Here is a 72,089-nt window from a genome sequence, read left to right as displayed (position 1 = left end):
GGTTAACATAAGAGATTTGATAACAGGATGTCCTGGCAAAAACAATCAGAACTTTGAAAATGAGATCTAGATTGCAAGAAGATTTAATCAGACAGGTTTACCGGAAAAAGAAAATCCAATTAAACTCTGCAAGCAAGAGATGTTGTTATTTACATAAGTTTGTGAATGTGATTTTAATCTAATAATTGTAGTACACATTAATAGTCTCCCTAAAAGAGCATATAAGCGTTTGTATCCCACAATAAAATCAGATTCTGATCACAGAGTCAGTCTCCCCATCTCCCTCCATCGCCAACAATGCATGATTTAACCATTACCCAATTCCCAGGACTGACATTATGAATTTTAAAATCTAGGGTAGCAGTCTGAGTCATTCTTCTCTTTTTCCATAGTTCCTCTAGAGTTTGTGCTATAGATAGGACATATTTCTTGGCACTGCCCTCCCCTTCTTCATAAGTGGCCATACTATTTGGCAAAATCAGAAAAGGTAAACCAAACATCATTTCATAAGGTGAAACCCCTAAGTCTGATCTGGGCTGTGTTCTGATTCTCAGCAAGGCTAGGTGTAGGCACTTGACCCATGACACTTGGGTTTCAATCATCAGTTTAGTTAGGGTTCTCTTGAGAGTTTGATTCACCCTTTCAACCCACCCTGAACTCTGTGGATGCCATGGAGTGTGTAATTCCCACTTTAAACCTAAAGCTTGGACTACTTGCTATAGTATTTCTGAGGTGAAATGGGATCCTCAGTCTAAGTCGATATTATTTACTATCCCACACCAGGGAATGATTAGTTCTAAGAGAGTTTTGCATACTACATGGGCAGTAGCTTTAACTACTGGTACTGCCTCTACCCAATGGGTTAAATGATCTACTATTACTAACAAAAATTTCCACCATTGCACTTGTGGGAGTTCAGTGAAATCTACTTGGATACTCTGAAAGGGTCATAAGGCTAATTCTTGCCCTCCTCAGTGGGCTCCCCGCATGACTTTTCTGTTCACTTTTTGGCATATGGCACACTTTTCAGTTATTTGCTTAGCAATTCCAAAAATTCTTACACAACCCCAATTTCTCAGGAACTGATCACTCAGCACTTGGATACCTCAGTGAGTATACTATGCATGCTTTCTAATATTTTCCTGGCCAATGGTTTATTTAATAACTGTCTCCCATCAGATAACACCCACTTCCCTTCATTGTCTCTTTTTGCTCCTATTTCAAGGAGTATTGGAATGAATCATATGAGACTCCATTCTCTTCATGCAGGAAAAGCCCATTCTTTATTCACATAACTCATTTTTATACAGTTTTACAGACCTCATGTGTGACTCCAATTGGTTAGTAGCTTTCCTGCCAATTACTTTATTGGTTAGTAAAAGATATTTTACTTGTCCATCAAATCTCTCTATTCTTAAATTGTTTACGTATTTTCTTTACTGATTCTCATGGGATAGAGCTAATGTTTATGTAGGTGTTAGTTGTTTTTCACCCAGGAATAGATTGTTATGTTAATGAACTATTCATACCAGGATTGTTTTCACATGGGAACTTGCAAAGTTCTAGCTTTGCTTAGAAGAAATGACAGGCCAGCTATATATCTAACAGAGTTGGCCTAATTTTATGAGGCCTTTTTTTTATAATTTTTCTACCTGACTGCAACACAAGGAGTTTATTTTCCTCTGTTTTACTGAATAGTGGTAGGTCCTGAATTTTCCTGTAGGGGTCAGGATCATCATCGCTTTCTCTTCACCAGACTCAGCTGCATTTTTAGCCTTTAAGACTGCTAAGTTGTTCCCTCTTATTTCTAAGGTGGTCCCTTTCTGATGCTCCCAAATATGCATAACAGCAATTTCCTCTGGCAACTGTAAGGCTTCTAAAATTTCTGAGATAAGCCTTTCATTAATTAATCCTTTCCCTTTTGAATTTAGCATTCTTCTTTCCTCCCAGATTTTCCCAAATGTATGCACCACCCCAAAGGCATACTTAGAGTCGGTATACACAGTCCCCCTCTCTTGTTAATATTTTGAGGGCTCGTTTCAAAGCGTACAATACACATGCTTGAGCTGACCAACTGGGGAGTAACCTTCTCTTTTTTATGGTTACTAACTTTTCATCTACTATAGCATATCCTGACAATCACTTCCCCTGAATCACCCTTGAGGAATTAACGATGTATAATTGTTTTACCCCCTGCAGGGGTTGGTCCGTCAGATCCTCTCTCACTTTGGTCTGGTAGTTTATGATTTCTAAGCAATCATGCACTAGTTCTTCTACTGGTTCTCCATACAAATACTGGGCAGGATTGAGGTGCTGATCTGTAATTGATTCTAGATTATATTTGTCTATTAAAATTGCTTCATATTTTAGCACTCGAAAATCAGTGAGACACTTCTCAGCTTTCTGGTTCTGAATATTTCTAACTGCATGTGGGGTGTGCACTTTTAATTTCCCCCCAAAAGTTAATTTTCTGCTTTCTTCTATAAATAGAGCGGTGGAGGCTACCGCCTGGATACAGGTTGGCCACCCCCTACTAACAGGGTCTAACAATTTTGACAGAAAAGACACTGGTTTCTTGGATTCCCCCTATTCCTGGGCTAGGACTCCATGGGCTACCCTATATTCCACATCTACAAATAGGTAAAAAGGTTTATCTAAAGCAGGAAGACTTAAAGCCCTAATCAATTTTTATTTTAAACATTCAAATCTCTGCTCATCTTCTTTTTCCCCATGTAATTTCTTCTTTAACAAATTTTTCATACAGGGGTTAACAGCTTGGGTGTACCCTCCTATCTATGTTCTACAATATCCCAACAAACCCAAAATTTTCTAATTTCCATTTTAGTTTTTGGCTGGGGGGGGGGAAGTTATTCCTGTGATCCTTTCAGGATTTTATTGCCAGCTCCCGTGGCTTATTATATGCCCTAAGTATTGTACATCATTCTGTTATAAATACATATTATATTGTTGGCTTTTTGCAAATATCAATATGAATCTTATATGTATAATGTTAAAAAAACTTTGCTTTTATTTCTGCTATTAACAAAAACCTTAGACATAGTAGTAGTGGTAGCTGATATAGTTATAAGTGAACTGTCTGTCTGGTCAGGATAACAGCCAGTGAACATGTAATGAGGACCCCGCTATTGATATGCCAAAGATCAGTATCTGCCATCTGAAGAAAATATGGACCAAGGCCCAAACTGGAAGTGATAACGAGAAGGAGCCAAAACCACAGCCAAGAAGCATGCATGCTCTAAAAAGGCAGACCCAAGGAGGGGCCATGTAAAATAGTTCCTGGAATATGTCAACTAGTTTATGGAAAAATATGGATATGCATAAGAGTATATGGATATGCAACAGGCTGATGTAATGGAAAAAGTATTTAAGGGGTATCCCTGAAGGTAACAGTGTGGTCTTGGCTGAGTGCCAAGATGCACCCAGCCATAATCTTTGCTTTACTGTCTTTGACTTGTATTGTCCTTTATTAAACTGTTTTAATTTTCACAGGAGAGTGAACGTGTTTTTCACAATTCTCTACAAATTGGAGCTTTTTTTTTGGTACCTGAAGCCCCTGGTTTCCCAAAAATTTAGTAATGATATGGTGGATTCTCTGACTTTTCCTCATCCTCCCCTGAGACAAGTAAGTCATCAACGTATTGAATAAGTTTTACCTCTGGTATTATGGGGAAATGTTGCAGTACCTCTTCTAAGGCTTGTCCAAATAAGTTAGGGGATTCGGTAAATCTTTGGGGTAATTTGGTCCATTTGAATTGTTGCTTTCTTCCTGTATCAAGATCTTCCCATTCGAAAGCAAACATATCTCTGCTTTCCACTGCTAGGGGACACGCCCATGTTTTGTGGAGATAAACAAAACTCCACACCTTTGTGAAAGTTGTAAAGCCGGTATGTTTATTACAGCGCTGGATGCATGTGGAGATTACTCTCCTTACAAGACATGCGTACCTCTGAGAACTCCAGATCCCTTTTTATCCCCCTCTCAAATACATATGTATGCAATTTCACAATACGTTCATACATATTCATTTTTACAAATTTTGCTGGACATTTGCTGCTAGTTCTTCATTATCAGAAAGAATTTCTAGGTCAGGTTGACCTGCTCCATAGCAGTTTCTCTGTCTCTCTGTCTCCCCCCCTTATCTCTGTCCTTCACTGAAGCAGTTTCTCTGAGCCTAGGCTTTTTACAAGAACAGGCAGTCAGACTAAACAGCTATGTTTTCAAACTACAGACTTAACTCAAAGATGTACATTTCACCTAAATCAAAATGGATTTCTACTCTAGAAAATTTCTACTCTGTCTCACCCAAAAAGCATTTTTAAAATCTATCTCACTGAACCACCAGTGTGATGGAGGAATTTTACTTAATAGTGTATAGGAATTTGGTACCACTGGATATCAATCTATAGTTCTTTTGTTTACCTCTCTCAGGTCTTGGACAAGCCTGTATGTCCCATTTGATTTTTTAACTGGTATTATAGGCGTATTGTCCGGTTGGCTGCCTGTCTCTGCCCAGACACGCGTAGGATGGTTCTGGGGCAGCCCGCGCTTCAAAGGACGAGTCTGGACTCTTCAGTTTTTCAGTCTTCAGATTGTTTATTATTTCTTATCTACAGAACTTTCTTTCTGCCCAGCAGAGGTCTGACCTGCAAGGCAGCCAAGGGCACTCTGATTACCCACGAGGTGGTCGTGTCTTTTTATACTAAAAACTATGTACATCATATTTACCTTTATTTCCCAATACCTTTCACCCATATTAGCAAGTGCACCTCCACCATGGACCAATCCCCAAGTGCCAACATCACCACAGAAAATGGATGACAAGAAGAAGAAAGAAGGACAAGACACACCCCGATCCCTCCATCTTGTCTCCATAACCCCCCTGTACCAAAACCCTAAAATCTATATTTCACCCTGTAAATACATCATTCCTGCACCATTCATTCCCAAGTGACTCTCATGTCCTCAAACAGGTGGCACATCCCTAGAAAGATCAAAGTCAAGCCACCAGGCACTCCTGGCAACATTCCAGGATTTCCGAGCCCCCCAAGGGTTCTCTCGGTAACTCTGGACATCCGGAGTGATGTGCTGAGTTCCCACATCTCCCCTTTCTGTTTGCACCAAGAATACCTCTTTGGCAACTTGACTCATGACACGCTGTACACATAAAAAGATGCACGGAACAATGAGCATGAGGACTAAGAGCACTATTAAAATATAAAACCCTATCCTTAAAAACCCTTTCCTCAAAGGAGAAAGATCAAAAAATCCTGCCACATCATCAACCCAAGACCCAGTGATTTCACTGAGTTTCTTTATCCTATCTTTTATCTTTTGAAGACTTTTGTGAATTGACCTTGAATGGTCAGAGAGATTCATGCAGCACATTCCCTCGAACTCTTCACACCCATGTCCATGAGCAAGCAACAGATAATCGACCACCGCTCTATTTTGAAGAGGTGCCTGTCTTACACTGTTTATGTCTTTTAACATGTCGCTCAATGCAAGAGAGACCGATTGAGCATGTTTGCTCAACCAACAACCCATGTGGTCCAGTTGAGTCAAGGCCACCCCCGACGCTGTCTGAGGTGAGAAAATTGCTGTCGCAATTCTCCTTGCCTTGTCCCAAGTGTACACTTCATCGTCACAATCTGCACTATAATGTTGCAAGGATCTTTTCTCTTTATGTTTTTGCTCTCTCGGCAATTTCAAATCTGGTGACAACACTGAAATCTTCCCAATGATGCATGGACCTCCCTTGTCATTTGCAGGAATGCCGTGCCAAATTCTGTCCCCACAAATCAAAAACAATCCATGTGGCAATTGCACTGGAACCTGGATTGATCCTCTGGCTGTCGTCTTGTTATGTTTGCACCAAGCTGATGCATTTCTATAAAATTCATGATTCGGAGTGACATCAATGGTCTTATTTGTTTTTGTCACATCCGGGATTTCAAATTTCATGCATAGTTCCATTGTCGTGGACCCGAAAATTTCCACTTCCTGAGGTTCAGTAAAAGCCACAGGAAGGAGATGCATCCAAGCACACCATTCATTCACAGGATCTTTAACGACCGGCGAAATCTCAACTGAAGAGTGTCCTGGAATTGGCCATTCGTCTACTGGCAATGCAACCATGCATGCTGAGAATGGTCTCCCTGGTCTTGAATGTGTCAGGCAGATACTTTCTAGATTCGCTGCTTGGGCTAAAGTCTCCCAAACATTTTGTTTTGGCTGGTCAATAGGTAGATTTGTCCCGTTGCTTAAAGCAACAGATGAAAGAATGAGGCACATGAGCATTATGAAGCTCATGACTTCACCCTTGTGAAAAAGCACTGCCATGTTTTCACTCAAAACTCCAAAGGAAAACCCCCAAAGTCTTTGTTCTTTTTATTTCTCTTCTGAGTTGTTGTCTGCAGCTTGAGCCTCTTCTTCTGTCTGTGTGCTCGTTTCTCTGTTTCTGGGATCAGTGCTCTCTTGCTCTCGCATCCGAAATGGCTTCACGTGTCACGCTGACACCCACTTCAGACCTCGCCCTGTGGAAACACAAGCGAAACCCTTGCCCCAAGTAATTAGTTTGAAGGGACCCTCTATTTGTCCTGTTTCTGGGTTTCTGATCAAAACCAAAGGATTCTCCCTTAGTTTTGCCTGAGAGCTGTTTGAAAAATGTCTCACGATTGGTGGATTGGGTTCCGAAGATGAGCTATTAAGAAAATTCAACACATACAATGCTATGTGCCTGCCTTTTTTGTATAGCATCTGTAACTTTCTCCAATTCTTTCTTCGCTTCCCATGTGAGTGTCCTGGGAGATCGAATGTCTGTGTCTCCTCTCAAGAGATCGAGCAACGCTGGAATGTTGCTGTTCGTGATTCCCAAAATCGATCTCATCCAGTTGATCTCTCCTAGAAGTTGCTGTAAATCATGCAGATTGTTGACTTTTGTGCTGATCTCCATCTTCTGAGGTCTTATCAGTTTCTCTGAGATCTTCCACCATAGATATTTCCAAGGTGTGACCTCCTGAATCTTTGAAACACTGATTTCCAGACCTGCCTTTTGCACTTCTGCAATCACACAGTCACGAGCCTTTTGCAGCTCTTGTTGTGTTGATGCCGCAATGAGCAAATCATCCATATAATGAATGATTTTCACCTTCGGGAATTTCTTCTGCACTGGTGACAAAGCTCGTGCCACATACCACTGGCAGATTGTCGGCAAGTTCTTGAGACCCTGAGGAAGAACCACCCAATGGTACGGCTGCAGAGGCGTTTCCTTGTTAATACTTGGAACTGAAAAGGCAAGTCTTGGAGCATCATCTGGATGAAGCGGAATACTGAAAAAAACAATCCTTGAGGTCAATGACCACAAGCGGCCAATCTCTGGGAATCATCGAAACAGATGGAAGTCCCAGCTGAAGCGGACCCATGTCTTCAAGAACTTCATTGGTCTTCCTGAGATCGTGCAACAGCCTCCATTTGCCTGATAGCTTCTTTTTGATGACGAACACTGGAGAGTTCCAAGGGCTGTCTGTTGGCTTGATGTGTCCCTTCTGCAACTGTTCTTGGACCAGGCTTTTCAGCGCACTCAACTTTTGTTCACTCAAGGGGCCACTGATCCACCCAGACTGGATCATCCGTTCTCCAAGTCAACTTCAATGTGGCGAGTGCCGCAGTGACCCCGACTAAAAATCCACCTCGATCTTCGTGCCCCATTGTGCCAAAAGATCTCATCCCCAAACTGTGATTGGCTTTTGCACAACAAAAGGACGAATGATCGCCGTCTTGTTTCCTGGTCCCGTGACAACGATGTAATTCTCACTCTGCAGACACAGAGAATCTACCCCTATGCTTGAGAGAGATCCCAAGGGCGCAATCAAGCTCCAATTGCAGGGCCAAAAGATGTAGGATATTACTGTGACATCTGCCCCTGTGTCGAGCATGCCTCTGACCGCTATTTTTCTGTCTCCACAAGTCAACTGACACGTGAGTGTGGGTCAGTCTCGACCTATGTGCTTTATCCATGTAGTGTGTATTTCAACATGCTCCTTCAAAGGAAGCCCTTCCTCATTGAAAATTGACATGACTTCTTCAATGGCGTGTGGTGGCAAGGCGAAAGCTCTTGCGATCTGAGTGTTTTCTGCCACGGTCAATGGTGGACGAAGGGCTTTTGCCAAAACTGTCAGCTCTGTATTCTTGTCTGCAGAAACAACTGAAGGATAAACAATGAGTCCAAGGATGCTACTTCTATCTTGTCCTACTATTAAGAAATCTTGTCTCTTATATGAATCTCCACGGATCCCTGTTGGAATCTCTGCATGACTTTCATCCAGAAAGCATACTAATTTAGAAGCTGCCAATGTGCACTGTGCTCCTGGTGGAAGGAGGTCTGGGTCGCTGGGGAATTGGCTGAGGGCTTTGCTGAGGGCGTCTGCTTGACGTTCTCCGATGACTGTTCTGTTTGCTGTTGTGTCACCGCCATCACTTGTGTCAACGCTCTGACGGTTTGTGGGCGCACTCCTTCTCCCATTTTCCAGATATGGTAAAGGATTTCCTTCCACATCCATCTGAGAATAACATCCTCTCACAGAGTGCCTTCCTCTTCCGCACTGTGCACAAAATGGCTTTTCTGGTTTTGGTGTCTGCACTTGTGCATGTGCCTGTGGACAATTCTTCTTCATGTGTCCAAATGCTCCACACTTGTAGCATTGTCCTCCCGATGGATTGTTCATTTTCTGGATGGTTGCAAGAACTTTACTCATGTTTTCATTCTATTGTTGAAGTATTTTTTCCAGCATTTTTTCCAACACCTTGTCTTCCGACTGTTTTTCTGAGTGTCCTTTTATCTGTTCTTCCCATTCTCCTCTCAGCTCGTCCCTCACGATCGACACGACATGCTGAGGTGTTCCCACCTTGCTGCATGCCTCCACCAGCTCCACCAAGGATGGCTGTCCTGGCATTGCGCTGATGAGCTGTTGACAATCCGGGTTGGCATTGCTGAAAGCCAGACTCTCCAAAAGAGGTTGCTTCGCCTCCTCAATTGTCACTTGTTGATCCACAGCTTGCAAGAGTTGATCTATGAATGATGAATATGGTCCCGTAGGACCTTGCCTGATGCATGAGAATGGAACGTCCGGAACTCCCGCTGGAGCAATCTGCAGGATCGCTCTGCGCGCTGCTTCCTTGATGTCATTCAACACTCATTGTGGAAGTCGTGCTGCTTGCTCTGCTGGATTGTCATCTGGAGGATCCCCTGCCAACTGTGCCTCTGTGAGATTTGCGTTTGGCCCACCTTGATAACTGTTTCTCAACTCTGTGAGATATCTTCGCTGTCTTCTTTCCCAGATGAGATTCTGTGCGTCTGTGAGAATCATTGACACAAAGCTTCGGATATCATATGGTGTGAGGTCGTACATATTGAATGTCCCCCTCAGGAGTTGTTTGAAGAATTGTGAATTCAGCCCATTATTCTGAATGACCTTTGCTAAGTCTTTGATTACTTCATGACCCAGCCTTTCCCACCTTGGATTCTGACCCTGTGCACCGTATGTTACTGGCATTGTCAGGTCTCCTGATGCTTGCAACAAATCCTTTTCTTTTGCCAACGCTTTTCTGATTCTTTTCCAATCCATTGTTTTCACTGGCTGTTCTTCTTCCTCCTCTGGAAACTCCATTGGTATTTGCATGAACAGTGGAGTCGTGGAGATCATTGGTGATTCTTTGGTCCACATTCTTTGTCTTGAGGTTTTTGGCCTCGCTCCCAAATCCAAAAAAGGAACTTGAGGTTCTCGCGGTCGTGTTCTTCTGGGTATATCAAAAGAATGCAGAAAGCTCTTTGCTGCTTCTGCTGCTGAAAACACCCATGCCAGAATTCCTTCTGATGCTGTGATTCGTATCATGTCTTCTCCTTGTGGTTGCGCTTCATCTGAGCTGTCTTCAACTTCACAAAATCCTGAAGTTGAGGGATAGTCCATTGTGTTGTGTTGTTGTTGTTGTTGTTTTCTTCGATGTAGTTTTCTTTTAATATGTTGTTGGAAAAAATCGCTGCATTGTTGCAGTCTTGCCAGCAGGTGGCGATGTGGCTCTGTTGAACAGGCCTGGCATGTCCTGCATTGCGGTCATCCCCCATAAGGTGGCGCTGTCATCTGCCTGGACGACCGTGATGATGACACGAACTCGATCGGTTCCTGCTCAGCAGACTGCAACGTTTGCGATCGTGTTTGAGACCTAGTCTGCATGGCTTTTGACTGAGCTAACAATGAAGGTTGAATACGTGAACGTCTCCCATGGATGGAAGAGGTTTGGACCACAGGGATTGAAACTGAAGGCACCGGGATCGGAGAGGGGGTGGAGCCCCAGGATGTTGAACCCCGCGCACGGCCCCTCATCCTCGCCTGAGATGTCACAGGGGATTAGACCTGCCTCCGACCGAGCTCTGCCCCTACTTTTCGCGCACGCGCGCCTTCGGGAACGCCTCCTGCCTCCCCTGAACTGACGTCACTGTCTCCGTCCCGCTCCGCCTCCGAAGTCTCCTCCCTAGGATCCGTTCCTGACCCTCTCTCCTCCTCCTCTGACGCTGTATCCACGCCCCCTGCCGGTGCGTGCAGCCCTTCCCCCACCGGTACCCCCGTTTGCGCCGCGATCCGGGCCGATCTCCGCGTCCCGACTTCTGGGTTCGACGTCATCACCGCGCGTCTGCTGCGTCTCCTTACAGTAGCTGGCTGGAGCCCTGCAACTGCCCCACGCTCACTGCCCATGTCTGACGCTGCCGTGTCGGTTTGAGAGCCCTCCCCGGATGTCCCGCGAGCCTTGCCCTTCGCGCGCACTTTTGGCACCGCGCCAGCTGAGATTGCCACCACCCTTGGCGCTGCGCCCGCAAGAGCCGCACCAGAACCCGTGTCCCCCATTGCCTCCGTGCCCCTCCCGCCGGCTAGCGCCGCCGCCGTCGCCGTCGCGCAGCCGCGCCTGCCGCAAGAAAGCGCATCCCCCCCTTCCCTCTGGTCCCCCTTCCACCCCCCTTTCCGACTCCGCCGCTTGTCTCTATCCTGTCTCCCTCTGGCTCCTGCGAATCGGGAGGGCGTGCTCCTAAGAAGCAACCCATTTCCTCGATCTCACTGGGAGAAAACCTTAACTCATCTGGTGTTGGAATGGTGTCATCTGTGCTTGAGTCAGAGCCTGAAGCCCCTGCACTCTCTGGGGTTTCAGGATGTTTTGGAGGTCCCTTGGGTTTTCGGGGTGGTGGGACTGGGGGCAGTGACATTCCTCCCTGCTCCCCTTCCTCGGGAGCTGTTTCCCCCGGGCCAACTGGGACCAGAGCCAATCTCCGTTTCGAGCCTTGCTCTCCTCCCTCCGCCCCTGTGGGATTTATAACAAGTTGTTGCCTGGCCAACCTCCTAGACTGTGCTGAGGTCGCTTCTAACATAACTCGTGCAGGAGACAGCAGTTTCAAGGCCGTCTTATCATTTTTAATAGCTAAGAGATAGAGGTGCCTATTAATTTCCTGCCAAAAACCCACTTCAAACAACAGACGCGTCTCTGAGTACGGGTAATTACACTGCACCCATATCAACAGATCTTTAAGCTTTTTCTTTGGGATCCCTATAGTATGTGTTTCTGCCATGCCTTGTAAGGCGGACAAAATCCCTAATTGTTCCTGGGAGAGTACACCCCCCATGTTCTTAATTTTTGACCTTCTCACTGAATTTGTGTCTTCAGAGCAGTCCGAAGGCTCCCGATCGCCGTCCAGCAGGTCACAGGAGATGGATTCAGAGGCGCCTTTCTGATTCCGGTCCGGGCTGTTCTGCTACGAACCTTCTTCGGCAGAAGTGAAGTGCGATGTTCTCAGTGGCTGCTGCTTCTTCAGACTCTTCTGGCTGCTTTCCCAAGGAGTTATCAATGCTCTTCTGGGAACAAGTCCAGCTCGGGATCTGCCCACTCGGCGCTTCGGGGTTGCCCCCCTGTGGGAGGTGCTCACCCAGGGACGCCAGGTGTCCAGTCGGCTGTCTGTCTCTGCCCAGACACGCGTAGGATGGTTCTGGGGCAGCCCGCGCTTCAAAGGATGAGTCTGGACTCTTCAGTTTTTCAGTCTTCAGATTGTTTATTATTTCTTATCTACAGATAAGATACTTTCTGTCTGCCCAGCAGAGGTCTGACCTGCAAGGCAGCCAAGGGCACTCTGACCACCCACGGGGCGGTCATGTCTTTTTATACTAAAAACTATGTACATCATATTTACCTTTATTTCCCAATACCTTTCACCCATATTAGCAAGTGCACCTCCACCATGGACCAATCCCCAAGTGCCAACATCACCACAGAAAATGGATGACAAGAAGAAGAAAGAAGGACAAGACACACCCTGATCCCTCCGTCTTGTCTCCATAACCCCCCTGTACCAAAACTCTAAAATCTATATTTCACCCTGTAAATATATCATTCCTGCACCATTTATTACCAAGTGACTCTCATGTCCTCAAACAGGTGGCACATCCCTAGAGGGATCAAAGTCAAGCCACCAGGCACTCCTGGCAACATTCCAGTATTTCCGAGCCCCCCAAGGGTTCTCTCGGTAACTCTGGACATCCGGAGTGATGTGCTGAGTTCCCACAGGGTATTGTGTGGAGACTTGTATGGCTCTAAGGTTTCATCTTTAATTAGTTCTTGAATTACAGTTTTCAACCCTTTTATCCCTTCGAGAGAGAGTGGATATTGCCGTACCCGAATTGGGCAGTCTTTGTTGGTTATTTTGATAACTATAGGGGTTATGTTTTGTGGCAGCAGGTCTCTGGCCACAGAGAGCAACACATAACTTTCCCAGGCATTGTCCTGGGGAAGGCTTTGAGGAGATCAGAGAAAAGAATGATAAACAATTCTTCTCTTCACTTGCTACATCTGTTGTTGTGAACATGTGGAATGTGTTATGGAGATTTGTTTACCAAAGGGTCATTTCTTAATTGGCCAATTGTGATGGTGTTTAGATTGAAGGACCAATTGGGTCCACCTGTATCATGACTGTCTGTAAGGGCGATGGGTTTTTTAATAAGTATAGTATAATAAAGTGATTGATCAGCCTTCTGAGAATCATGGAGTCAATGCTAATTATTAGCCAGCTGGGGGCCTGTGACGACAATGTTTAACTTGCCCCTATTTCCAGGTTTGGCCCAGACTACTTCTTCAATTTGCTTTTCATCCTCCTCTTTTAACCAGAGGAGTTTAACGACCATTTTATCCCCTTCTGGAAGGACCCCGATGCCTAACTGCACTTGTAAATCCCTCCCCAGCAAATTACATCCTGCCCCTGGTACAAATAAAACGTCCCCATTCCTATCTAAAAAGATAGGAACCAACAGGTTCCTTCAAATACCGCGTTTTATGACTGGCCCTCTAAATCCTTCCCCTTTTGCCCCTACTACTTGAATTGTATTTTGGCTTTTCTCGCATCCTGTTGGAATTTAACAAACACATGTCGACTCCGCCCCTGTGTCTACTAAAAATATAAATTCCTCCCTCTGGGGACCTACTTTTAAAGTTATCAAGGGCTCCTGCTGATATTTTGCCCCCAGGAGATAGAACCCCAGGCCCCTGTTTTCATCTATTTCTTGAACTTCCTTGAAAACTTTCAGGTCTTTTTCTCTCTGGGCAGCTTTGCCTTAAGTGTCCAATTTTCTTGCAATAATGGCAGATTGGGACCCAGTTATTAAATTCCCCTTTTTCCTTTTTAGAGCTCCCCAGGGAGCTCCGTTCCCCTTAACATCCTCCTAGTCCCCCTTGTTGTGGCCTGACTGGAGCCTCACCTCCTTAAAGGAGTGAGTCTTTGCCTGATGGTTTCCTTCGACAATAGCAGCTGCCATTACTTTAGCTTTTGCCTTTTCTTTCTCCTCCTCCCTCCATACATATACTTTTTGGGCTTCTTTTAGCAGATGTTGGGAGTTGGGTTTCTTTTTTTTCTCTTTTGCTTACAGAATTTTTTCCCCATAAGTTGCTAGGAAACTATTGGGTACTTATGGATACTTAAGAAAGACAAAAGACTGTGTGTGAAGTGGGGAGAGTAATGGAGCATCTGGCTACACTTTTTTTTTTTTCCTCGGGGAGTTTGTCTCCAAGGGACAGAGATACCTCGAGAATGGGGGACAGGTAGAAAGACGAAGTTGGGGACAGCTGCTTTCTCGCTCTTTGGCATTGGAGGAAGACGGCCAGGCTGTCACTTACTGTGGGGAGAATTCACCAGCACCTCTGGAGCTCAGCCCTGAGAGACCTATCACCACTTGCTCGTGTGCCCCAGGAAATCCTGAACTTCGCCTCTCCCTGCCCTGCTGAGAGCAGGGCCACTGCTGCCTCGCCCCCGCTGTTTCTTTGGTACTGTTCTGGGTTTTCTCCACGCTGTAGCCGGCACTGTCCTGGAGTTCCAGCTACCACCACAGAACTTCTCATACATCTTGTCCACCACCCCAGGATTTTTGCTCATTCTGACCAGCTGTGACAGTAACTGGACCAAAGGAGAAAGTGCCTTGTGAAAAACACATTCACTCTCCTGTGAAAATTTAAACAGTACAATAAAGGACAATATGAGACAAAGACAGTAAAGTGAAGATTACAGCCAGGTGCGTCTTGGTACTCAGCCAAGAGCACACTTTTTTGGATATTCTCAGTTCAGTCGAAGAAAGAACAGAGATAATTTCTCCCAGTCCGAGCCTGGGAAACTTAGAGAAAAGAATTAAAACAATTATTATCTCTCTTTCTGCAAATGTTGTTTATAGATATGATTTTCCAGAGTGTGCTAGTCATAGTTCACTAATAGTGCGAGAGGTTTTTACTTTAAGACCAATCAAGTCTCAGCCTAGCGAGTCAGGTTATAAAAAATGTGCTACTTTCTATTAAACGCCTTCTGTTCACCTTCTGAAGACTGGAGTCTTTGTTCCTGTCCCTGACTCAACATGTCACACCTTTGGGGATACTCCTAAATACCTTTTCCATTACATCAGCCTGTTGCATATTCATATACTCTTATGCATATTCATAAACTAATTTACATATTCCCAGAGCTATTTTACCTGGCCCCTCCTTGGGTCTGCCTTTTTAGGGCATGCATGTTTCTTGGCTGTGGTTTTGGCTCCTTATCCTTACCACTTCCAGTTTGGGCCTTGGTCCATACTTTCTTCAGACTGCAGATGCTGATAGTTGCCATATCAATAGCAGGGTCCTCATTACATATTCGCTGGATGTTATCCCAACCAAAGAGACAGTTCACTCATAACTATATCAGCTACCACTACTACCATGTCTAAGTTTTTTTTGTTAATAGCAGAAATAAAAGCAAAGTTTTTTTAACATTATACATATAAGATTCATATTGATATTTTCGAAAAGCCAACAACATAATATTTATTTATAACAATCCCTCCTCTTCCCTTTTTACAAATCATTTGGCTTGGGCAGTATTTCTTGTTTTCCATCCTCCATTATTTGCTTATTTTTTTTCATAAATGATTTTTGCTTCCTCCAAGGGAACTTCCATATTATTTTGTTTCTTTAACACCATAATCTTTTGTGCAGTCCCAGATGTAGTCAATTTTGGGTCTATAGGCATTGTTACCACTTGCATGCCCTGGACTATGATGGTGATTAGCTGAATATAGCAGCAGATCAAGCAAGGAAGAAATATCGAACCAGCTGTAGCACATAAAAGGAAGAAGTCTATTTTCTTCCACCATTCTATTCCCAATACATTATCCCACCAGCTAGTTTTTAGCATTGATTCCCACTTTTTGACTGGTACATGGGCTACTTTTCTGATGTCATTGACTATATCTTGGACGGCGTCTCCATTGTCATCGATTTTCAAACAACAATCTGATGTATTAAATTTTCCACAAACACCCCCTTCTTCAGCTAATAAATAGTCTAAGGCCAACCTATATTGATACACTGCCGCTTGTTTGGGTTTGTTGCTTTGATATTAATTCTATTGCCCGACCAGTTCTGTTTGTTATTATCTCTACCACTGCTTGGAGTCTTATAATACAATTCAGCATATAAATTGGGGTTTGATATCTCCAACTCCCATCTTGTGCCCAGGTGGCTGGCCCATATGTTTCCAATATGTGTTCTGGGGGCCACTCCTCATCTCCCCATTTTTGGGATCCCCCAGTCAAGTCCCTTTTATTTCTTTTTAGGTCCTCATAAACTGGTATTCCTAATTCATCTCCATTTGGTCCTTGCAGAAAAAAACAATCCTGGTTGTATAATTCCCAAAGTGCAACTCCCTCTCCAACTAGAGGGGTCTTGGGTATGCTCTCTTTCCACATATCCAAAATAAGCCATCTGGTGCTTTCCAATAATTATTTTTCTGTTGATTTATATTTTTCCAAAATTTGGATATTTCTGGGTTGCCAGGATAAGGATTTTTGCCTGTATTAGTATATTGAAAAAGTCCAATTTCATTATTATATTTACAGTTTCTCTTTTTCATTTCTCCTCGAGTCCAACGAGTTGGTTCCTCTGGGATCCACCATGTGAAAGTTCCACTGCTAACTTTATATCTCTTACAGGGAGTATTTCCTACTTCATTATGAAATTTTTTCCCAGTGTGCCAGAGACATTCTTCTCCTATCACTGTTGAGCTTAAAATCCACCCTTCTGGTTGGTTTTTCCCCCCCTTGTATTTGCCTCATTCCACTTAAGGAGTTCAACTGGGCCTAAGCTACTGCCTTTCCATGGCCATTCCTCTGACATCAAAGCTCCCCCACAGACCCAACAATTGATTAAGTTCCTTACTTATTCTTTCCTCTAATTTCACAAACTGATTTTTACCCAGCCTCGAGATAGCTATTTCCTTTTCTAATTGCTGTTCAAGTTTTGTATATAAATCTTGAAGTGAAATTGGCACAGATTTTTATTGCTGTACTGGCTTCGTCTTTCTGCTTACCAGTTGTTCTTTAACCAAATATTGGACTTTATTCCCAGTAGCAAAAGTGAAACAAACCCATCTCTCTCCTTTAGGACATTTACTTCCCAACCGGTTGACACTTGTTCCTAAATTTTCCGCAATCCAGTACTTTTTTCCCATTTTGTATACAACTGCCTAATTTGGATGGGTTATAACAGTGACTGTTGATATGGGTGTGTGCAATAAAAAAGGAATCTCGGTGTCTTTCCATATACAGCTTTCGGTAACACCTCTGACATGACTTTGCTGGTATCCCAAAAGGGAAAAGACAAAAGATGAGTGACAGAAAAAGGAATAACAGAGGTTTGGTATGGCTTATACCCCCACCTCCCATGCCTATGGGGTTGCTACCCATAGCAGGTGCATATGATCTTCTTGGTGGCGAGTACAGCAGGCAATCCAGTCTTGCCCCCTTTTCCCTTGTCACTTCTTTTTTGCTAATTTCCAGGGAAATAACTTTTGACACTCCTTAACTGTAGTTTCCCACCATTCCTCAGGTATTTCCCATTCAACAGGTGCTAATAATTCCCATCCACAAAACAAAGTTACTATTTCAGTTGTTTTGAGTTCTATCTGGATAGATGATAGATTTGGTACTCGACACTTCCTGCAACGAGAGCGCTGATTTTGTAAACTACAATACCAATTTTTCCCACAATTTTAACATTAACATTTAACCCAGCTAGCATGTCCAGTATTTGGATGAATCAAACAGGGTACACAATATGGCACTGATGGAAATTGTAATTCCTTTGTATAAGTCACAGGCTAAGGTCGGAATATAAGAACTCTCTGATCGAAACAGTTCTGATCCTCCTGTTTGAAGTGGAAGTATTCCTTCCCAAGGGGGGTATTAGAGGTGTCTCAGGACTTGTCCAGGCAGTACTTGAAACCACTGATATAAGCTCGGCCTTATTTCCCAGTTAGGTGTAGTTCTTTGTACATTCCTTGGATCATTTGGGTCCTCCCAGTTCATTACCACCTGGTCCCTGCTTAAGAGTCAATTTGGTATCACCTGGTTTAGATGTTATAGTCCATTCCTTAGGTTCTTCCACAGGTCCTTTGATTCTGCTGGTGTGGATCTACCCTCTTTCCCTGGTCCAGATTGCTGCCTCAGTTGTCAGTAGTACCTGAAAAGGACCTTCCCATTGTGGAGTCAAAGATTGTTCTTTCCACATTTTCACTAGTATCCATTCCCCTGGATGGATATTATTAATTTTAAATTCTAAAGGTGTGGTTTGAGGAATTATCCCTTTCAACCACAAATTTTCAAGAGTTTTTGCAATTGTGGTGACATATTTTCTAACACTCATTTCCCCTACTTCATAAGTAGCAGTTTCATGTTGGGTGGTCAGAAAGGGTAATCTGAACATCATCTCATAAGGTGACACTCCCAGGTCTGACCTGGGTTGTGTTTGGACCCTCAATAGAGCCAAAGGTAGGCATTTTACCCATGACATTTGGGTTTCAGTCATTAATTTTGTTCAAGTTCTCTTTAAAGTCTGGTTCATCCTCTCTACCTGGCCTGAACTCTGTGGATGCCATGGGGTATGTAATTCTCATTTTATTCCCAAGACTTGAGTTACTTGCCGTCAGACTTTTGACATAAAATGTGCTCCTCTATCTGAGTCTATCCTATTAACCATTCCATATCTGGGAATAATTTGTTCCAAAAGGGTTTTACATAATACATTGGCTGTGGCTCTGACAGTGGGAATAGCTTCCACCCAATGAGTTGGATGGGCTATTATTACTAATAAAAATTTTCATCCCTGTACTTCTGAAAGTTCAGTAAAGTCCACTTGAATACTTTGAAATGGTTGAAGAGCTAACTCATGGCTTCCAAATGTTGTTTTCCTCATTACCTTTTTATTTACCTTTTGACAAATTTTACACCTTTCAGTTACTTGTTTTGCCAATCCAAAAATCCCAATACACCCATAATTCCTTAGAAAGTCATCACACAGAGCTTGAGTATCCCAATGAGTTTTTTGATGCATGTCTTCTAATATTTTCCTAGTAAGTGGCTTATTAAGTAATTGTCTCCCATCAGGAAGTTTCCATTTCCTTAACTGATCTTTTTCTCCCTCTATTCTACTTAGTTCCCTCTCTTCCCCCTCACTAAACTTTGTAACTTCCAATTCTTCCTTATCTGGGGTCAAAATTAACATAACCCATTTGGTCCCATTTTCTGCTGCATCTCTAGCCTCTTGATCCACCAAATTATTTCCTCTTTATTTCTAAAGTCATTCCCATTTGATGTCCTTTAACATGTACTACAGCTATTTCTTCAGGCAATTTTAATGCCTCTAAAACTTCCAAAATGAGTCCCTCATGTATCAGGCGCTTTCCTTTTGAGTTTAGTAACCCCCTTTCTTCCCAAATTTGTCCAAAGGTATGTACTACCCCAAAAGCATACTTTGAGTCAGTATGTATAGTTCCTTTCTTGTGTGCCAAATATTCCAGTGCTCTTTTTAGAGCATATAATTCACAAGATTGAGCAGAGCAATTTGAAGGTAATTTTCCTTTTATGATGGTCTGCATCTTTTGCCCATCAACCAAGGCATATCCTGGCATTCTTTTTCCTTGTATGCAACTGGATGAACCATCAACATATATTCTTTCCCCTTCTGGGTGGGCTTGCTCTGCTAGATCTTCCCAAACTTTTGTTTTGTATTGTATAATTTCTAAACAATTAAGTGTTAAATTACTTTTTGGTTCCCCGTATAAAAATTGTGCTGGATTCAAACTTTTGTTTACTTCTAGTGTAAAGTCATCACTGTCTATCAAAATAGCATCATATTTTAATATCCTAGAATCTGTTAACCATTTTTCAGCTTTTTGATTTAACACATTTTGGACTGCATGAGGTGTATACACAATTAGTTTACTTCCAAAAGTAAGCTTACAGCTTTCTTCCACCAAAATAGCAGTAGCTGCTATAGCCTGAATACAAACTGGCCAGCCATGGCTCATTGTATCCAACAATTTTGATAAATAAGCTATCGGTCTTTTTATTCCCCTCCATTCTTGGACTAAAACTCCATGATCTACTCCACCTTCCACATTCACATACAGAAGAAAGGGCTTTTCTAATGAAGGTAAACACAAAGCTGGTACCGAAGCCAGCTTCAACTTCAGTTTTTCTAATTTATTGTCCTCTTCCCTAGTCCAATTTATATCATCTCCCTCTGTCAATTTTTCATATAAAAATTTTACTGCCTGTGTATACCCTTCTATCCATAATCTACAATATCCCAATAATCCGAGCAGCCGTCTAACTTCCTTCTTTGTAGAGGGAGGGGGAAGAGATAGAATCCCTGCAATCCTCTCAGGATTTAGTTTTCGGCTACCCTTGCTTATTAAGTGGCTGAGATATTTTACTTCTGGCTCCACAAATTGTAGCTTCCCTTTTGATACTCTTAATCCTTTTTCCCCAAGAAAATTCAAAAGCTTTATAGTAGCCTCCCTTACTTCAACTTCAACTTCTCCCGATAGTAAAGATTATCCACATATTGGGTAACTTGTATTCCAGGAGGAGTGGGGAAATTTGTAACATTTCTTCTAAAGCTTGTCCAAATGTGTTAGGAGATTCCGGGAATCCCTATGGTAACTTTGTCCATCTTAGTTGCTGTTTTCTCGTATTCGGATCCTCCCATTCAAAGGCAAAAATATTTCGACTTTCCCCTGCTAATGGGCAAGTCCAAAAAGCATCTTTAAGATCTACCACACCACACACAGGAACCGGGGCAGCCTGGGTGGCTGGGGTAGGCGAAGCTGTTGCAAGCAGAGCAGCAGGAGCCGGTGCAGGTGGGAATCCTGGTGTGACTGGGGCTGGGGTGGGTGGAGAAGCCAGAGCTGGTGGGGGAACAAGCGGGAGTGGAGGAGGCAACAATTCCAGGGGGTCCCAGCCCTTTTCTTTCTTTTTTTTTTTCTTTCTCTGTTTCTGGGGTTTCTGATATTTTAAAAACTTTTATCCCCAGGTATAGTAGAGGAAATGTATTGTATTTGAATATCTGTATAGAGGCTTTGCCCTGGGAGGTCCCGGTTGTCCTTAATTGGGCTGCAGCTGTGACCAATGAAGATAACTGGGATAAAAGGGAGTGGGTTAGCCAGTCAGGGAGAGCCTTGGAGGAGCCCTGGACTGAGAGAGAGTAATGTGCCGAAGAAGGAGTTTGTGCTGTGAAGATCTGCAGCTATAAGAACACACCAAAGAGGTATGGGCTTTAGAAATCTGATAACAACAGTATGGGACTCTAGAGAAATAGAAGAATGACACCCAGGGGTTCTGTGTCTCCTGTCCAGCATGCAGCATATTCTCCTTCTTCCGGATTAAACAGTTCTTTGGATTTTACAAATATGTCTAAGGCCTGACAAATCCAAACTAAATAAAAAAGAACCATATCTAGGCCAATAGGTTGGGTCTTGTTTCCTTTTTTGTCCATTCTGTCATACAATACTGAATCATTTTTACTTGATCCTTTTTTCTTGTACAAGGATCAATATCCCAGCTAGCTAACATCACTCCCAGGGGACTATCTTGGGGTATATCTGCTGGCACCCTTTTACTTCCTTCTTCCCCTGAGCCCGACTTACTGGTTTTTGTCCCATTTCTCAGGATTTTATCTATTAGTCCCTGGTCTCTGTTTCCCACTTCCCCAACAACTTGAATACCACCCATTCCCCACAACACAGAAAACCCTTTCTCTCAACAACGCAAGACACCTCCCTCCAGAAAATAATGTTAAACTTTAAATCAACAATCTGCATTAAATATACTTTTATTCATTTTCACTCGCTCGCTTTTATTTCTTTATTATGTCTGTCTCACTCCCACTCACAACAAGAAAACACAAAAATAAGGTACCTTTATCCTGAAGTCACTTGTTAATATCCACCCATGGGTATTGTAAAATCTCAAATGTTATTGGCCACTTCCCAGGTGCTCTTGGATCCCGCACTTCCAAGCCTCTAGTGTTTTCTACTTTCAACCTGGCAGCTTTTAAGTCCAGGTGCTCTCAAGTTCTACACTTCCTCTCTTGTGTGTTTCTGACCCTCAACCTGGCAAAATTTTAGCCCCCCCCCCCACTTTTTATCTCACTTTCCCAGTGGATTGTGCCAGGAAAACCCTTGGCTCCCTTCCTCCAAGGGGTCCAAACCCCTCCCTGGGACCCAGGCCCAGTTACCCTGGGGGGGGGGGTGTCTCTCTCACTCCTTTTATTTTAGCTTTGTCTCTTTTCTAGCCATTTTTCTCATGAAAGAACAGAACTGCAGCTTGGGAGACTCCACTCCCTCTTCACAGGTCTGGGCATAGCCAGCCTGTGTCTCAAACGCACATCTCGCAACCCCCTATACACCCCCCCCCCCCCCCCGCCAAGAAATACTTACAATCCTTCTTTTAATTTTTGGGTCTTCGTGTACAAGAATTGTGGGGCTGAATTGCAGAAAAAGAAACAAATTCCACAACTTTTGTGAAAGTTGTAAAGCCAGTATGTTTATTACAGCTCTGGATGCATGTGGGGATCATTCCCCTCAAAATGACATGCGTACCTCTGGGAACTCCAGATCTCTTTTTATTTTCTTTACTAATCCATATGCGTGGAATTTCACAACAGGTTCATACATATTCACATATTCATTTTACTGATTTTGTGTTACCTTGCAGCTAGTTTTTTTTTTTTATCAGAAAGTACAGAAAGAACTCTTGGGTCATCCCACCCTGTCACCTGCAGCCTCTCTGTCTGTTTCAGAGTTCAAGGGGCCCTTCCTTATCTCTGTTCTTCAGCTGAAGCAGTTTCTTAATGCATAGGTTTTTTGGCAAGAACAGGCAGTCAGACCAAACAGCTATGTTTGCAAACTACAGACTTAATTCAAAGATGTACATTTCACCTAAATCAAAATGGTTTTTTACTCTGGAAAATTTCCACTCTGTCTCAGGGCTAACCACCGCGGTTTCTTAGGGAGCCTTTTCCCTCTTCCTTTGCTATATTAGTCTCCTTGTCCACGGGATATTCCACCTGCAACCTCCAATCCACGCCAGAAGCCAAGCGAGGCCTCCAAACTCAGGCAGGGCCCGCCCCCCACTCTGCATCCCCTGGGGTCTCGGAGGTGACGTGTTAATCCCAGACGAAGTGCCCAATTGTGAAAAATGAGGTTCACTTTCCTGGTAAAATTTAAAAAGTTTAACAAAAAGACAGTAGGAGACAGAAATAAAGCAATGGGTTAAAAATGGTCGAGTGCTTGGCATTCAGCCAAGAGCACACCTGCTATTTTGGAAACATTCTTTATATACCATTTCTATTTCATCAGCCTACTACATATTGATAAACAATTATGCATAGTAATCTTTTCACCAAACTAATTTACATGTTCCAAGAACTGTTTAACATGGCTCCTCCTTGAGTCTGCCTTTTTTGAGCATGCGTATTCCTTGGTTGTGGTTTTAGTCTATTCTTATCATGACCTTCAGGTTTTGGGCCTTGGTCCATATTGTCGTCAGATGGTGAGTGCTGATAGTTGGCATATCTGCAGCAGGTGTCCTCATCATATGTTCATTGGATATTATCCTATCCAAGCAAGCATTTTAACACAACCATATCAGCTATTTCACTACTATGTCTAAGCTTAATTAACAACAGAAATAAAAACTATATCTTTATAACATAGTTACTTTAACACTGCACATATAAAATCCATTTTAATATTTGCAAGAAGCCAATATTATAATATGTATCTATAACATTTAGCATTCACATAAATGTTCAAAGCTTGGCACATCTCCCTCTCAAAGGAACCATGCATAGGCCAGAATGAATGATCTGATCTTATCTCCTCTTTAGTCTATTCTATCATACAATAATGTATCTTTTTGATCTTATTTTTATTCTTTGTGTCAGGGTTATGTTCCCACTGGGCCAATTTTATTCCAAGGGGGCTATCGGGAGGTATATCCATCTATGATTTCTGGCTTCCCCTTCCCCTGGGAGCTTTCTCTTTGCTTGCTTTGCGTCCCATTTTTATCAGTTTATCCCAACACCTCCTGCACAACCCCTGTGGCCTTTCTTCGTTGTTAGCTTCTACGCGAATCTAACTACATGCTCTTTGCAGGTATTTTCCCAATTCTCCTCAGATATAGTCCAAATCCTGGGAAACAGATACTGTCTTCCACACACTAATTATTTCTGTCTGTCATGACAGCTTCTGCTTCCCTCCAGGCTTTTCCTATCCTTGGGCTATCTACTTCTTCATGTCTTACAGAAATTAAGAAATTTATTGCCCAAAATCTGGTTGTCAGTTTTGCTCTACAATACTCCTGGCACCAGGCACTCTTGTGAGTAGTGGTGCAATACCACTTCTTATGACAGGTTTTACAATCACACAAGATCCAAGGCTCACACCCGGGTCCACATCTCAAACACATAATTGCACTCATACAAACAACACAAAATCTTTATTATAAAAAGCATCAAACACTTCGCCTTTGTCCGGCCATCCCGGTTGCCTGGAGAACGAAACCCCAGAGCCAAGCTCCTCACTCACCTCACTAATAGTATGTCTCATTCATTCAGCAGTTACACTTCTTAGTCACAGGAGATGAGGGATGTACACATATATCTCACACACATTTACACAATAATAAGGTACCCTTGTTGTTGACTTAGGTACTAATATTCCTTTACAGATGCTTATTAGTTACACAGTGACCTACCTCCCCAAAATAGTCTTAAACCCCTCTAAGATTTTGCAAAATTTAAAATCTTTCTTTTGCCACCCAAATACTTATAAAACCCCAGCCATGTAACCAGATCTCTCAGTCAGTGTTTTCAGCTCAGCAGCTTAACACTTCCATCGGCCTAACCATTCATGCCTGAAGGGTATATTGGGGTTTCATATCCTCTGCACCTCACCTTTTGCAGACTCTGCACCAACTTTTAACTGTCCCAACACTCAATATAGCCAAGATTCCTATAGGCAGTCAGACATGGGTAGAGTGCAGTAATACCTTGAAATCAGGATTCCTGCATTCAAAATTACAGGCAATTCCTCTCCTCTTTGTTTTCTTTATCCCTGTTTTAACCCCAAAGCAGCTAATCTTCCCCCATTCCAGGCTCTCAGTCTCCAGCATTTGTTTTGTCCCTTCACTAGCCGGGCCCCTCGAGGGGAGACAGAACCTCGATCAGGAGGACACTGCAATCACTTTGCAGATCAGGGACTGTCCCATCCGCATCTCACACACACACACCTGGATTTCTTGTAACCCCCTTTTTTTCCTTATGTACTCACCCATCTAGTTTTTTTGTGCAAAGATTTAGGAGCTGCCATGGTTTCTTAGGGAGTTTTACTTCCCTTTCTCTTTTTGTCCCTTTTTATCCTACCAACCGAGGGTTAAACCTGCGGCCTCTTGTAGCAGGGAAAGCCTGGGTGGGCCACTGTAATTAAGTGGGGTGTCTCCCACTCAGGACTCCCGGAACCACAGTGACTCAAGGTCCTGAATCTTGGTGGAACCTCCAAACTTGTGAAAAACAGAGTTCACTCTTTATAATTTTTAAAAGTTTAATTAAGGATAAAAGAAGGACAAATAAGTAATCCAACACTGGGGTGCTTTTGGCGAATGGCCAAACAGCACGAGGGTAGTTTAAAATCATGTTCTCTATATACAGTTACATTGCTGGGGTTACATGCATATTCGTTAGCTTATACATTATTTAAACATTCCTTTGAGTTTTTGATGTTCCAGAAACTCTTTTGTTTGTTTTCAACCTCTGACTTGCCTGCATAACATTCTGCAGATTAGGTTAATGTATTTTATTCCTTCCTGAAGTTCTGTCCTGTTGTTTCACACTCCCTGATAACAGGTAGTTAATAAATCTTCTCTAGGGTTCTGGTTTCTCTCACTCTTATCTCTTGGAGAGGCCAGTCTTCGGATGTGAGAAACAGCATAATTGTTTTACACCATTCTGAGTTAGTTACATAAGGGCATTTTTAACATTACATGGCTCCTATTTTAATCATTTTGCTAAAGTCTGTAATATAGTATTTCATTGATGCCTTAAGCAGCTGGAACAGAGGTTAGACAGAGTTAAGGGGAATAAAGAGTGTGAAAAATAGCTACTCACTTTTCATAAATTAGAAAGGTTTGTTAAACCTTATCAAAAATACAACAGAAGACTGAATAGAGAAAATGATACAGCACCAGGAGCAAAGGATTTTCCCCACCATGTGCTCACCCACACAATGGAGGTTTTGCCTTTTAACCCTTTTGCCCCTCCCAAAGTTCTGTCCATTGACTCCTTCTTTGCTGTCCAGTGGTGGAGTTTACTTCCTCAAATCCTGACTGGAGGTCAGATGTCGCCATAGTGACAAGCCGACCCTCCCAAATGTCCCAACCCTGGCTGTCCCTTGATAACAACACAAGGGGGTAAAACATAAATATAAATCTATAAAACTTTTCTTAACCTATATACATGATATTTGTCTGTTAATTGTGAGAGTCAATCATCGCACTACTCATCTATCACAATCCCCTCTTTTCCTTTTCCACAGATTATTTGGCTCGAACAATTTAACTCAATGAGTCATACTAGCATCTCTTGATGTGGGCAAGGACAGAGGAAAGCAAAGGGAAAAGAAAATAAAATTTCCCTAGTGACCCTCATCCGGAATGAACAAAAGGACATTACAGAGGTCCGGTATGGCTTTTACCCCCATCTACCTTGCCTATGGGGATCCTACCCATAGGAGGTGTCTCTTAGTGGTGAGTACAGAGGCCAACTTGGTCTTGCCCTCCAGTCCCTTTTGTATTCAAAGACAGTTGGGGAATTACAGAGGTCCAGTATGGCCTTTTGTCCCTACCTTACCATGCCTATGGGGTTGCTACCAACAGTAGGGCTATGGAGTCTTCTTGGTAGCAAACAAAGGGGCCAACCTGGTCTTGCCCTCCTTCCTTTGTCTTATTTTCTTAAGGAAGCTGCCCCATCACCTTTTACGGTCCCTTGTGTACTTCCCCTCAACCCTAATTTTTTCATTAAAACATGAAAAAAACCAACAGTTCTTGGTCTGGCTGGTGGAAGCTTGACTCTACTTTTTGGGCTTTTTGGTGTTTTTCTGGTTGTCTCTCAGTCTCTGCTTGAGAGTCAATCTCGTTTTCCCCGGCCTGGATGTTGCAGTCCATTCTTTGGGTTCTACAAGGCCTTTAACTCTGTTGGCATGAGTCCATCCCCGCTCTGCAGTTCACATGGCCGATTCAGTGATGAGCAGTACCTGAAAGGGACCTTCCCACTGAGGAATTAGAGGCTGATCTCTCCATGACTTAATCATCACCCAATTCCTGAGATTAATATTATGGATTCTGAAATCCAGGGTGATAGTTTGAGGAATTGCCCCTTTATGTCTTAGCCCTTCTAAGGTTTGTGCTATAGACATAACATATTTCTTGGCATTGGTTTCCCCTTCCTCATAGGTGGCAACCTTCTGGGGTGAGGTCAGGAAGGGTAACCCAAACATCATTTCATAGGGTGACACCCCCAGATCTAACTGGGGTTGGGTTCTAATTCTTAATAAGGCCAAAGGGAGACATTTTATCCATGACATATCGGGGAATGATTGATTCTAGGAGTGTTTTACTCACAACATTGGCAATGGCTTTCACAGTGGGTACTGCCTCTACCTAATGAGTCAAATGATCTACTATCACTAGCAAAAACTTCTACTGTTGTACCAGGGGAAGTTCAGTAAAGTCTACTTGGATGTTTTGGTAGGGCCTTAAGGCTAGTTCTTGCCCTCCTCTGGGTGTTTTCCTCATGGACTTCTTATTTACTTGTTGACATATCACACACCGTTCAGTCACTTGCTTAGTTATCCTGAAAATTCCTATGCATCCCCCATCCTTCAGAAATTGATCACTTAGTGCTTGTGTAACCCATTGTGTTGTCCCATGTATGCCTTCCAGCATTTTCCTGGCAAGGGGTTTATTCAACATTTGCCTCCCATCTGCTAATTTCCACTTCCCTTCTTTATCTTTCCTGGCTCCTATTTTGAGGAGTTCTTCCTCTTCTGCCCCACTAAACACCGGGACTTCTCATATTTCTCCCATGGGGGTTAACACCATCATTAGTTTTCTGTCCCTGATTCAGCTGCATTTTTAGCTTCCAAATCCACTAAATTGTTCCCTCACGCCTCTTGAGTCACCCCTTTTTGATGTCTTTTAACATATACCACTGCTACTTCTTCTGGTAGTTGTAAGGTTTCTAACACTTCTAAAACGTGTTTTTGTGAATCAGTCCCTTTCCCTTTGAATTTAATAGCCCCCTCTCTTCCCAAATTTTTCCAAAGGTATGCACTATGCCAAAAGCATATTTTGAGTCTGTATATATTGTTCCCCTTTTCTGTGCTAATATTTCCAGAGCTCGTTTTAGGGCATATAGCTCACACACTTGGGCTGACCAGTTGGAAGGTAACTTTCCCTTTTCTATGGCTACAAACCTTTCATCCACTATAGCGTACCCCAATACCCTGTGCCCCTTTATTACCCGTGAAGATCCATCAATGTACAATCGTTTCCCTCCTTGGAGTGGTTGATCTGTTAGGTCCTCTCTTACTCTAGTTTGATACTTTATAACTTCTAGACAATTATGTATTAATTCCTCACCTGGTTCTCCATATAAAAACTGGGCAGGGTTGAGTTGGTTACTCATGATTAACTCTAAATCACTATTTATTAAGATGGCTTTGTACTTCAGCACTTGGGAATCAGTGAGACATTTCTCAGCCTTTTGGCTTAGGATACTTCTAACCGAGTGAGGGGTATATACTTTCAATTTTCCCCCAAAGGTTAATTTTTTGCTTTCCTCTACGAGCACAGCAGTTGCTGCCACCGCCTGCTGACAGGGTCTAGTAATTTTGATAAATAGGCCACTGGTATCCTGGATCCTCCCCAGTCCTTGGCTAATACTCCATGAGCTACCCTTCTTTCTATATCTACAAACAGATAGAAGGGTTTGTCTAAGGCAGGAAGACGCAGCGCTGCTGCACTGACTAATTTTTGCTTTAAAGCTTCAAACTTTTGTTCATTGTCTTCTTCCCCCTTAATCTCTCCTTTGACTAACTTTTCATACAAGAACCTGATGGCCTGCGTGTATCCTTCAATCCATAGCCTATAATATCCCAACTAGCCTAGAAACCTTCTAACTTAGTTTTTGGCTGTGGGAGTGAGGCTATCCCTGCAATTCTCTCAGGGTTCAGCCACCGGCTCCCTTGACATATCACATGTCCTAGGTATTTTACTTCCCTCTGTACAAATTGGAATTTCCTTTTTGATACTTGAAGTCCTTGGTTCCCCAGAAAATTTAACAATGTTATGGTGGATTCCCAAACTTTGTTTTCTTCCCGTCCTGAGAGAAGCAAATCATCTACATACTGGATGAGCTTTATCTCAGGTTTGATGGAGAAGAGTTGTAGTACTTCTCCCAGGGCTTGACCAAATAGGTTTGGGGATTCAGAAAACCCTTGGGGTAACTTAGTCCACTGAAGCTGTTGCTTCCTCCCGGAATCGGGATCCTCCCATTCAAAGGCAAATATATCCCTACTTTTCTCTGTCAGTGGACATGCCCAAAAAGCATATTTTAGGTCTATCACACTAAACCACTGGTGTGATGGGAGGATGTTACTTAGTAGTGTATAGGGGTTAGGCACTACTGGGTACTGATTCACTGTTCTTTTGTTTACTTCCCCTAAATCTTGAACAAGCCTGTAAGTCCCATCTAACTTCTTTACTGGTAATATGGGTGTATTATGGAGGGACAGATATGGTTCTAAGGTCCCATCCTCAAACAGGTCCTGGATCACCAGCCATAATCCTTGTCTGCCCTCCAGGGAGAGTAGATATTGTCCTACCTGGACTGGATGGCTCTCATCAACTATTTTTATTACTATAGGTTTCACGTTCAATTTACTTCAATTTTTCTGTTTTGCCCACACCATCTCATGAATTTTGCCCTCATCCTCTTCCCTTAATTGAAGAAGCTTAACCACCATTTTTCCTTCCTTTGGGAGTACTCCAGTGTCTAACTGCACCTGTAAAGCCCGCCCTAATAGATTGCACCCTGCTTCTGGAACTAATAGAACATTCATGATTCCTACTTTATTTGCCCCTTCAAACTTTACTTCCTTTATAACTGAGACCTTGAACCCCTCCCCTATAGTAGCTGTGAGCCCCCTGAACAGGGAATGATGAGTATTGACTCCATGATTGCAGAAGGTTGATCAATTGCTTTATTATACTATACTATACTACTACGAAAAACCCATCGCCCTTGCCAGACAGTCCAATACACACGTGGATCCAAGTGGTCAATAAATCCAAACACCATCACCAGTGTCCAATTAGGAAACCACCCTTTGGTAAACAATCTCCATAACACATTCCACATGTGCACAACAACAGGTGCAGCAAATTGAGAAAAGAATTATTTTCTCTGAGCTTTCTCACAGCTTCTCACAGCTTCTCAGGAAAATCCTGGGAGAGAATTATGTTTCTTTCTGTTCAGAGGATATGTGATTACCACACTCCCCTTTTGCACCTACTACTTCCATGGTATCTTGACCCTTTTTGTACCCCTTTGGGATTCTACAAACACAAGTTCTTTCAGTCCCTGTGTCTATTAGGAATTCAAATTCTTCCTCCTGGGGGCCTATTTTTAAAGTTATAAAGGGCTCCAGATGGTATTCTATTCCCAGGAGGCAGAGCCCCTGACGCCCCTAATCTTCCACTTCTCCTTTTTGCTCAGTCTCATAGACCCTCAGGTCCTTTTCCCTCTAGGGGCAATTCTTTCTGATATGTCCTCTGTCTTTACAGTAAAGGCAAACTGGTCCTAGGTTCCCCTGTTTCCCAAACTCTCCTTTTTGTGCCCAGTCCCAAGGAGCTGCATCCCCCTTCTGTCTATCTTCCCACATTTGGAGCCCCCCTCTGTCGCAGACATCTTTTCATGAAAATCCTTTCATTAGGATTTTTCCTGCTGAGAAGCTGAGAAGCTTCAGCAACAAAATGTAAACAATAGTTATCTGCTGCTGTGGAATGCAACAGGTGTGTCTGTGATTGGCCCATCTTAGATGTTTACAATTAATGGCCAATCCCAGCCCAGTTAGCTTGGACTCTCTGTCCTAGACACAAACCTTTGTTATTCATTCCTTTCTATTCTTAGCTTAGCTAGCCTTCTGAGATGAACCTTTTCCTTCTATTCTTTTTAGTATAGTTTTAATCTAATATATATCATAAAATAATAAATCAAGCCTTCTGAAATATGGAGTCAAATCCTCGTCTCTTCCCTCATCCTGAAAACCCCTGTGAACACTGTCACACCCCTCCCTTACCTGGGTAGTTCTTTACGTGCTAATTTCCTTCCCTAATGGCAGTTACCATTACCTTGGCTTTTGCCTTGGCCTTCTTCTCTTTGTCCCTCTTTACATATACCTTCTGTGCTTCCCTTAAAAGATCATCTAACCTCCTTTCTTGGCAACCATCTACCTTTTCTAACTTTCTCTGTATATCTGGCCAGGTGTGAGTGATGAAATTTATATTTAGTAAGATCTGTCCGGCCACCATGTCAGGGTCAACTCCTGAATATTGCCTCATATTTTTCATCAACATTTCTAACCACTTTCTTGGGGTTTCTTCCCTCTTTTGCTGATCATTGAAAGCCTTACAGGCATTTTGATTATGTGGAGCTGCCTCTGATACCTCTTATAATCAGTGTTCTATATTGCCCCATGACTTTCCTCCCCCCAGCGTTGTTGTGGTCCCAGGCGGGACACACTACGGGCATTTTCAGATCCCCAGGGGGTCCTTGCACATGCTACCTTTCCCATATCCATATCCCAGCCGCCCGGATCATCTGTCTTTCTTCTGGTGTGAACAACATAGTCATTACTGATTGCATTTCTTCCCATGTAAGAATCTTGGGTCTCAGAAACTGGTCTAACTGCTCTGCTAACCCAAGGGGGTCCTCTAATAGTCCTTTTAATTCTTTTTTAAACGTTCTTATGTCAGAGGAACTGAGAGGTACGGTTACGAGTCCAATTCCTCCCTGTACCCCCCCCTCCAGGGGTATTTCCCTCAGGGGGTACAGTCCCAATGCTTGGCTCCCATCCTCTGATCTGCTTTCCTCTTGTTGTGCTACTCTACTTCTGGTGTTCTGGCTAGGCCCATCAGGGGGTAAGGGAGGTGCAGCTGAAGCTACTGGAGGTGGTGGGGGTAAGTGGTCTAACGGGTCCCATTCTTTATGTTCTGCTACCTTAAACACGCTCACCTTTGAGGGTGAGGTTTCCCCTTCCCAGCAAGCAGCATATTCACTCTCTTCCTGATTGAATGGTTTCTTAGCTCTTACATACATGCTTAATGCTTGGCATATCCATCCCTTGTCTGACCCATATCTCGGCCAGTATACATGATCACTCCTAATTTCCCTTCTGGTCCATTCCAATACGCAGTACTGAACCATTTGCTCTCATCCTTATCTCTGTAGTTGGGTTCATATTTCCACCGGGCTAGTTTCCTTCCCAGTGGACTATCTGGGGGTATGTCCATTGGTTCCTCTTCAATATCTGCTTCTTCCTTTGGGGATTCCCTACTCGCCCATGATCCCATCCTGACCAGCAGACCACAGGTTTTCCCCCGACAGACCCTGCCTTTCCAACTACAGGCTCTCCCGACAGAGCCTGCCTCCCCCAGTCAGCCAACTACACACTCTCTCAGCAAGGCCTGCCTCCCTAAGAAGGGCAAGGGAAAGGGGGAATAGAAAGAAACCAGGAAAGGAGGAAGGAGAAGGAAAGGGAAGAGAGAGAGGGAAAACGAAGGAAAAAAAAAAAGGGGGGGAAGAGAGAGAAAAAAAACAACAACAAAAAAAAAACTTTACCTCTCTTCTGAAAAAAAAACCCTAAGATCCAGGGGGCTTCCGCCACTGGCTTGCTGTCGCTCGGCCGGCCCTGAATACCACAGCACCGGTCACTCACCAGAGCCTGGTGCTGCCCCACATGGGCCCCCCTCCACCCCCTTTGTGTGCACCGGCTCTGTGCTGCAAAACCATTCACAAACCCTTCAATCTCACATGTCCCACCTGCCATGGGGGAAAATCCCTGCTTTCCTCTTCACCACGTGTCCCTCCATTCCTTCCAACCACCCAATATCCTCAAACTCCAATGGACCAGGACAGGTCTGGTATAGTACTGATGTGGAGTTCACTTTCCATACCGGAATTACGGAGTAATTATCTGGGGAAAAATAGTTATGACTCACCCCTCCTCTTTTCTTTATCCAGCCTCCTGTTGTCTCCAGGCTTCAGCCAGCAACCACGGGTGGCCCTGGGAGTGTCCGATAGACTCTGCCAAATTTGTAGCATGGGCGCACCTCTTTACGAAAACTCCTAGCACCACTGGGGTGAGGTGTTTATCCCGGGAGAGGCCCCAAAAATTGTGAGAAATAGCTACTCACTTTTCATAAATTAGAAAGGTTTATTAAACCTTATCAAAAATACAACAGAAGACTGAATAGAGAAAATGATACGGCACTGGGAGCAAAGGATTTTCCCCACCATGTGCTCACCCACACAATGGAGGTTTTGCCTTTTAACCCTTTTGCCCCTCCCAAAGTTCTGTCCATTGACTCCTTCCTTGCGGTCCAGTGATGGAGCTTACTTCCTCAAATACTGATTGGAGGTCAGATGTTGCCATAGTGACAAGCTGACACTCCCAAATGTCCCAAACCCTGGCTGTCCCTTGATAACAACGTAAGGGGGTAAAACATAACTATGAATCTATAAAACTTTTCTTAACCTATATACATGATATTTTTCTGTTAATTGTGAGAGTCAGTCATCGCATTACTCATCTATCACAAGAGGATATTTATTGAAGAGCCTTCAAAGGCCATACCCTGGCAGTACCAGAGCCACAGCCGTGGCTCAGCCTGGATGACTCCAAGATGGAAGTAAAAGAGGGCTTGGTCACAAGATCTCACATTTTTATACGTTTTGGTCCATTAGCATGTTGGAGCTAATTGTCCAATTATAGCCCCAGCCCATTAAGTCTTCAATGGTCTCTAGGCAATCGTGGTGTACTGCTTCTCCTTGATTTCTACTAAGAAAAGAAACTGGGTTGACAATATTAGTCACTACTATCTCTACATCATCTTGCTCTACTATGATGGCTTTGTATTTCAGGAACTTCTGTGGTGAAAGCTAGTGGCTGCTCTTTACTGCCAGTACTGCGGACACTGTGTGGGACACTAGCAGAGTCATTTTGTCCTAGGGTAAACTTGCATGCTTCTTAAATATTCAGCATGACTGCTGCTACAGCTCTGAGGCAACCTGGCCATCTTTTGCCTGTTGCATCTAGTTGCTTAGAGAAGTAAGCAACTGCCCTCTTGTATGGACTCAAGTCCTGAGCTAGTATTTTCAGGGCAATTCTTTGTCTTTCATGGGAAGATAGAAAGAATGGTTTACTTACATCTGGAAGTCTCAAAGCTGGAGCTGACATGAGGGCACTTTTTAGCTGGTGAAAGGCTTGTGTGGCTTCTTTTGTCTACTGGAGATCTCTGTTTCTATTGGCAATAAGAGCATAGAGGTGTCTTATGAGCAGTCCATAATTATAAACCTACAGCTGGGACTACCCTGCCATGCTTAAGAAGGTTCAGAGTTTCTTTGTTGTTTGGGGTTTGGCATATGGCTTCTTTGCAAGCCTGCCTTAAAGTCTGTTGCTCAGCACTCACTTCATACTTTAGGTAGATTATTTTCTGTTTCACTACTTGTGCTTTTTTCTTTGGTACTCTGTATCTTTGGAGTTTTAGGAAATTAGAAAGGCTTACTGTCTAGGCTACACATGCTTCCCTCGTCCGAGGGGTTACTAGAAGACCATCTACGTACTGCAATAGCTTTCTTTCTTCTTGTGGAGCGTCTCAGGACTCTGGGTCTTTGCAAGTTGTTCTTCAAACAGAATGGGGGAACTTTTTGAAGCCTTGAGGCACATGGACCATGTGAGCTGTGTTTTGCACTGCTTTTAGGGCTTTCCCATTCAAATGCAAAAATTTTCTGGCTGGCTTAGTGGATAGGGAGGCAAAAGAAGGCATCTTTCAGGTCTAAAACAGTAAACCAGTTTAGTTCAGGTGTTAAACAAGTTAGTAAAGTGTATGGATTTGCTACCACAGGGTATGAATTCTTTGTTATCTTATTGACAGCTTTCAATCCAGTACTATAAATTATTGGGCTGATTTCTTCCCTATCTTCTTTTTAGGAGGTACTGCTTAATTCTTACTGGTTGTGTTCTTCCTTAAGATTGATTGCTATGGGGGTGGGCATTCTTCACTTTCCCTGGTACAGCAGAGGCCCATACCTCTGAAAATACTTGTTCTAATATCTCTTTACTAATTTCTTTCTTAATTTCAATGGCTGTTAATGTTAAGCTTAACATCTTTATATCATTTGCCTTCAGAGTAACCTCTGTATTTGAGAATGCTTAGCGAATTGGGCATATACAAAAGCTTCTAAGTACACATGTTACTTTAAAGGTTTGCAAAAGTATGCTTTCTCAGACTGGCCAGTTGTTCTCTACACTACAGCATAATTATTCTCCACAGGTACTAAAGCTTTATTTAAAACTGAATATATGGCCCCTGTATCAACTAAAATTCCACCCTTTTCTTTTCTTCTGGTCTCACTGCCTCTCGCAGAGCGGTCTGTTACCTCTTAGTTCTGGATGAAATTGAACTGCCAGGAGGGGGATGGGTGCAAATGGGTATACTTTTGCAGCCTGAGTCTTCTTCTTTTTTTATCTTCCTTATCTTCCCTTACTTCCCTTACTTTAGGAGGAGCTTTTAACAAATCATATGTACTCATTTTGCGAGTTGTAATCGCTTTGCGTTTCAGCATGATAAACTTTGTCTGATTTCATACATTGCTATCTTATGCTGCATGCTGAACAACACGTTTGATTTGCTTTCTCTTTGCTTTTTCTTTTTCAAGAGGTAACACTAGTAGGTCAGAGAGAGCTCTGAACTCACAGTTACTCTGCCATTCTGGGTGATTTCTTAAAGCAAAAAAAACTAATCAGCATACGGTACCTAATCCCATTTATTTTTTTGTTTTAAAACAGCATTAACTGCAATAAGGGATTATAAATATTTTTATTTTCTGAGCCGCTCCTACTGGCAGCTTTCTCCTAGTGAGCCCCTCCCAAAGGGGCTAGTTCAGGAACCTCTTTGCTCTGGTTAGTTCTCATTATCTCCTTCTTCTTATACTATCTTGTTTCCACCCAAGCCTCACAGTGTCTTTTCTCAGTTTTCCCTCACACACAGACCTCCAGGTGGCAGGTATCAGATGTGATCTTCCACACATAAGCTTTAAGATCTCCGGTTCTGAATTGGCTTGATCGGGAACTTTCAATTTACACTTAAGACACAGAACAGCAATACTAGCGCTTCTCACAAACTCTGCATTGCACATAACATGCCAGCTTCTCAATGCACTAGGCTATTTCGTTTATCGCTTCGGTGTTTATCACTTCGGCATTTATCATTTAACCTCTACGGCGGGTTGTTTTCAGTCTAAACTTACTATATTACCAGCTGAAGTCTCATAAGCTCATTCCTCTCTTCTATCTAAACCCTATTTTACAAAATCTCAGTCTTTTCCAGTTCTCTTCTTGCACAATCTAATTAAAGCATTGTTTCTACTGACACTCACTTTACTGCCTTGCAAAAGGCTGCGCTTGTTACAGCAAAAACTCTGATATGCCTACAAACAAAGACACACACACACACACACCCCTCCCCCCACCCCCCACCCCCCCTTATCTCAAATTCACGAGAGTCAGGGCTTGAATTGCTGGGGGGGGGGGGGGGGGAATTCTTGGAATTCTTTTAATTTGTTTTACTACAGTTAAACATAAATCACCATACTGTAGTTCTTCTGTGTAAAATGCTACACTTGTTGCAAACAAAATCTTAAACTCTCTACAAACGCTACCATACAATATGAGAATCACATTACCACAATGTGGGGGAAGAACTACACAAACTCACCAGGAAAGGGCATATCTCTCAAAGTGCCTACTTTTCTCAACGCAACACAGCATACAATAATTCAGCATTTACCCGCATCAGCTTTTTCTGGTCTTCACACACTCTGGACACAATCAAAATAACAGCACACAGTAAATTTCCAGAGATCAAGGCCAAACTACCAGGGCAAAGGAACTCCTTGAGCTCGTACTCACGGTTAAAATGTGCAAAATCTACACAAATCACCACCTTTAAACACAATAAATATCTTCACCGACATTTCTCCACTTGTTCTACTTCTCCGCAGGGCACTCCCTGCCCCCACAGCCTGCCTCAGCCGGCGCCTCAAGCCTCACCCGGCTGCTTCAAACTCGGGTAGGACTTACCCCCTGCACCATGGGTGAACTCACTTGTTCGCTCTCTCTTTCATACGCTACACACTCCACGATTACAAACACATTAACATTAACTACACAATGCATAAACTATGCAATGATACAGTGTCTGGACACCACACACACACACACACACACACAGGTTCACTCGACCCACCCCCAGGGTCGCTAGCGGTCGCTCTATCAAACAGTGAACCCCCGTCTCTAGTCCAGCCAGTCTATTGGCCGGTCTGCTTGCAGGTACAAGAACGTCTCACTCAGACGTCTCTGAGTGACTTGCTCAGACTTACTCAGCAGTCCTATCTCTCTCTCCTGGGGCCCTTTGATATACATACCGTATCTTCTGCACACCAGCAGGTCTTTGTCTGCCTCCGCAGGAGACAAGCTGAGACGAGCGGAGCTCCTCCGGGAAAATCCCGGGGCGCGCCTCGGAGTCCGTCTATCCCTTCTGCCCCTGCAGGGACAGAGACGGTCCCTTTGTGGTCGCCAGAATGTTTTGTGGAGATAAAAAAAACTCTACAACTTTTGTGAAAGTTGTAAAGACGGTATGTTTATTACAGTGCTGGACGCATGTGGGAATCGTTCTTCTAAAATGACATGCGTACCTCTGGGAACTCTAGATCTTCTTTTATCCCTCTTTCAAATATATATGCATGCAATTTCACAATAGGTTCATACATATTCGTTCTACTGATTTTGCGTGACACTTGCTACTAATTCTTCAGAAGGAACTCTTGGGTCAGGTTGCTTTGTTCTGTCTGCTCTCCTCTTCCTCCCTTATCTCTTGTCTTTCAGCTGCTAAGCACAGGCTCTTCGAGAGAACAGGCAGTCAGACTAAACAGCAAGCTACATACTTAACTCAAAGATGTACATTCCACCTAAATTAAAATAGATTTCTACCCTGGAGAATTTCCATTCTGCCTCACTCCCCACATTCAAAGCACTTAATAGCTCCCCTGGCCACTTGCAGTTGTTGGGCAATCACAGTAGCAATTAGTTCTGCTTTAAATTGTTCCAAGCCGATATTAGCACATGCCTTGATATAATCAGAAAGTTCAATGTCAGCACAGTTATGAATTGGGTCCAGGGCTTTTTTACAGTCATTTTTAGCATTTTCATAAGTAAAACATTTTAAGATAGCATTAGCTGTTTCCTGCATATCAATTTGCCGCCTAACAGAGGATTGTAATAGATCAATAAAGGTAATATATGGTTCCTGATGCCCCTGCCTCACAGCAGCAACACCAGACTCTTTTTTGCATCAGATACCTTTTGTAGTGCCTGCATGGTAATAACAGTAGACTGATCCCATGCTTGGGAGGGAGTCTTAACTGTGCCTGAACAGTAAGCGTACATTTCTGTGCCAGAGAGCTGTGATGCAGCTATATTAATGGGAGCTTGTTGATTACCATTATTCAATGCCTGAATTTGAGCCAAATCTACAAATTCCATCCACCAGAGTATTGCCCTCCTGTTAAAATTGTCTTAAAGAGATTTCCAATCCACAGGTAACATAGTATGTGCTTTTGCAATTTCATCCAATAAATTCATAGTAAAGGAGGAATGTAAACCATTTTCTTTCACTGATCTCCTCAGTTCCTTTACCATCTCATATGACAATTTTTTGTGATGTGAGTTTTGATAAAAATATACAACAGGCATTGCTTGAAAAAATTCAATATCACCCTCCTCCAATGCTTGTCTCTGGCATTTCTGTATAAACCTTTCTGGCTCAGGTCCTATAGGTGGTATTGTTTCCTCATCATAGTCACTAGAAGAAGAAGATGTGGTATAAGCTGGTGGTGGAATATGTGAAATATTTGCTGCATCTTTTTTGCGTGTTATTTGTAGTATTTCTTCTGTGTTAGAAGCAGCTGTTGCCATAGCATGTGCTGGGGCTAGAGGATGATATAAATCTGGTTCTTGTCTGTCGAGCTTGTCTTGGGTCTCAGGTCTTCAAAGAGGCAAGAGCAGTTGTTAGTTGCTATAAAGTTGTTTATTGCATGAATACATCAGTCTCAAAGGCGAAGAGTTCAAAGTATTAAAGTCTGTGCTAAAGTATTAAAGTCCGTGCTAAAAACTTTCTGGTATAGAGTCCCAAACAAAAGCTGCAGCTGCAACAGCTGCTCTCTGGCATAGAGTCCCAGGTTCCGTGCAGGAACAGCAGCAGCAGAAGCAGCAACAGTTGTTCCCTGGCATAGAGTCCGATGTTCTGAGCAGCAGCAGCAGGGACCACAGACTTTTCTTCTTCTTTCTTCTTTTCCTCATCTTGTTCTTCCTCCGTCAATTGCTTGCACCCCATTACAGGGGCATTTTATTAATAAAACATCCAGTCAGCTAAAAGCACGATTCTAAAACATTCTTTCTAAACTAATCTAAACTTAATTCTAATGTGCAAAAGTAGTATGAAAGTAGTGTCAGTTCTTACCTAAAAAACGGCATATATAATATCATCAATTTGCACAAATATACTCTCTGTTTTCTTACTTAAAATTTATGTATATAAGTTTATCTATTTACATGAATAGTTCTATCTATTTATGCATATAGTTGTATATGTTCTAGAGATGCAAGCAAAGTTCTACTATGTTTTTGTTATGTCTGGAGCTAAGTTATGAACTTTAAACTAGGGCTTTGGGCCTTTACTAGCTAACACAGTTTCTCAAGGCACTTAAAATATATTTTTACTTACTTAAAACTGTAACTTACACTTCCACTTCCTTAAAACTTAAACCTACACTTCTACTTCATATCTATGTGGCTTAATATATCCTTATTTCTCTAAAGGCTTTAATTCAACCCCTGAATTCATCTCTCTCTCTGAGGAACTCAGAGAGGCTTGCATTCCAACACTTGTCCAGAGTCAATTGGACCAGGGTCAAACGGATCCTTTTTCTCAGGATCATTCTCCTCAGGCGATGTTTCATTAACAAAAACAACAGTATCTGACAGCGATGCAGGTAGAGCATCCACAAAGAAACGGTCTGCATTCTTAAATTGTCGCAATGCCGAATATACCACACGCCAAGTAATAATGTCATCAGGATGGACTGAGACGTGGGGTTAGGAATTAGAGGGGTATTGATTAGAAATAGATATTTAGCTTATATATTGCTTAATATTTGCTGCATTTTACTGTGCTAACTTCCTGTAAAAGGAAGACAGGTTGTACATGGGAGATAGGGTGTACATGCGAGAGCAGTATGAAAGAATGCAAGGATGTGTGATAAGGGAAGGATAATGGTCACCAAAACAGGACAAAGTTACAAGGCTACCAAGACAACAAGGCTCCTCGGACCCCTTGTGGTGGTTTGACAGGAAATGTGTTTTTTGGGATGCTGTGTTTGGGCCAATGGATGTTCAGACTTTAATATTGGCATCTAACCTGGCCATTAGGACATTGGACACGCCTCTGAGAACACGGGGTTAAAAGCAGGGCTCTCCCCTGGGAGGCTCTCTTGGGTTCCGGTGAGGAAAGAGTTCAGATCTCTCCCCCGTCCAGCTGCTGCTGCTGGGCGGGGGAGGGGAGCCATGCGGCCGGGTGAGGTAGGCCGACGCTTGGACCGAGAGGGGAGGTAAAGAGGCCCCCGAGGTTGGAAGGGCGGGAGAAGTACCAGGAGGCATCGGGCAGCCCCCCCCAAGAGAGAGAGAGAGCCGGTGCCTGAGACTGTAACCTTGAAACTTGATAAACATGGGCCTGTGCCGGCAGCACGGCTGAGAAGGAGATGAAGAGGGGGGTGCAGCCGGCCACTTGTAGGAGCTTTTAACCCCTTTTCGGAGAATGAGAACTTTGCTGAACATTGACCTTTCCTAGTAGAGAGATAGAGATGAAATGGAAGAAGGAAATGTGCAAGTGTGAGAGAGGTCTGGGCAAGCGAGAGATAGTAGAAGAATAGAGAAGAATCCTAGTGGGAAGAGATGATGGAGTGGCTTTTGCTGGACTCTTTTTGTATAGCCATGGACAGAACCATGTTCCTTGTGATACAGAGACTGCATCTAGGGGGAGGCAATGCCTCAGAACCAAGAGGGTTCAGTGTTGGTGCCCCTCAGCCCCAGGGGGTGAAAAAATATGGGGGGGACAGGTGTCCCAAAGGAGAGATTGTGGGGAAAGGTGTCCCAAAGGAGAGACTGTGCCTTTTTTGGATCGGGACAAAGCATCCTTAAAAAGACAACCCTAGAAGCAGCTCTGGTCCGTGTTCAGTGGTGAGAGCACTGGACATGAAAGGAAGAGGTCACGACGGCAGATGTACTCCGGGCAGTGCCACGAGTGACACGGAAACACACGAGGCTTCGACTGTGTTTCCAGAGGAAGCCCATGGTACAAGAAGGACTCCTCTCCTCTTGATGAACTGAGGATTGATTGTCTGAAGGGTAGTGCTGGACCAAGAGTTGGTGATTTGGGGAATAGATGCATTGTACTGGAAATTTGGTGGGGGGAGGAGGAAATGTATTTGTAAGGTTTTCATTTTTCCTGTGTGTGTTCCTTTTTATATATAGTTGTAGTGTAGTTAATAAAGTTTTGTTTTCTTTCTTCCCTAAGTAGGAGCCTGCTTTGCTTATTCCTGGTCACATCTCACAGCAGAAACCAGGGAGAAGGTATCCTCATGGGGGCACTGGCATTGTGCCAGTGTCAAACCATGACACCCCTGAACCAGATTAGACCAATCTCATGGTTTGGACTGTGACCAAAGGATCAGTAAGCATGTGCAAGAAGATGGAGTGCGAAGGTCAACTTTGATGAAGACCATTTACTTCATCCCATGCAACCCCCAATACAACCACCAGAGACAAGTACACAGGCGCAAGGTACTGATAAGTTAATTAGCATACGAAGTGGGACAAGGTGGAGCCAGGAAATGAATTTGCATAAATGTATTGCAAAACCTAATGTATATGTGTAGCAGGCACAGGGCCTGCAAGGCCTCCGTGGCAGTCAGCAGCCTAAGCTAAGAAATGCCTAGTCATGATGACTGGACCTAAGAAGCCCCTCTTCCGCCCTCAGACCCTTGCTTATCACTCTGTAAGCCTATAGGTCATATTCGCCTCGGCCCTCACCATTGGATAATTTCCAAAACCCCTATACCCTATAAAAAGCCCTACTTCTGCCCAGTTCAGCAGAAGAAGCTGTCACTGGGAACCTTCGCAGAAGCTGCCAATAAAGGACATCTCTGTGGAACCTCACACAGTACTTCTCCTCTCTCTCCCTGCATCTGCTCCTGCTGCGGCCTTAGCAAAGCAAAAGAGCTGAGATCAGTAAAGAGCTAGAAATCACCTAAGAGCTGAAATCGGTAAGAGCTGAACTGTTTGCTAAGGTTGCCTGCGGCTGAGAGCTGCCTGGGAGCCTGGACAGGCTGTGCTGAACAGGACTGCGCTATCCGGACCTGCGGCAGCCAGCCGGGGATACCCCAAACCCTGGCCGAGGCCCACATTATATATGTAACATTTTAGAGGATAAAACAGAACGCTGAAAGCAGGTAGATGTGCATGCCTCTGCAGAAGTATCCCGCATGCGCCCAGCCAAAAAAATACATACCTACTTTATAACTCACTTTGTCTTTGAGTTTTAGAGTCTTTCCGCATATAAAGACATCGTGATGAGTAATTTTGTAAACATTCATGGATCTTTTGCCAGTGAGTAATATTATAGGAACCATCTGATGGGTACCAGGGACAAAAATTGTCTGACCCATATAAGTAATTGGATGAAAAGGTCCCGCTGGTCCTCAGATTATGCTTATCCCCGAGCAAGGCAGACCGGTCCGGATAACTCAGCCCCTCTTGGAGACAGAGTGCCCGACTACCCACGCCGCTTGAAGCCGTGGCTACCTTTGGCAAGCTAAGTGGATTTCAGCTAGTGATTATCAGCTGTCTTAGGATTTCAGCTCGTGCTTGCCAAGGAGCCAGAGGGCTAGGGGTAGAAGCAGACGCGAGAGAGAGGAGAAGGAGAGGTCCTGGCGGTTCCACAGCGATGGTTTATTGGGGGGTCTGTGAAGGGTTCCAGCAACAGCTCTTCTTCTACCGAATGGGCTAAAACAGCCCCTTTTTATAGGGTACAGGGGGATCCAAACTTGTCCAATAGTAAGGGTTAGGGAAAAAGTGACCTATGGGGTTACAGAGATAAGCTATGGTTTGAGAGGCAGAAGACAGGAACTTATTTTGCTGTCTCATCATGACTCAGCAGTTCCTACTGTTAAGTCTCAGCACGCCACCGGGCCATAGCAAACTCGGAGCCTGCTACAATTGGATGAGGCTTGGGATTGGAATTTTGCCCTGAATTGACTATATGATGCTTGCATCCCCAATCGTCTGTTCTGTTTATGCTGAATAATAAGTTTTGCACCTTTGAGACTTGTTCCAAGAGTGAAGGGGGGAGAGAAGAAGCTTAAACCTCCTCTGGGCTGAACACCAGCAGAACACCGGCAGCTCGCACCTGTGGCCCACCGGGCTGGGCCTGGGCCGTGGCATTTCCAGCGCCGGAGGGACTGATAAGAGACTGAGTGAGCCAAGCTACAGCCCATGAAGGGGACTTTCTGAGTTTGTCTCTCTTTTGTTTAATACTGTTCAGGTTTTATTGTTTAATAAACAGGATTTTCCACTTTTCTTCAAGGAGGTATTTTTCCTGAACCGACTGGGGGAGAGGCCGATTGAATCTGCTTTCTAGAGGAACCCCTTTGGGGGTTCTCTCCCAAATTTGCCCTCAACCAGGACAAGTTTATATCCTTGTTCCCCAGTGATGTGCAACAGACAGTCTTTATGCAGTTTTTGGGATTTTGTTGCACTTTGCCCAATTATAAGAAATGTTCCCCTACCATTTGCAAAGGCTAACCTGTTCTATAGCCAGCGATGAAAGGCGCTCCTTGGTTATCAGCTGAACACATGCACACTTGATTCAGTTAGAGTACACCACTGAACTGGATCACATCAGAAGTAATGAAGTCCCTGTTAATAGTGAGCCATTTGTGGCGTATGAATGCGAGACTCACAAGCTGAGAGCAAATTAATCTGTTTATTGCAGAGTTAAGACGGTACTTTTAGTGTGAGAATCTCTGTTCAGTTCTTTGCACGCAACCTGGAAAACAAATGAGGACTCGTGGTAGGTAGACAGCCATGAGGGATTCATCCAAATCTTTGCTTATCTGAAAGATAGGTGAGTTATCCAAACCTTTTCAGAGACTATGGCCGAGAATTCAAGGCCTAAAGAAAGGAACTTGGAACTGAGGGGCTGCTGTTGGGTCCAGCAGGGATTTCCAAAGGCTGTCCCTGTCTCCCCAGGAAGGGGAGGGGATGTGTCTGCTGCACTCCTACCCCTAAGTCAACAGAAATAACCACTCCTCTGCATTTTGGAGAAATAAGCACCTTCTCTCAGCTCTCTGACTGCAACACAGACCTGTCTTAGGGAATCTCAGATCTTGCTCCATTGTCACAACATGGTTTTGAGGCAGTTGGTGCCATTAGCAGCTTAAGTGACCACCCCAGCTGAGGAAATTCTGTTTATCCAGAAGAACTGATGCTCCTGCCACAATGCTGCTCCCAATAACTTGCCTGTCCCCAGCTGGGTGTGGTTGTCAGCTCTATAATTAGCCAGGGAGATGCAACAAATGGTGGATGAGCAGGGAGAAAGGCAGGATACAATGCTGTGTTGCTTCATGCCTCTGGAAGTGGCTGAACACTCCAAGCAGGCAGGTTCACCCCGATGTGTGGGTGAACTTTTTCCCCACCAGCTCTCAGTCACAAGCTCAGTGGCTATAGCTGTTTGCCATGTGAGAGTAGCATTTCCAGTCAGGGTTGGTTGGGATGGGAGCTTATTTTGGGGCTCAGAGCTTGGTTTCATATTCCTTCAGGGAAGCTTTCCAGGCAGCGATAAAAGCAGTGATGGTAGTAGCACGTTGCCTGTCCTGAGAGAACTGATCTTGGCTTCAAGGGACATGGGGCTTCCCACAACATACGGCATTCCCAGGGGATGTGCTAGTGGAGGGTGTTTGTTTTACTGTCTGACCTCACTTATTTAGAAAGTGTTACAAAAAACAGTGAACAAACCTTCCCTGCTCCACTGCCAGCTATTTGGCCTCTGGGTCATCTAGCTCCTGATGAATCTTTGGTGATTATTTTGACTAATTACATGCATGTTTGCACAATCAGTAGCACAAGAGTAGGAAGCACAACTGATTGCTGAGCAACTGAGCTCTGTGTGTTTTGGTAAACAGCTCCCTCCCTCTGCTCCACGGCGGGCAGGGATCCATATGGACTGGGCATTCTTGGGAATCCCTGCTGGCTTTGGGCCATCCTGCTCCCACTGGTTCTGGTGAGGCTGCTCCCAATTTGCACAAGATGGAGAGAGCAGAGCATCTGTAGGGTTCAGCTGAGCTATGTCTTGATACATAACGGTCAAGGTTTTAGAACTGCATGTGCTGCATGGAGAGGAGGTTTCCTGCCAGCTCTGTCTTTCCATGACCTTTGGAGCGGTGCCCTAGGTGTGAACCCACATACCAGCAGCCAGAGTTAAAAGGGGGCTCACTCTTGCTCCGTTATCTCAAATTGGTGAGCTCAATGCCAAAAACCACTGGGAAGACCCTCACAAGATGCATTTTTGTCCCACTGATGCCTTGTGAGGGCTGACCTAGAACAGAGACTGGACGGAGCTAAAGAATAAAGAAGGTATTTATTAAAAGGTCTCAAATATATCCACCTTGGGCAGCACAACCCAAAATGGCCACAAAATGGACGACGGGTCACGGGGTCTCACACTTTTATAAGTTTTGGTCCATTAGCATATTGGAACTAATTGTCCAATTACAGCTTTAGCCTATGAAGTCCCATCTTTCTTGTTTTCTCTCTTCAGTCCACCGTTGTTTATGCTCTTGGGCCTGAGAACTGGATCAGTTGTTCTTGGGTCCCCAGCTAGAGAAGGAATTGTTTTGTTTACCTGTTCTGTGGAGAGAGCTTACTATCCCCTAATATGAAGCCTAGATTTACACACTAAAGCAGAATAGAATCTGAAAAATATAAAAGCTAAAACCTGAGGCATCATTTCCCCCCTTTAGAGGCTCGAGAAGGCCTTTATCTTGTCGAGTCTCTACTCTAAACATTAACTAATAATAGGTATTTAATAACAGAGGAGTATTGAACAATAATAAACAACTATTAACACAAACATCTAATAATAGACATCTAATAACAGATAAATATCTAACAGTACATGTTTAACAACAGTAATGTCTTGCACAGTTGGGTATCGTGCGAAGAAGAATAATGATTATTGTGAACAGTTCTTTGGGCACAGAAGAGGAATCATTTAAAACAGGCTTTCATCTGCATTAGTCTCTGTTTTTACAGTTGTTTCAGGAACAGAAGTTTTCTTAACTCTAGAGTAGTGAATCCAGGGTCCTTTGCCAGCGACTTTGACTGCGGTGAGGGTGGTCAGTAGAACTTGGAATGGTCCTCTCCACTTGGCTTGTAGAGGATCACTGTCCCACCACTTAACATAGACCGAGTCTCCAGGCTGGAACGGATGTGCAGGTGTGTCCAGTCCTATGGGTCTGGATAGTACAATGTAATTCTGGAGCTTCTGCAAAGTGGAACTTAAAGTCATTAGATATTTCTGCAAATTAAGTTTCCCCTTTATGTGAATTTCACCTGGAATACGTGGAATCTGATATGGCCTACCATACAGTATTTCATAGGGACTGATGTTATCCCTTTGCTTTGGTTGTATGCGGATTGTCAGTAAAGCTATAGGCAAGTGTCCTAGGGTGACGTTATGATGCTTGTATCCCCATTCATGTGTTCTGTTAATGTTGGATATTATGTTCTGTACCTTTAAGACCGGCTCTGAAGAGGGAAAGTTTTGTTTTGGTTTTCTTATCAGCCTGGCGGGACACAGAGACTGCAGCTTTTGCTTTTTCTGCTTTTGCTTTTCGCTTTTTGCTCTCTCTTGCTCTTGCTTGCTTCGCTTCTGCTTGCTTTTGCTCATTAGCTAGTTTAGCTAAACTGTCCAAATTTCTTCCTGGACTGTTTCTCCTTTCCTTTTTCTGACCATTTCGAACCTGCTCCGGACTGGGACCTGGGAAACACCAAGAGTCTGCACCTTGTGGCCTGCAGCAGCTGCCCCAGCGCCGGAGGGACTGAGAACAGAGTGACCACCCCCAAGAGAGACTTTCTGAATTTGTCATCTTTTTTCAGAGCGGTGTCATCCGGTATTGTTCATTTTGTGTGCTGGGGGGTGCTGTGCTTGTTAAATAAACAGGTTCTTTCCACTCCTCTCCAAGGAATCCTTCCCGAACCGGTTGGGGGGAGGGGCTGTGTGGGTTTGCTTACTGGAGGGGCCCTAATTTGGAAATTCTCCTCCAAATTTGCCCTAAACCACGACAGCAAGGCCTGAACCTATGTCATGGATGTTTCCTGACAAATTTTTATAATTTGTGTTTTGAGAGTCTCATTCATACGTTCAACTTTACCACTCGCTTGGGGTTTATAAGGTGTATGCAGATCTCAAGAAATTCCCAAAATCCAGCTAATTTCCTTAACCACTGTTGCAACAAATTGTGGTCCCCTATCTGATGACATCCCCAAATGAACCCCGAACCTTGGAATTATATGATTGAGCAAAACTTTCACCACTTCCTTGGCTGTGTTAGTGTGACAGGGGTAAGCTTCTGGCCATCCACTGAAGGTGTCAACTTATACCAGTATGTACTGGTATCCCTCTTTGTGGGGTAACTCCGCAAAATCTACTTGCCAGTAATCTCCAGGAAGATCCCCTGCTCTTGTAACTCCTAACACAACTCTTTTTTTCGTGTCAGGGTTGTTTTTACAGCAGATCTTACATTTGCTCACTATTGATTGTATAATATCGGTCATTCCCTTTCCTATTACTATCTTTTTCAAATGTTTCAGAAGATTTTCAACTATGAAATGTGTGTTTTCATGTTGTCTCTGAGCCAGCTCCTGAAGGATCAGGGGTGGGGCTACCACCTGTTTTGCTGGGGCAACAGCCCATCCACTCTCTGTTACCTCAGCTTTAAGGAACTTAGTTTGTGGTCTGCTTGGTCATATTTTGGGGTGAACCCTGACAAATCAACCTCTTTTTGTGGAATTACTGCAAAAATCCCTTTTTCTGCAATCCCTCTTGTTGTTTTGTTAGCAAAGCAATTTCCTAATTCTGGAGTGGTTTTCCCTTTTTGATGACCTCTACAATGCATGATAGTTACTTCTGTGGGTTTTCTAATGCTCTCTAAGTGGGCAAGTATTCGTTCAGCATGTTTGATTTGATTACCTTGAGCGTTCAGAAGTCCTCTCTCCTTCTAGATGGCTCCATGGGTGTGGATAACACTAAAGGCATATTTAGAGTCAGTCCATATATTTACCTTTTTCCCTTCGCTCAGGTCTAGGGCTCTCATCAGTGCAATTGGTTCAGCTTTCTGTGATGACACATCTGCTGGCAGGGCCTTAGCCTCAATCATGTTATCCTGCGTGATCACTGCATAGTCTATCATCCTTTTTCCATTTTTCATAAAGCTGCTTCCATCTGTAAAATGTTCCTAACCTGGATTTTCTAGGGGTATGTCTTTCAGGTCTGGTTGGCTGGAATAGACCTCTTTGATAGTCTGCAAACAATCATGTTCAGGCTCATTGTCAATTAAGGTGGAGGATAAAAACATGGCAGGGTTAACAACAGTTGTTTTCAGGGTAACATTATCTTGTTCTAATAATAGCGATTGATATTTAAGCATCCGGTTGCTGGGCAGCCAATGTCCCCCCTTTTGTTCGAGTATGGCCACTACTCCATGGGGTACATACACTACAGAGTGTCGCCCAAGGGTGAGTTTTCAGGCCTCCTAGATCAAGATGATCGTGGCTGCCAGAGCCTTGAGGCACCCTGGCCAGCCTTGGGCAACATTGTCTAGATGTTTAGAAAAGTATGCCACAGCCCTCTGTTGGTTCCCAAGGTGCTGTGCTAGTACCCTCAGAGTTACATTCAGTCTCTCATGTGTGAAAAGTTCAAAAAGTTTAGTTAAGTCTGGCAGTCCTAGTGCTGGAGCTGATATCAGAGAGTGTTTCAGCTGTTTAAAAGCTGCACTGGTGTTTTCAGTCCATATGATAATTCCCTTTTTAGCTGCTTTTAATGCTCTATATAGGGGTTTTACCAGCAGTCCATAATTTGCTATCCACAAAAGACACCAACCTACCATCCCCAGGAAAGCTTGCATCTCTCTCACAGTATGGGGCTCTGGAAGATGGTAGATGGCTTCTTTCCGTTTTTTGCTGAGCTGTCAGTGTCCAGGGAAGATCTCAAGCCCCAAGTAAACTACTGCTTCCTTAGCAATCTGTGATTTTTCTCTAGAAACTCTGTACCTACTCAGTCCCAAAAAGTTTAATAGACTTACAGTGCATCGTATACAGTCATCTCTGGTTCTGGCTGCAATCAGGATGTCATCCACATATTGAAGAATAGCTCCTTCTGGCTCTTTTCCAATGCTCTAATTCCCTTTGCTAGCTGGTTTCCAAATATTGAAGGGCTGTTTTTGAATCCTTGTGGTAAAACTGCCCATACAAGTTGACTCTTTCTTCCTGTCTCAGGATTTTCCCACTCAAAAGCAAAAAACTCTTGGTTGTTTTTGTGCACAGGAATGCAGGAAAAGGCTTCCTTCAGGTCTACAACAGTAAACCACCCTAATTCGTCTCTCAGTGCGGTCAGAAGGGTGTAGGGATTGGCTACTCCTGGGTGTTTATCCTCTGTAATTTTGTTAATTGCTCTCAAATCCTGTACTAATCGATAACTCTTGCCATCTGCTTTTTAACAGCTAAAATGGGGGTGTTGAATTTAGATTCACAATGTACTAATAAACCATGTTGTAGGAATCTTTTAATTATAGACTATATTAAATATTAGACCCCGAATGTTTCCGGGTGTGTCCTGCCTGGCTTCGTCTGGCCTCGCTGCTGGACCAAAGGCTGCAGCTGTGGTGTTTTCACCGCAGAGATACCTTTGGCAGGCTGGATGCTGCAGCTAGGCACTCAGAACAAATCCAGGCAAAGTAGGAACTCAGTTTACCTTTGGTGGAAAAGGTTCAAGCAGCAGTGAAGAGAAAAGGAGCGGGTTCTGTCATAGTCTTAAATCCAGAGTTTTATTTCAGCATGGTAGACCTCTGAATGTGGTAACAGCTCCCAGACAGGCGACCCGGTCGCATGGTCTTGTGTCCTTTTAAGCCCCGGGGACAGGGGGAGGGGAGGGACAGGTGAGGGCCAACCAGGTTGATAGTGGAGCCCTGGAAAATGTTAAAAATAGTCTTTGAAAATATTAGGCCTTGTGTTTTCTCAGATCACTGCACCTGCGTAAGCAGTATGATAAATGATATAATTGTTAGATGTGATGATTGTTTAGTAGTTAAATGTAATTATTATATAACCATAAGAAGAATCGTGAGAAACTATGTTGGAAATTTAAAGGGGGCTATGTTTAGCTGAAATCTGTGTATACAATAGAACAATATAAGTTTGATAATTATCATGAAAGTTATATAACGATAGAGTATAAAACACGTTCACCTTGAATGTATGGTCGGAATCAGATTTGGGTGGAAATCACCCCGATTCCCAGAGCTCTTCAATAAAAAGCACCCGCATATAATCGCTTCTGTGATTATGTGTTTTTGAACGCTAACATTTTGGCAACCCCAGATGGGACCCTGCGGATGCTGCTGAAGCGAGTTTTGCGACTCGACCGCGTTCCAGCTGGCACCGAGGGATTCTTGGGGAGCTCGATCGGCCGCGATCGCTTCTGCCACTCGCAACGTCCCCGGGAGAAAGGTAAGGTGCTTTTTACTTTGGTTTGGGTGCCTGCCAATAAGACACAGCGAAAGCTACACTTGGTTGGGCTAAAGGAATTCCTGTTGGTACAAGCCTAGGCGCCGTTCCATAAGACAATCGCGAAAGCGTTGCGGGTTCGGCAATTTGTGGTATATTTGGAATGGAGAAACTTAAAGGGATTTTGGGTGGAAACACCTCTATCCCTCAAAATTCTCCTTTGGGGTGCTTATTAGCACATTGGAAGCAGGGTAATTTTGGGGAAGAACTACGTAAAGCTAAGTTGATTGATTATTGTAATACACGGTGGCCAGAATACGTCTTGGAGAATGGCGAAAAATGGCCAAAATACGGTACTCTGCACTATAACACTATTTCGCAATTAATGTCGTTTTGTAAACAAGAAGGAAAATGGGATGAGGTTCTGTATGTTGATTTGTTTTTCTATTTACGGGGAAAGCCAGAATGGCAGGATGAATGTGGATTAATGATGGTTAAAACATCTGCAAGCAATAAGTGTGGGGTTTGTGAGGAACATTGTTTAGAACACTTGGCGTTGAAAAAAAGCCTGAGTAGGGAAAATTATACAGATATTGATTTACAGGTAGCTCCAATAGGAACAAGAGAACCTAACCCTATCCCACCTGTTCCATCTGTCCCTATCCCACTGCCTACTCCTACCCCACCTAGTCCTGAACCTGTCTCATCTAGTACACCTTTCCCTCTTTATCCCCCTCTCCCATCGTCACCTGATCCCTCTTCCTCAGAAGATGAGCAAAACCTAACTGTGGTAGAAAGGAGAGAGAGAGAATCAATGACCCTGGTAACCCACAGAACCAGGAGTTGGTCTAACCTTGCCCCAGTTATGGATAGAAAAGACATAGGCAGACAAAACGGACTGTAATTGCCCCCTCGCGACAAGGTGTAGGAGTGGAAGGGCCAGTATTTGTAAAAGTGCCTTTCTCTCCTGCAGATTTAGTTATTTGGAAACAATCAGCTGGAACTTATAGAGAAAATCCTGATAAAATGGCATGAGTATTAAAAATGGTTATAAAAACTCAAAATCCTGAGTTTTGATGACATACAATAATATGTATGTATATTATATATTATATATATATATAAATATGTATAATATATATCTATATATAGTATATTGATATATCTAATATATTAATATTAGATGCTTTGATGGATTCTACTGAGAAAGAGATGGTACTTAAGGCAGCCAAAGAAAGGGTAAGAGAGGACATCAGAAACGGACTCGTAACAGGGAATTTAGATGAGAATTTCCCAATTGGGGATCCAAATTGGGACCCTAATTTATTAACTGATATAAGGAGACTACTGAAATATCGAGAGTGGATCCAAATAGGAGTTCAGAATGCTGTGCCCAAAACTATAAATTGGTCTAAACTATATGAAGTTCAGCAGGAAAAGACAATGTCCAGACTTGAACAACCAGTTTCACCAGGGCAATCAGTTCCAGCAGGTTACCAAGGGGATGGTTTTGGGGAGTATACCAGCTGACTAGACATAGAACCGGTAGAACAAGTTAAGGAACCTGTTATAAATATACAATTAAGACATAAAGATGTCAAATTTCTAATAGATACAAGAGCTACTTACTCGGTATTGAATGATTTGCAAGGACAAATTGGGGACAAGGAAACAACAATAGTCGGCACTACAGGGAAAGAGGAAAAACGGCCATTCTTACAACCCCTAGATTTGTGTTTTGGGAACAAAGTTATAACACACTAATTCCTATATGCACCTGAGTGTCCAATTCTGGTTTTAAATAACAAAGGACATTTATCCAGTGGTAACAAAGCCTTACACATTGCTAACATCTGTAAAGGAGATATATAAATGGTTTTCTGTAATTGATTTAAAAGATGCCTTTTTCTGCATCCCGCTTGACAACGAAAGTAGGAAACTGTTTGCCTGTGAGTGGAAAACCCAGGAATGGGAGAAAGGCCCAGCTCACCTAGACACGATATAAGAACTCGCCGACCCTATTTGGAAACCAACTGGCAAAGGAGCTGGAGATTTGGACCGAGAATGGGCAAGTACCAAGAGACCAATACCTGTTGTTGCAGTATGTTGATGATATACTAATAGCTGCAGAAGAAAAAGCAACCTGTATAAAGGTAACCATTGAGATTTTAAATTCATTGGGAATGGGAGGTTACAAAGTATCCAGAGGAAAGGCACAAATTGCCCAACAGACTGTGATTTACCTGGGATGTGAAATTTCACAAGGGCAACGAAAACTAGGTACTAACCGTATGCAAGCTATTTGTGCTATTCCAGAGCCCCAGAATTTACATGAGCTGCGAGTCTTCCTCGGGATGGCAGGATGGTGTCGCCTGTGGATCATGGACTATGGACTGATTGCGAAGCCCCTGTATGAAGCTCAGAAGACGCAGCCATTCACCTGGGGCAAACCACAGAAAGAAGCCTCCCTAAAATTAAAGGAAGCACTGACAACTGCTCCAGCATTAGGGTTACCCGATCTGTCTAAAGATTTTCAGCTATATGTACATGAAAGGCTGCGCCTAGCACTCGGAGTCCTGACCCAACGTCTGGAAAGCTGGAAAAGGCCGGTGGGCTACTTTTCCAAACAACTTGACAACATAAGTGCCAGATGGCGTCCATGTCTGCGGGCAGTTGCAGCCACTGTGAAGCTGATACAAGAAGCCAGGAAGCTTACTATGGGAAGACACATAGATGTCTATGTACCACACATGGTAACCACCGTCTTAGAGCAGAAGGGGGGCCATTGGCTATCCCCAAGCAGGATGATGAAATTCCAAGTAGTCCTGACTGAGCAGGATGATGTCACATTAAAAACAACTAACCTTTTGAATCCACCTCTGTTCCTAGGTACCACAACTGAAGAAAGCCCATTAGAGCATGACTGTGTGGAGGTAATAGAGTACACCTATTCAGCAAGAGAAGACCTGAAAGATGTCCTGCTAGAACAGCCAGAGTGGGAGCTGTTTACAGATGGGAGCAGCTTTGTGGAAAACTGAACCAGATACGCTGGATATGCGGTAACAACAGTCAGTACAGTAGTGGAGGCAAAAGCATTACCACCAAATACATCTGCCCAGAAGGCAGAACTGGTTGCTTTAACCAGGGCACTAGAATTAAGTGAAGGGAAAAAGGTAAATATCTGGACTGACTCAAAATATGCCTTTGGAGTGGTGCATGTACATGGAGCACTGTGGAAAGAAAGAGGATTACTATCCTCTCGAGGTACGCACATTAAACATCAGGATGCAGTCCTGCAATTGATAAAAGCAGTACAAAAACCTGAACAAGTGGCAATTATACACTGCAAAGCACACCAATCAGGAAACTCCAAAATCTGTGAGGGAAATCGAAAGGCAGACTGGGCAGCCCGACAAGTTGCTCGAGAGGTGCAAACAATGGCATTGATACCTTTAAAGCTTAATGTATGCCAATTCAATTTGCCTCCAAAACCTAAATATTCAGTAGAAGATGAGAGACTGGCATGTTTGCTAAATGCACAAAAGAATTCAGAGGGATGGTATGTGACAGCACAAGGACAAATAGTGGTACCCCCCTTGATAATGAGAGAAGTTCTACAAATTAAACATAACGAATGTCACTGGGGAGCAGAGGCATTGGTAAAATTGCTAAAGCAAAGTTTAATTTCAGTACGGATGTTAACAATGGCAAAATCAGTGTTGTCAAAATGTGATATCTGCTTGAAAAACAACCCAGTGGCTAGGTGACAAGCACAGCTAGGAAGAATTCGGATAGGAATAGAGCCAGGAGACTATTGGCAGGTAGATTTCGTAGAACTGCCAAGAACTCGAGGATACAAATACCTGTTAGCGGGGGTTGACACATTCTCTGGGTGGACAGAAGCCCTTCCCTGTCGCACAAACCAAGCAAAGGAAACAGTTAAGTGGTTACTACAGGAGATTATTCTCAGGTTCGGGGTACCCCTAGGGGTATCATCAGATAGGGGGCCCCATTTCATAGCTACAGTAGTAAGAGAGGTAAGTAGATGGCTGGGGATAACCTGGGACCTCCACACACCATGGAGACCCCAGTCGAGTGGACAGGTAGAGAGGATGAACCAGACACTAAAAAGGCAAATCAGTAAAATATGCCAAGAAGCCAAATTGCAGTGGCCCCAGGCTTTGCCAATAGCACTGTTGAGAATTCGGATAAAGCCTAGGAGTGGGATGTCAGTCAGTCCTTATGAGATATTGTATGGGAAACCATATGAATTTCCTGAGCCTAACCCTAATGTACACATCACAGGAAAGCAGGAAGTGTATAATTATGTTCTGTCTCTTGGAAAAACTTTAGCTCGGCTCCGGAGCATCCTCGTGTGGAATAGACCGCTGACTCTTGAGAACCCAGTTCATAACATACATCCAGGAGACGAGGTGTACATCAAGAACTGGAACGAAGAACCGCTGAAAGAAAAGTGGAGTGGACCCCATCAGGTACTACTGACCACCTTTACGGCCGTCAAAGTAGCCGGCGTGGACCCCTGGATTCATTACACCCGAGTGAAGAAAATCCATCCTGAATCACGGACTGTGTAAACTGTGGAACCAACAAGGCTGCAGATAAGATGTGTTTAATTACTTTGAGAACGCTATCAGTAATTGTGCTAACGTTATGGTCATTAATGTCTTTGGGATGTGGAATGCAAAATGATCAACTAACTACTCTTCATTCTAGAATGAAGAGAGAGGTACAAGCAGAAACACGGGTGATAAAGATTTCTAATGCAGTTTGGGCTGAGAATGTAATGATTGGATTAGTCAAAGATTTTGCCAAAATGCAAAACACCAGTAGAATAACTGCCTGTCTGCCAATACCAAAGGCAGCAGGAGATCCGGTAAATTGGGGAATCATAACATCAAAATTACCTGAAATACAAAAGAACAAAACAATTACATGTAAACAGGTACCCGAATCGAGGCAAGTAATCAAGGAAACTTGGGAGAAAATAGGAATATGGATGAGACCCATGGACCAGAAAGACTGTATTCTAAGTGATGGCATATTAGGAACCCCTATGGGAGAATCAGGAGGCATCACACAATGGCAATGCTATTTATCACACTATAAAAAGATTATAGAAAATGTTACAGAAACCACTCTGGTATGGAAGTGTGAGGCCAAGGATCAGAAAGATCAGATAGAGCCTTGGGACAGTGCATGGTCTGTGAGTATTCTTCAAAGATTCCAATATATAGCAAACACCCCTTGGTGTATTAAGTGGGAAGGCCCCGAGAATGAAACAGATCCAGCAATAACGAACACTGCCACTAGTAGCAGAACGAGGGCAGACAAAGTAAGTTGGTGGGCATGTAATAAAACATATGACTGCACTTCTGATGATATAGAGATAAAACAGATGCCACCCCTGGCAATAGCCCTACAAATTGGTTGTGCTTGCAGAGGGATCAAACATAAACAAGGCAGAGTGAATTATAAAGCAGTTGTAGGATGTACCAGAATTACAATCCGAGGTCCAGGACAATTTGTATGGGCAGCAAGCAATGGTACCTGGACAACACATCTGCCTGTAGATGGGAAAGTAAAGGAAATTACTTTGGGCCTTCCAACCTTATGTCCAATTTGGAAAAAGTCCCCATTTAACGGAAAACATGAACTTCTGCAGATAAGAGCAAGACTAGAAATTCTAGACAATGAAAATCCAGATGACACTTGGCAAGAACCCTCTAGTGGAGTGAAATTTGGGTGGGCCCTAGAGTCATTACTTGGTCCTATAGCAAACTATCAGAGTAGGGAGATGCTGTACAAACTTACAGGTCAGGTAGATAGACTGGCAAGAGTCACCCGGGAAGGATTTAAAGAATTAAACATACAATTACAAGCCACCACAAAAATGACTTTACAAAATCGATTAGCCTTAGATTTGTTACTCCTGAAAGAGCATGGAGTATGTGGATTTTTAAAGGGACAAGTTGATCATTGCTGCGTTCACATCCCAAATGTAACTGCAGATGTAGAATATGACATCAATCAGTTGAAACAAATAGAGCATGAAGCACAAGAAGAGCAAAAGGACTTGACTACAAGCTGGCTAGGACAAATCTTTAAAGGGTTAGGATGGAATGTGAGTTCATGGGTTAAATCTATCATTGAGAGTGCGATAATCCTACTAATTGTATTCTTAGCAATTTGGTTAGTTTACAGCATCTTAAAGGGAGAGATACAGAAGAAGACATCCTGGAACCAGAAAATAATAAAGGCACTGACTCGAGATCCATGCCCACCATCTACTGGTTCTCCAGTTCGTGAGAGCACCCACATCAACCCTGGGTTTGAAGAACATCAAGCATAAATTGAGGAATAAAGGACTGTATCAAGTGAAAACATTTACACCTATAGTGAAGTGAAAATGCTTTCAAAGGGGGGAATGATAGTGGAGCCCTGGAAAATGTTAAAAATAGTCTTTGAAAATATTAGGCCTTGTGTTTTCTCAGATCACTGCACCTGCGTAAGCAGTATGATAAATGATATAATTGTTAGATGTGATGATTGTTTAGTAGTTAAATGTAATTATTATATAACCATAAGAAGAATCGTGAGAAACTATGTTGGAAATTTAAAGGGGGCTATGTTTAGCTGAAATCTGTGTATACAATAGAACAATATAAGTTTGATAATTATCATGAAAGTTATATAACGATAGAGTATAAAACACGTTCACCTTGAATGTATGGTCGGAATCAGATTTGGGTGGAAATCACCCCGATTCCCAGAGCTCTTCAATAAAAAGCACCGCATATAATCGCTTCTGTGATTATGTGTTTTTGAACGCTAACAAGGTGGGAGGAGGGGAAGGGTCCTGGGATACAGACACTTGGACAAGCCCATGAGTCCAGACCTGAGGAGCATCTGCCAACCACACGATGCCCTGTTGGAATGTTAAGATTGATGGACAGCTCTTAGGCAGGAGGGCAAAAGGGGGAGGGGGAAAGGTTGGCGCACCTGAGGGGGTTGGGATAGGTGAGACAGGAAACCACTGCAACAATAGACACTAACCCCTTACAGTTCTCTAATTTCAGAGGGTATTGGTTTTGCGTTACTGGTGTAGCTCCTGGTTTGAGTGCAATACTCACTGGTTCTGCTCCTTTGGATCTTCCCGGGATATCACTGGCCCACACTATTGGATTGACCACATTTTCAACTTCAGTAGGGATTTCACCACATTTTTCCTGTATAAAAAGTGCAGCAACTCGGACAAATTTAGATTCAGGAATTACACTTTGTACACCCTTCCCTTTTTTGAATTTAATTTCTGCTTCCTATTTTTTCTAATAAATTCCTCCCCAGCAATGGTTTAGGGGAGTTAGGCATATAGAGGAATTGATGGGTTACCCAATGCTTCCCCAGTTTGAATTTTAAAGGTTGGAAGAAAGGCGGCATAATGGGTGGCGCAGCCTGTGCAGGACTGAGGCGTGTGGAGAAGTGGGGTGTCACCGTGGGGGGTCTCGGAGGTGCCATTCGGGGGGCCCTGAGGGCGGGCGGGTGGCTGCAAAGCCGGGGGATGGGGGCAAGGGAGAAGTGGGGGAGAGGAGGCGGTAGGATTGGCAGGGGCTGCCGCTGCCACAGCGGGCACGAGGGGGTGTGCAGCGAGGTTTCCTGGAGCTGCGGCAGGCAGGGAGAAAACCGCCTGCTGCGGCAGGAATGATTGCGGGGGAAGGGGGGACCCGCGGCGGGGGTGAGAGGCTCGGCAGCGGCGGGGGGGGGGGGGCCGCGGCAGGCTGCGCGGCGAGGTTGGAGTGAAGGGGGGGAGAACCCGATAGAAACCGGCGCAGTTACGCCTGAAGGTAGCATGGGGATAGGGTGCAGGCAGCATGCCGTGGATTGTGTAATTGGCAGAGCGGACCCTGTGCCCGCCGCGTCGGGGGGGGGGGGGGGGGAGCTGAAGGATAGGTGGGCCCCGTGGACCCCGCGGGGGTGGAGAGGGTGGGTGGGCACGGCGCGAATTCCGTGTTCCCCATCCCGGGAAGGGGATCCGAGGGCGGAGTGGCTCCCACAGAGCCGGCATTTAGCAGGGAAGACAAGGTAGGCGAGCTAGCACTAGGACCTGGAGAGAGCCAGGTGTAGGGCTGAGAGACTGGTTTTTCTGAGAGAGGTGCAGTTATCTGCCTTATTAGCATTTGAAGAGAGGCTCTCTGGTGGAAGAGATAAGGTCGGAATGCACTCAGCAGGGGAAGGTTGCAAAGAAAATGAGCTCCTAATATTTGTTTTTTCCACCACTTTGGTTATAGAATGAAAAAGAGGTAAAAAGCGAGTAACAGAAAAATCTTCATTAGTTTGGAAAGTATATATTCGTGTCCCTACTATGTCCCAAAAAGCATCTAGAGAGTTAGTGTGTGTGTTAACTTCTGGAAACTGGGAAGTAATCCATTTTATTAATTTTTTCAAGTTAGTTTTTGAGAGATTGCCTATAGAGAAAGAAAAGCTGTTAGTGGATAGGATTTCTTGGATTTGTAAATATAAGTCTCTCTCGTTCTGTGATCATTTTAATTTTCTAGGTTTCGATCCCATTCCCGTGTCGTTCCCTTTCCCCTTCTGTTATGAGTAGAAAAGTTGGCCATTTTTTTAAAGGTTGCAGAGTTCACAGGTTGAGCCAGTTGCTGCCAGGGTGGAGTTCTGTTTGTTGTTGTAATCACCTGTTGTTAATAGTTTTTCGTTAACTACCTGTTGTTGATGGTTGGGAATTCCCCTTTTTGTCGAGTGGCACTCTGCTGCTGCCTGGAGGATGATACCCGGGACAGTGAAGGGGAGGGGACATCGGGGTTGGCATGCAAATGAAGAAGCCCCTCACCAAACCTAGCAAAAAACCCCTAAAAACAATGAGCCAACACAGAACTGAGGGATCAAAGTGATGTCTAGACATGAGGAACAGAATCCAGTGTCTGCTAAGACCCTTTTTACCCCTCACCCTAACCTAAAAAGATGTCGGCTGGAAAGAGGACCTCGAATGTCAAAATCAAAAAACTGAGGAATCTCCTGGTGCTCTTGTGAGGACAGAAGCCCCAGCTCTGCCTGCAGACCAGCGGACACAGCTGCACTTTTCCTCCTCCTCTGTGCCACTCCTGGAAGCAGCGGCGGCGTGAGCGTGACCTGTCGATTTTTCCCACCCAAGCTGATTTTTAATAAAGGCATTAAAAGGAGAAAGATCTCCTGCCCGATTTATTTCATCTGGACGCTCGTCCGGGATAGCCACACCTGAAGATGACACCGGGACTGGGATGGCCGCCCACACTGGACCTCCAGGACAGTTGGCTATCAGGACCAAAGAAGATCAGCTTGGGACCAGTGACACGGAGGGGCGCCGGACTGGTGAGAGTATCTGGTGGCGGGGGTAGGCATGAGCGAGTGGAGTGTGAGTGAGACAAGGGCCAGCAGCTCGGACCCTTGGAGCTAGTGGGGAGCCCCTAGTACCGCGGTTTCAGACCCCCGTGAGGGGCCAGCTGTGAACGGGGGGAAGCGAGTGGGAGTGGTGATTGAGGTGCCTCCTAAGGGGTAGAGAGGGCTCCCCTCCCGGGCATGCAGAGGGGCATGCAGAGGAAATAGTGTGTGAGTGGCATGCGACCCAAAAGTCCTGACAGGGGGAAGTCAGGAAAATCGCAAGTCCCGAGAAGGATTCAGGGCAAGCCCAAAAGTCCTGCAGGCAAATTAAGTCCTGACAAAGGAGGTCAGGCATGAGTCTCGGCAGAGGAGGCCCTGCCGGGATCTCGAGTTTTTGAAGTCCTGATAACATAAGTCCTAGCATTAACGAAGGAAGTTAGGCAAACTAGACATCAGGCAGTTGTTTTTTTTAAAGTCCTGAAGAAAGGGGTCAGGCAAATCTGAGTTTCAGTGGAGGAGGCTGAGACTCCTCAAACAGGATTTTTCTTGAGTTACCTGTCGGTGCATTTCTTTTCGAGTAGAGGCACCTGTGTGATTTTTTTCTGTTGAGACCCAGAAAACGGGAGGGTGTAATAGTAAGAAGAGAGGCAAGAGACTGAGGAATATACCCCCCCATAGTCCCTTAGGTGAAGTGCTAGAGAGATGGGATTCTATAGAGGCCACGAAGGGATTAGATAAGGTTAAGATGATTCACTACTGTGTAGAAGTCTGGCCAGAGTTAGATGTGCAAGGAGGATGGCTGTGGTGTGGGACAAAAGACAAGCGGATGTGTCAACAACCGAGTCACTATCTGACAGCTCGAGAGGATACCGATCCCGAGCAATTATTATATGTAGCTTGCTGGTAAAAGAATGCTATTGGGGATGAAGGTGTGCAAATTTGTAAGGTGCAGAGGAAGAAAGAGGGGAATGAAGGAGGGGATGCTGGAGTTAGAGAGAGTAGTACAAGGTGGGACCCCCTAAATGAAGAATTTGAATTCTTGGTTGATACAGGAGCAGACAAGTCCTGTCTCAACAAAGTGCCAGAAGGTATAGTAATTAGTAGAAAATTTTGTGAAGTATTAGGGGCTGAAGGGAAACCATTTAGAGCCTCAGTGATTGAAGATGTAAAAATAATTGGAAACTCAAGACAGTGTAAAGCTAATTTTATTTACCTGCCTAGACTAGAAAAAAGTTTGTTAGGAAGAGATCTACAGGTTCATTTGGGGGTTGGGATTGTCCCAAGAGAAGGGAGGATGGTGGTACAAATAATGAAGTTATCCCAAGGGGATGTCACAGAGATAAACCCTGAGGTATGGGCTGAAGGGGGAAAGCGGGGCCTATTAGACATTCTGCCGATGACAATAAAAATGCAAGATGATACGTCACCCATACAGGTTAAACAGTATCCGATTTCCCTAGAAGGAAAGAAGGGGCTTGCCATAGTTATTGAACAACTGTTGCAAGAGGGAATTTTGGAACCCTGTATGTCACCGCACAATACCCCTATACTGGCAGTTAAGATAGTTGAAGGGAAATATAGGCTGGTACAAGACATGAGGGAGGTCAACAAAAGGACCATTGCTAGACATCCAGTTGTGCCCAACCTGTATAGTCTTCTAAGCCGAATTCCAAGACAACATGCTTGGTTCACTGTTATAGATTTGAAGGACGCTTTCTGGGCGTGTCCTCTGGCAATGGAATGTAGAGATAGGTTTGCCTTTGAATGGGAGGACCCAAGTACAAAAAGGAGACAACAGCTAAGATGGACCCGATTACCACAAGGGTTCACTGAATCCCCCAACCTCTTTGGACAAGCCCTGGAGGGTTTGTTAGAACAGTTTGTTCCTGAAGAGGAAGTACAGATCCTGCAGTATGTCGATGACCTGATGGTGTCAGGGAAGGGAAAAGATCAGGTCAGAACAACTAGTATTAAGCTTTTGAATTTTCTGGAGGAAAAAGGACTAAAGGTTTCCCAAGAGAAGTTACAGTTTGTACAATCACAAGTAACATACCTTGGGCACATAATAGGACAGGAATATAAGAAGTTAAGCCCTGACAGAATTTCAGGTATTTTATCTCTCCCAGCTCCAAAAACAAAAAGAGATGTGAGAAAACTCCTGGGCCTGTTCGGATATTCCAAGTTATGGTTGGATCAATACACGCAAAGTGTAAAATTTTTATACAATAAGTTAGTAGCTCCAGATCCCATAATTTGGATGGCAGAAGATGATCAACAACTGGAGAGCTTAAAAGACAAGTTGTCTTCTGTCCCAGTCCTAAGCTTACCAGACCTCAGGAAGGGCTTTGATTTATTTTGTGAGTACTGAAGGGGGTATAGCCTACGGTGTACTAACTCAAGAGTGGGGAGGCTGCAGGAAACCCATGGCTTACATCTCCAAATTGTTAGATCCAGTGGCTAAAGGCTGGCCAGTTTGTATACAAGCAGTAGCAGCTACTGCTATCCTGATAGAGGAGACCCAAAAATTGACCTTACAAGGAAGAGTTAAAGTACACACTCCTCACGATCTTAAAACAGTGCTGAACCAGAGAGCTCAGCAGTGGCTAACTGATGCAAGAATATTAAAATATGAAATAACACTAATGAACACAGATGATTTAGAATTCACCACATCAAATGCCCTCAATCCAGCACAATTCCTTATGGGAGAGTCTATAGAAAATTTAGAACATGATTGTCTTGAATTGATTAACCTTCAAACAAAAGTAAGGGAGGATTTAGAAGATCAGCCTCTAGCAACTGGAAGAATCTTGTTCATAGATGGCTCTTTGAGGGTAGTAGATGGCAAAAGAGCTTCAGGTGATGCCATCATAGATGGAGAAACTTTACAAATTGATGAAAAAGGGAAACTACCACCAAACTGGTCAGCCCAAAGTTGTGAAATATATGCCCTGAAAAGAGGATTAGACTTACTGGAGGGAGACTGGGGAACTATTTTTACAGATTCCCAATATGCATTTGGGATAGTTCACACATTTGGGAAAATATGGGAGGAGCGTGGATATCTAAGCTTAAAAGGAAAAAGCTTATCCCATGAGAACCTGGTCAGGTCCATCTTAGAATCTCTACAGAAACCAACAGAAATAGCGGTGGTCCATATAAAAGGGCACCAAAAAGGTGACAATCTTGAAGTTAGAGGAAACCGACTGGCTGATCAGATAGCAAAAGAAGCAGCTTTAGAACCAGGGGATCCAGTGAAAGTTTTTAAAGCAGAAACCACACCTGAGGGGGGAGAAAGAAGAGAGGAACCCATATTTAGTGAAAAAGAATTGGAAGTTATAAAAGATTTAAAGTTACACCAAGGGCAATGAGGGGAGTGGTTAACCTCGGATGGACAGGTGTTTTTAAACAAAGCACTTGCTCGGACAGTGCTAACAGAACTACATAAATTGACCCACTGGGGAATCCAAGGATTATGTGATCATTTCTTAAGAAATAACCTGTGCATAGGTGTATATGGCCTGGCAAAAGCAATTACAAAAGGGTGTTTAATTTGTCAAAAAATAAACCAGAAGGTTATGAGAAAGGTAGCACCCGCAGGGAGGGAATTAGCTCTAAGACCTTTCCAGGGCATACAGATAGATTTCACTGAGATGCCCCCAGTACAGGGATAAAAATATTTACCGGTTATAGTAGATCATCTCACCCATTGGGTGGAAGCCTTCCCGACTAAAAGGGAAACAGCCCAGGTTGTGGCAAGAGTAATCTTGGAGAATATTATCCCCAGATACAGAATGGTGAACACCATAGACTCACACCGAGGTCCACATTTTGTGGCCCGAACATTGCAAAATCTAAGCTTTAGGAATGGAATGGAAATTACATACTCCGTGGCACCCCCAGAGTTCTGGGAGGGTAGAGCGGATGAACAAAACTCTCAAAAATGTATTGACTAAATTGATCGAAGAAACAAAAATGAATTGGCTAAAGTGTTTGCCCCTAGCACTTTTGCGCATCAGAACAAGACCCCGGTCTGATATAGGGATTTCACCCTATGAAATGATGTTTGGACTGCCATTCTTGTTAACACCCTATAGCACAGGAGACTATTTGGAAGGAGAAGAAGCTACCAGAAAATATTTAGAAGTCATTGGAAGAACCCTGGAAGGACTTAGAAAAAGAGGATACCTCCCCCAAACCTCCCCTCTTGACACGCAAGTACATAACATTAACCCAGGAGATTGGGTTTTGAAAAAAATCCTGGAATAGTGGACCATTAATGCCTAAATTTGAAGGCCCCTTTCAGGTACTCCTCATCGCTAATTCAGCTGTGTGGACCAGAGAAAAGGGTTGGACCCACATCACAAGAATCAAAGGACCAGTCTCACCCCCGGGCACCAGACAGGATACAACGTCAGTTTCTCCCTCTGGCATTGGACCAGATTCCACACCACTCTCACCCCTTAACTCAGGACAAGATTCAACCACATCACGAGTTAATTCACCTGAGTATACCATTATAAAAGGACCGAAAGACTTAAAGTTGACTCTAAAAAGGAAGAGCCAAAAAGACTGATGAACTGAATAGGAAAAGAGTTTGGTATCAGAACCATACCATATCTTCAAGGGTTTTAAGACAGTTGTGTGTTTAAAAGAGGTTTGTAAAAAGGTTAAAGACTGTTAATAAGTAATTCTGGTTAAGTTCTCCCAACTTAGTACCAAAGACTCCAAGTTAATCTTCTACAGAGTACTCCCCTAGGAGAAACTAAATTAGGAAAGACAGACCAAGTGAGGTTTAACCAGAGAAGCAGATAGAAGGACCTCTAAGGAGCTCGAAGGCTTTTTCTTAATAAAGTCCCCAAGAGGCAAGGCCAGGTGGGCAGGTCGTGCAACATGACCCATACCGGACTCTTGGGAAGGGTAGTAATGATAGCTTTCATTGTTGGTGGTGCTCTGGGGAGCCCAAGAGAGCCATGCAGTAAGTGCTACCAACCCCTCTATGAGAAAGAAGAACTAAGTTCCTTGTAGAGAGTCCACACCAATTTTAACCCTAATTGTGTTAACTTCTCCCAATTGGTCCTTTGTCAAGAGGATGAGAAAATGAATTGGATGGCCCGGAATACTGCCAGCAGCGACTCCTGGGAGAGTGCCCTGTAGGAGAAGCCTGGCTGTGCTTTGAACGTGATGCTACTGAAGCAAGCCCGGTAGATCTGGTCAAAGAGAAAGAGATAGTAAAAGCAATAAGAGAGCAAGACCATTTAGAGATACCCCGAGTTAGAACCTATTCATAGATTCAGTAAAAAAAAATCAGCCACGAACTGAATCTAACTAATTGTTGGGTTTGTGGAAGTACCCAGATGACCGAAATTTGCCCATGGGAAGGGTTTAGTCTAGGGCTATTGGAAATCTTAAATTGGATACAGAATAACCCAGAATTTAGTGTTACAGAGGTGAAGGGAAAAAAACCATGGGATCTGAAAGCAAGAATAATAAGAGAAAAAGGTATTTTAAGGAAAGGGAAGGGGTACAGTACACCAGTAAGAAGAATGGTTTGTAAAAGGTATTTAGCAGTAAAAAACTCTGCTACCCAGTGGATCCCAAGAGATCCAAATAAATTTTGGTCTGTTGAAAAAAAAGAAGGGAACAAGTGCATCCACCATGAAGCATTATGAAATTTCTGAGTGTGCTGAAAAAGGGATAAACCCCTTTTGGGGAATGCAAGAAATTTCTAAATATTGGGAATGCCCAACAGAAACTAAGAACACATTTTGGGGGGCCCCTAAACACCTGTTTTGGATCTGTGGTACTACAGCATACACTAAATTGCCAGGAGACTGGTCTGGCAGTTGCACCATTAGAATGATAAAACCAGCTTTCTTTTTGTTACCCAAAGAATCTGGATCAAGTTTAGGAGTTCCTATATACGATGATTTAAGAAAAACCAAACGGAGGAGGCGAAGTGCAATAGAAATTCGAAGAATCCAAAATTGTAAGAGCCAAGTTTGGACCCCAAGAAAAATTATCGAGACTTATGGCCCAGCCACCTGGGCTCAAGATGGGTCCTGGGGTTATCGGACCCCAATATCCATGTTAAACAGAATCATCAGGCTTCAGGCAGTATTAGAGATGAAGAGTGCAATCATTAGAAACATCTCAAATGACATAAGAAAACTAGCATATGTAAGTAACCAAGAACAGACTCCTACATTTGATTCCAGTTGGTGGGATAACCTATAGACTTTCAGAGGAGATTGGTGTAAAAAGGTAGCTTCCTAACCGTGTTTATACTTGCTGGCTTGCTCTTTTGACCATGCTTTTTTCCCCTGCTTAATTAAAATGGTAACATCTGCCCTGCAGACCAACCTAGAGATCTCTAAAGAAATTAACCTGAAGAAACCAGAAAAAGTAATAAACTTAAGTAACTATGATTACCAGAGTGCTCAAGAAATTTATAATCAATACAAAAAATTGAAGAAATTCTATGCTCATGAGTCAGAAATTGCAAGTTGATGCGAGCCTAAGTTTAAGCCTGATCAAAGAAAAAGAGGGGGGACTGTTATGAATAGAAAATTTGGCCATTTTTTTAAAGGTTGCAGAGTTCACAGGTTGAGCCAGTTGCTGCCAGGGTGGAGTTCTAACTGTTTGTTGTTGTAATCACCTGTTCTTAATAGTTTTTCGTTAACTACCTGTTGTTGATGGTTGGGAATTCCCCTTTTTTGGAGTGGCACCCTGCTGCTGCCTGGAGGATGACACCCAGCACGGTGAAGAGGAGGGGACATCGGGGTTGGCATGCAAATGAAGAAGCCCATCACCAAACATTGCAAAAACCCCTAAAAACAACAAACCAACACTCAACTGAGGGATCGAGGTGATGTCTAGATGTGAGGAACAGAATCCAGTGTCCGCTAAGATCCTTTTTACCCCTCACCCTAACCTAAAAAGATGTCGGCTGGAAAGAGGACCTCGAATGTCAAACTGAAAAACTGAGGAATCTCCTGGTGCTCCTGTGAAGACAGAAGCCCCAGCTCTGCCTGCAGACCAGTGGACACAGCTGCACTTTTCCTCCTCCTCCGTGCCACTCCTGGAAGCAGCGGCGGTGTGAGTGTGACCCGTCAATTCTTCCTACCCAAGCTGATCTTTAATAAAGGCATTAAAAGGAGAAAGATCTCCTGCCCTATTTATTTCACTCCCAGCAGTAAAAAGAGAAAAAAAAGAAAAAAAAGACCCAAAAAGACCCAAAGCAAAAGCACACACAAAAAAGGCTGTCTTAAAACTTACACTTCTTCAAGCGAATGGGGGTCAAATAAAAACTGCTGGGGGTGGTCTGCCGTTGTCCGAGTGAAGCGATATACGGAATAAATAGACACCACAACCTGATGTAGTTAGGAAGTGGGTATGTATGTCAGTGCCAGGACCAAGCGAGATAGCTCTCGTGAAAACTTGTGCCCTGAGCCTTGGTCTGACCCACATCTTTATTCCCAAAGGTGTTCCATATGCAATACATTGCTCAACCTTTCCATGCATATTCAACCCCTGGCCACACCTGTCCTCGCTTCGCATGGTAATTAGATCCACGCCCTTCTGGGCATGTGTTGTTTGCCGTGATGGTTGCATGGGGGTCTTTGGTGGTCTCCAAGGCTGAAGATTGTGGTCTTCCTCATGACTGAACTTTTGAACTTTTCTCCTTTGCGCATGTGCTTTTGGTCCCTTGGTGCTTATCTGGGTACGTCTGTAGGTCTTGATGAGCTTGGAGACAGAGGAGCCTCTTTATCTGGGTTCCTTGCATCCCTTGGTCTTCTCCCAGTATTGTTCTTTATGCAAGAAATTTCCGAATTTTGCATTTTCCTATGCCCTTTGTACCATGGCAGAGGTTTCTTAAGTAAAGGTTAAAATTCAACACATAATTCTACAAGCTAAAATTTAGATGCTTAATTCATTTTGCTAACTCAAGTGAACGCCAAAAATCTCTATTTCAGTCCCCCCTTTTCTTAAAATTTAGTAAATTCTTTTACTACAGGGGTCCTGATCTAAATTCTGACCTACTATCATGACAGTTCTCCTTCAGCAGGATTCCATGATTTCTAGAGAGTGAAGTCAAAATGGCCACGTGTCTCAACATCCTCCAATTCCACAAGTGCTAAAATAGACATCTTTAAACTTATAGTAACTAAAATTAATCAAACTTTAATGGGGTGACTTAAAGTGTTCATGATCCCAGTTGCTGTTGGTGACCATCCAAATATTGCATCCCACCAGTTATGACTTGTGTCTTGTGTTACTCTTTGCAGGACTCTGTTTATTTCGGTTATGTCGTGATGGACAGTTACCAGAGTCCTGCCCGGCACAGGTGCCACGACTCGTGAGCGTTCCTCAGGTGGTCGCAGATCACGTGCCATTGCAGTCACGCAAGTTGTCCCCTTCGCGCGCATCTTTGACACTGCCCCGCATGAAACCGCCACTGCTGCCGACATCACGCATGTGCCCGCCGCCGCAGCTTCTGTGCCTCCCGCTCCACCTGGTCCGGTCCCACTCCGCCCTGCCATCGCAGTTGCCGAGCATGCCCTGGATGGCTGCTGACCGCCTGCTGCTGCGATCGTGTGCACTGCCACCACCATCGCCGTGCACGCTATCGCCTCCACTGCTGCTGTGTCTGCGACTCCCCCTGCTGCTCCCGTGACCCCCATGGTCACCTCTGCGCCCCCCCCAGGCTGCTGACTGGCTGGCACCACCGTGGCACGGGTTTGCCAGTTGCCAAGAAGTGGCTCTCCCCCGGGTCCCGCAACCTTCTCCGCCCCCCTCCCGCACGACTCCACCGCTGCCTTCGTGGTGAGGCTCTGCACACGCCTCAAAGAAGGCAAAATCCAAGTCCTCCAACTCGCTTGGGAAAATCTCTAGCTTAAGCTTTCCCAGGACCGGTGAGGGTGATTCTGGGGATCCAGGAGACACTGGGGACCCCAGGGACTCTGGAGATGATGCCAATTCCCCCCACACCTGTTTGGTAGGGATTGTTTCTGCCCCTCCTTGATTGGTAAGAGCAACTGCCACCTGCTGATGGCAGGGCGATTCCCCCCACCCTTGTGGGAATACTTGTTGCCTGCTGATAGCTGGCAGACCTCGCGGAATTCTGCTAAATTGCCTCTAGCATTACCCTTGCTGGGGATAAAAGCTTCAAGGCTGTTTTATTTTTTTTCAGAGATTTTCACAGGGTGTGTGGCTCCCACGCCCTGTAGGGCTGACAAGATGCTGAGTTGTTCCTCCCATGTTCTCAATTTTGACCTTTCTTACCAAAAGCTGAATCATCTGCAAGGTCGGTCCGGAGGTTTCCCTGGTCACTGTCCAGCAGCTCACAGGTGAGGATTTCCAGGTCGGCTTCTGGTCTTCATCCTTCCGGGTCGAGCTTGAAACGAGTCTTCTCGGCAAAGGTCGAGATGTTCTCTCTGGATTTTTCCTTGAGATGATACCTCTTCTCTGAGTGTGCCTCTTCTCGGGCTGGGTTTCAGAAGCTGATGGCTGGTGGCATAGCTGCTTGCCAACTGCCCACCTGGGTGCCCTCTTGGAGCCCAGCCAGGGAACGCCAATGTCTCAGAGTCTCTAGCCGGTCAGAGTGACCCCGAGAAATGTTAGAAAGTCTCTTTTCCCAGCCTGGCAGTCCAAGAAGGAGTCAGAGCTCTTAATTTCTCAGTCTCAAGGTTGTTTATTGTATCTTATCTATAAAATTCTTTCTCCTGTCCTGCTGAGGTCTGCTCAGCAAGACAGTCCGAGGCACTCTGCCTGCCCCCGGGGCAGTGTTATCTTTTTATACTAAAAACTACGTGTACAATATTTACAATTACTGTCCAATACCTATCATCTATGTTAGACAGTGAGCTTCTACTCTAAACCAATCTAAAAGTGCCAACATCACAGCAGAAGATGGAGGCCAAGAAGAAGAAGAAGGAGAAAGGCTGGACACATCCAGATTCTTCCATCTTGCCCCCTGAATCCCCATTCAAAAAATCCCAAAATCTACTTTTTCACCCCATGATAAATTCACTATCATTCTACTTAAACTATCGTGCCTTGTAATCCTTCATATAAAGGTTGGTAATTGTTTTTTTCCAAGGGCTAAATCAAAGGCACAGGGGTCTTGGGCTCTGTGCCAAGGTCTCTGAGCCCCCTGGGCAGGGTCTTGAGCTCTCCAGCTAGAGGAATTTCCTGGGTTCCCACATTGTTTTATTCTTTGCAGGACTCTGTTTATTTTGGTTATGTCGTGATGGACAGTAACCAGAGTTCTCTGCCCATTCTTTTGAATCTCTTCTACAATTTTGATTAGATCCTGATGTTTCATTAATTGTTTTACTAGGGTTAAATTCATTCCAATGGGTGTGGGTGGTAACTCGTTGTATGTTGTGTAGTTTGATTTTATTAACTGGTGGGATACGACTGGTGCTGAATATACAAAGTCACACCCAGTAACCTTAATAAAGGTGCAAATACAAAAATTGGAGTGATTCTTAACGGATAAGGGGACTTTGTTTTTATCAATTTCTATGGCATCACACAGTCCTTAAACACACACAGCCATCACTTACATACACTAGTACAGTTTGTTGGTTGGTATTTGGGTGAATCTCAAAGTGGCAAATGCCTTCGTCAGTGTCAAGGCATATGCCTTGAGCACTAATCAAATTACTCTCACAGATGAATCCCTGTTGTTCCCGAGCAATGCAAGGCCCTAAGTTTACAGTTTGCCATTTCCTTTGGATTTTCCAAGCCCATACCCTATGTTCTGAGGGGTATAATACCAACTTCTCATGACTTAACCCTAAGGCAACAATGGGGTGAATAGCGTGAACTGTGGCATTACATATAGTGAGCACAAAGGCTGTAGCTGTGTTAGTGGTGGGATTATATGTAAAATTTACCATGGTCCACCAAGATTGGAAATCTCTCTCGAAGTCTATAGCACTGTCTCAGACAACCTTTTGCACTTCAGTTGGAAACACCCCTTCACTTCCTTCTCTTATGATTAAAGCAGCTGTTGACTGTATCCATAATTGTGTTTGTATACAGCTAAGGGCTAAAGATATGTTATCCTGCTCCCCCTTTAATGCATCTACTAGTAAGCTATGATCTTGATCTTCAATTTCTCTCCATCTTGGCAGCACCCTTGAGACTTGCCACTATTTCCCAATGCCAATAGAGATGACTGTAAAGGCTGTTTTAATTTTGTCAGATCGTTAGTTGCTACAGCTAATTTGTTCATTAATATTTCTGAGTCAATCCCATTCAAAACCCTTAACCCAGTTCCTAACATCCTGGTTAAATCCCTTCGCATTCTGTCTCTGAAGTGTACTTGTTTTTGTAGCTATTTTGTCCATCCCTCGAAGGATGACCTTAGGAAGGGGGAGCAAGCTGGCTGAACTGTTGAGATATTAGTTTTCATTAACAGTTCAACACGTTTAAGGGACCATTCTGGGTTAAATAACAGTTGTTGTTGACCCGTATTCCTTATTA

The sequence above is a fragment of the Agelaius tricolor genome, unplaced genomic scaffold, assembly GCF_023055355.1.
Source record: "Agelaius tricolor isolate 1412-34295 unplaced genomic scaffold, bAgeTri1.0.p SCAF_21, whole genome shotgun sequence".
NCBI lineage: Eukaryota > Metazoa > Chordata > Aves > Passeriformes > Icteridae > Agelaius > Agelaius tricolor.
The sequence above is the reverse complement of the archived record's forward strand: the minus strand, read 5'-3'. Positions refer to the sequence as shown.